The sequence below is a fragment of the Choristoneura fumiferana genome, chromosome 20, assembly GCF_025370935.1.
Source record: "Choristoneura fumiferana chromosome 20, NRCan_CFum_1, whole genome shotgun sequence".
NCBI lineage: Eukaryota > Metazoa > Arthropoda > Insecta > Lepidoptera > Tortricidae > Choristoneura > Choristoneura fumiferana.
In genome coordinates, this window is record NC_133491.1 from 6,701,937 (window position 1) to 6,765,683 (window position 63,747).

The window sequence follows — 63,747 nt, forward strand, 5'->3', positions numbered from 1 at the left end:
TTCTTTGATGATCTTTTTGAGCATTGGGTTACTTTGCGCAAGTAGGTACTTTTCTAAAGCCGAGCTTAGACTTGCAAGAAAAATCATGCAAGTTGTATTACATTGCGAGGGCGTAAAGCTAACGAGTTTGTAGTGGTCAATCGAGCACCGCAATGTAATGTAACTTGCACGATTTTTCTTGAAAGTCTAAACTCGGCTTAAGAAAGAGACTTTAAATTCGCTTAGCAAGGTAACTGTATCTTTTGATTTTTATCACAGAAGGAATTACTTAGTGCATTTAGCACATAAAATACCACCTGCGGCTTGCTTCTGTCAAAAAGGCTTGAACATATATTATTTTCATATTTCATTATTTCGGTTTTTTTTTCTGCGGAACCACAAAAAAAAAATCAACCATACTTGACACAGTTAAACTACTAGACGTAAGTGATTGTAGAAAAAAAATCTAGTCATAATATTAAAGGGCATTTTTGCTTCCCTTATCATGCCATGGCCTTTAAGTAAATATTTGGTACGAGTAACTCGGGAGATGGAGAAAAGCGTGGGTTATTCAACGCCTCGCAGTAGACAACGTCGCCGTACTTGTCATCACTCATCACTTACGTTAGGTACCAACAGCCAAATATGTGGTTGTAGTATGGCATTTGGCCACTATCAGTGTTTAGCAGTAACACAATAGTTTACTGCTACATGAACGCATATTGCTTGTGTCAGCGACAATCATAGTGTATATAACCTAAGTTTGAGTTAATAAAGAGGTTCTCTTTACGCACACCTAGCATATTCGTCTTATTGACCTTCCACATCTATTTATAATACATGGTCTACCACTTTAAAGTTGATGTCTTAAAACAATAATGCCAATAGACGTGTCTGTCCACTTGAAAGTTCGACTTTAGCGATATATTCGTATAATAGGAACTTGTTTAAAAATTGATAGACCTATTTGGCTGATGGTACGTAAGAACTTTAGTCGATCCGGTGGGAATCGAGCTGTTACGGCGTTAGGCTACTGATAGGTAAGTAATAACCAAAAGTTAGGGCACAAAAGGAAATCGTGGACGCGTTGACTTATTATAACTCATTTTGCCAACGACCCAAACAAGCTTTACTTTCGTAAATCCGTGCGATAAAAACAAATCAAAACGGCAGCTGGCTTTAAATTATTAATGAATTTTATAAAAGTCAAGGAGATCCGAGATTGTCAAAGTACTCAACTTATTTGGACTGATAACGAGGCTTAGAAGTTCCTGGGTTTGTGTTTTCCCTCTTTAATTTGACTTTTTAATTACTAAAGAGCTTTCCTGTCTGCTTAATCGGCTTATCAGATTGTCCAAATTAAAATTCCGAAGCGTCTTACTTTGTTTTATCGTCTCATTTTGTTTAATGTTTCGTTGGGTATTTAATGGGATATTATCAGTATTTATGGACTACATTTTATTAGGCCAGTCTTTTGGCGCTGGCCATTAAAATGGATATATGAGTGGCGTAAATGAAGGCATTATATTAAACACCTCTCTTATTTACTGACCGTATATCAGCGGTGAAGATAGCTCGAACGAAACGGCGGCGGTTGTTTGATATCGTCGTCTCGGTCTATTCTAGAGGAACCGGGAGACGATGAGGAAATATGAAATGAAATGAATTTATTTGCTAAGAATGCAGTATTCAAATGGATGTTATTATTGTTTGTCCAGTACTCAGTCATGTATTCAGCCTACATACAGGCGTATATAAGCGCCGCTAGTCGGCACATCTCTAAAAATTATACAAATTAAGTACCTTATTTTACATGTCTCGAGAAAATATTTCACGCTATAAAAACATTCGTCAAGAAGCCAGCTGTTTAATTTGCTTTTAAATAAATTCCCCTGAAGAGATCGTATATCTTCGGGTACTCTGATATATAACTCAATGCACATATTAAAGATATTGCGCTTATAAATTACTTTGCAACATCGCGGTTTTAATAGAAGGTTCCTCCCCTTCAGTCTCGTCTCACGACATGATCCCTCTCACTAAGGGACCCCATCATTATCATCATCGTCAGGGACGCCATACCCCATACATCCCTGTAATTTTTTTTATATAGGTAAGTTTTGTCATTAATTTTGTAATTTACATGAATATTTTATGTACTTAATTAATTATGTAATATTCATGCGCGAAATTACATTTGAAATTTACCACGAACCACGAGCTCTACGGTAAAGGAAAACATCGTGAGGAAACCTGCACAAACCTGCGAAGCAATTCAATGATGTGTGTAAAGTTCCCAAACCGTACTGGGGCCACGTGGGAACTACGACCCTCCCTGACTGCCCAGCAGTGGAACATAATGCCTATAAGCTGAGATGTTGATTTTTTGTAATTATTATATTTTGTAATTATAAGTTTCTTGCGGCGCATTCTTCTTGGCAATGATGGTCTATCCTAAGGCGCTGGTAGTTAAAAAAAATCATACATCTGAAAGTGTCCTTGTAGCCACTTGCAGAATAAATGTTTTGATTGTGATTGCCAGATTATTGAAAATTATCCACCTAAACCTCTCTATTCCCACGACATGCTTGTTATAGGTAGATGTGCACGAGCGAGACCTCATTCCAGGTGTCATTAAATTTCTAGAATACTTCATTATATACTTCATTATATAGTATACTTTTGGCGGTGACTTAAAACATTTCAACTGCACACGTTTGAACTGTTTAAGCCGTGTTGCCATACAATTTAATATTTGTTTTATTTTATTTTAAATTTTTATTTTAAGTTAGTTTTTAGATAAGGTCCTCACTGAAAATCAGCGCTACGGCTTGCTGTGGCATTATGCTGAGTGGGACCTGTTTAGCGTCATGTATGTCTTTATTTGTTCTATGTTTGTTCCTATGTTTGTTTTTATGGCGTTAAATAAATGTATTTTCTTTCTTTCTTTCTTTCTTTCTTTCTTTCTTTCTTTCTTTCATTAGATGCAGAATCACGCGACGATAAAACACCGCGTAGAGAGCTACGGGTAAAATTACACACGGTGCTGCTCGCCAGTTCTGTTAGCTTGAACTTGACTTGACACGCTACCGCGTAATCGCACTTTGCCGCGATAGAATCCGGAACACGGAAATTCGTCGCAGAACTAAAGTCACTGGCATAGCTCGAAGATTATGCAAGTTGAAGTAGCAATGGGCGGGCCACATCGCTCGTAGAACAAATCCGTTGGAAGAGAAAAGTCCTCAAGAGGCAACCACGAACCGGAAGACGAGGCGTTGACAGGCCTACTGCCAGGTGGACTGAGGACATTGCGAGAGTTACGGGCAACTGGTAGATACAAGTGGCGAGTTGTCGTTCATAGTGGCGTTCGTTGTAGAGTTTTTCAGGATTTTTAAATTGTTTATTGGATCAGGCCTTACTTTGCGGAGGTCCATATCAAATGAACTAAAATAATTTCTTCAGTGTTTTCGTCAGTGTATTGTGGTGGTGATGATAATGGGTTTATGTGATTAGTGTGTGTTCTTACAGTGTGGAGGTGGAGAAACTGCATGAACACGCATATTCAGCATAAACTTAGCTATCACAAGGTCGCGGGTGAGCAAAGAAATTATTTTAGTTCATTTTTTAATTGTTTCACAAATGTTTCATACACTGAATGATGTTTAGTGTAAAAGATCTTTACAGAGGTGCTCAGTCAAACTAACCCAATCATCGGCCTGAATTTCGGAATAATTAGAAGACACTCCGTACACGTGCCACAGCAGGGCATTGGTCTCCTTTCAGAACGAGAAGGCTTAGGATGTAGTTCCCACGCGGGCCAAGTGCAGGTTAGGAACTTCACATACCTTTGATTTTAAATAGCAGTAATATTGGAACCATGACGCAATATTCTACCTCACACAAACCAGTTCTGAATGTGGACTAGCGAGAAAACCGATGAAATCAATAGAGATCTAGGGATCGATGACTAAAAATAATAACAATTAAACCATTCTTTTTTAAAAATTAGAAAAATGCCCGTGATTTCACTTGTTTCATATTGTAAAAAACTTAGTTGTGTTACATACAAGTAGCTGTTGCCCGCAATTTCATCTGGAAAGGATTCGTTTGTCACTATTCTGCGAAAACTATGTAATTTTCCAGAATAAAAACTAAGTATCCTATTTGTAGGCCTTTCAAGCAGAGGATCGCGGGTTCAAACCCCGGCTCGTACCTCTGTGTTTTTCGAAATACATGTGCGGACTTTCAATTGAAATTTACCAGGAGCTCTACGGTGAAGGAAAACATCGTGAGGAAACCTGCACAACCTGGGAAGCAATTCAACGGTGTGTGTGAAGTTCCCAATCCGCACTGGGCCCGCGTGGGAACCACTGCCCAAGCCCTCTCATTCTGAGAGGAGGCCTGTGCCCAGCAGTGGGACGTATATAGGCTGGGATGATGATGATGATCCTATTTATGCCCTAACGATACCTAAGACTGTGAATACCTAAGACAATGTCTCTTATTTTCCTCTCTTCTCCTATTTATGTTTTTACTGTGTTTTTGTTGTGATGTAGTGTGTTTTTCTTGTCAATAAATGTTGTGAGTTTGAGTTTGAGTTTGAATAAACTTTTTACCTCATAAATAGGTTCTAAATTATGTGTTGCACACGAAACAAATGACGGGAGTTTTTCCGACGCTTGTTCATTAATCTAATGTAAAGCCCAGTATTTAAAGAAAAGATTCTGTTAGCGCTTAATTTCCAAGCTGGCAAATAAATAACGAATTTCCTAGTCACTTTAATCGGCGGATTTTCGGTCGGCTACGTTCATCCCGTAAGTACTGGTCTTTTTTTAAGTAAACCTCCCTGAATTTAATATTCTCGCCCGTCGTCCAAAGTAACAGTTTGTGGAACGCGGAAGAACTAAAATAGCATTCAAGTTAATAGATCTGTGTAGAAAATCTGTCGGATTTCAGTTGGCAGTAAAATACATTGATCTTATGTCGTTAAAGTAATTTTGTGTTGAAAGATACTTTTGAAAATTTGTCATCTGTCTTCCACATAGGTAGGTCCCTACAATATTAGAGCATCTCTAAGGGCGCAAGTAAGAGCATCTCTAAAGTAAGCACTAAACAACTTGACGGTCATTTCTAAAAAATAAGTCTAGTCAAATTTTTTACGTAAATACCTAGTGTGTCTAGTGTATGTTTAAGTGTAAATACACAGCGCTGTGGGAGTTAGACAAAATAAAATAATCTATTAAGTTGGCGAATACAATATGGTAGCTCACTATTTGCCATGAAAAATGGAACTATCACGCTTTAAAACAGATAATAAAAATTATATTCAATTAATTCGTGGTCTCAAATCCTCAAATCCCTATTGGTGTTGATTGTCTATTTCTTCATTTGTTTGCGGAAGCCGAGGAGACGTACCGTTGCCGCCCAACAGGAGATATACTTAGCAGCAATCCTAGACAAGTAGACACGGTCGTCGTGTCCCAGCGGCATCGGAGTGTTTCGTATCGTTATCAGCGGAGAGCGTTCCGCTGTTTCACCGCGGGTCACTACTTATCGACGTGCTCCGAGGTACAAGCTGAAGCGATTTGTTGTAAAACACTGATAAAAAACTGCCCAAATGCGAGTCAGCCTCGCACACGACTTCACATATGAATAATATTAAATTGTTGCTATAGGGGCTATAATAGCTGCTATAGAACGGTTCAAAAGATGCAACTTTGTAACAAACAGTCTAAATGATTGGGTTCAAATGGGTACCCTTTGAGTACGAAACCCTTAAGTAAAAATAGAAAAAGGGCCAAAATATGAACTAGTAGATACCTAAAAATATTTCTATACAATTAAAAACAGTCGCTTGGACAATTTGTCTCTGTCATTAGCTTTTGTGAGACACAATACAAAAAAATATTTACCTTATGACAGATTTGTTACTTTTTCTGATTAAACTCCAAACTTGCCTGCGGCTCCCTCAACTTAAATGCTATAGGTATCTACTAACTTAATTATCTGTCTTTAGCTGGCAAAAATTGTTTTAAGTACTTTAAACCGTCAAAAGACACAAGTTCTCCGTTTATACAAATCCAACTTTGCAAACTAGTTTCTGGCAATGCCACTTTATTTAGCGCGGCAGTGTCGTAGCTTGCCTGTACGTATATTACTACGAGTATGTATGTATGTATGTAAATACTTTATTGTACATAAAACACAAAAATAATACAAAAAGAAAACAACAAAACAAAAGAGTACAAAGGCGAACTTATCCCTAAAAGGGATACGAGTCTGTCAAATAAGATTATTTTATGCACGCAGTGACTTTCTGTGCCCTTTTGAAGGCAAAACCAAAGTCACATTTAAAATACCTACATACTCGTACTTTGTACCTACCATCAAAACACACGTTCAAGTAAACTAGTTAGCTAATGTCGTTTGTAATTCGGAACAAAAGATCGGTTTTCTTTTTCTTTCTCATACGAAGAAAACCGACGAGTCCACAGTCAGTGGATGTACTGCAAGTTCTTCGTTTGTTAAAATCTGCTTTCTTGTAACTTGCACCATTTTCTTTGTAAGTGGCAACTTGCTTCTGGCGATGACGCCTTACTCCGCGCGGCGGGACGAGCAAGCAGCCTGTCGCGGCTGCTATACTTAACAACACACACAATGCTCTTACGCAAGGCTGGCCAAACCCAGGCCCACAGGCTACAAATTGGCCCGCCAAGCTATTTGAATTTGCCCGCCAACGTGTTGATCGACCAGCCGGCTAATTCATCTCGACCTTTAGAGGGTTTGGGCCGTAGCTCTCACGCGGGCATACCATCGAATTACTTCGTACGTTTGTGCAGGTTTCCTCACGATGTTTTTCTTTACCATAAAGCTCGTGGTAAATTTCAAATGTAATTTCACACATGAATTTTGAAAAACTCAGACGTGCGAGGCCGGTTTTGAACCCACGATCCTCTGCTTGAGAGGCCATAGGTCAAATACTCAGCCACCACGGCTCCTAGCATCTCCCAGCCGGCTAATAGCGCGACTAATTTCTTTAGTTAGGTACAGTCAAACCATTTGATTCGATCCACCGTAGAACATTCTCGCAGTGTCATCACTTTTTCTACCAAAAGGTTCCACAGTGGGTCACGATTCAGTTGGTTCGAGTGTAACCTTTGAAAGTAGTGGCCCGTCGCCGCTTTGTCTATACAATTTTGCCCACCTTTTTTTTTATTCGACTGGATGGCAAACGAGCAAGTGGGTCTCCTGATGGTAAGAGATCACCACCGCCCATAAACATCTGCAACACCAGGGGTATTGCAGATGCGTTGCCAACCTAGAGGCCTAAGATGGGGTACCTCACGTGCCAGTAATTTCACCGGCTGTCTTACTCTCCACGCCGAAACACAACAGTGCAAGCACTGCTGCTTCACGGCAGGATTAGCGAGCAAGATGGTGGTAGCAATCCGGGCGGATCTTGCACAAGGTCCTACCACCTGCAAAACCTGGCACCTGGAAAATTTATTGGCCAGCCTTGCTCTAACGAACGAGATGTATTCCTTTTGAAGTTAAACTTGATATCAATAATTTATCAAGTTTCTTACGATGGCCAGAGGTGATGGCACTGTAGTATTTTGTAGTTTGCCCATTTTCTTTGTACGTTAGGTACAACTAGCTTCTGGCGATGACGCTTCATTCCGCACGGCGGGACGGTGAGTCCGGCGCAGCCAGCCATCCTTGCACGTACAGTGCTACGGATGAGATGTATGCAAGTGGCAGCTTTCTGTACCAGTTTTTTTTTTGTGAAACTAACAAAGTTATTCTGAGAAGAGACCTGTGCCTTGCAGTAGGACATATATGTTTATGCTAGAAAGGCTGGATGATTGATAATGATGATGAACAAAATTGCTGGAGTTGTTTTCATCTTACACTACACACACTTTACACTTACATACATGCATACCTACATATCTATTGATTTAGAATATAAGTGGATTATGTGATCAATAAGTAAATTATGGTTATTGGAAGGGGTACCGTACTGGCTACTCTGCTTTGTTTCGACTAACGTGCTTATTAGCGTACTCCGACCGGTTAGTTTTCGGTGATGTGTACGTTGCCTAGAAATCATCACACATGTGCCTTAGTGAGATCTGTTTAGGGAGTAAGTGCATGTTAATTTTAGTCATAGTACTAAGAATGCTTGTAAGATATTCTGTACACTTATTTCTGTTTGTTCTTCAAATAAATAAATAAATAAATCTCATCTGATCTCCGGCCTAGCTATATAAATACGTCTATATATTAGATGAGGTACAGTCAGCAGCAAAAATATACATACGTTTGAAGTGCCAAAAATATGTTGGTATGACTTTATTGCCTGAACATTAAGGTCGTGTACTCGTATACGTATTTTTTGCACTTTGGCTGTATTCATATCTTTGTTGCTGACTGTACCTATGTAAATACCACAGCTCAGTATGAAAGACTGTTGGGATTAGGAACTTTACACAAGTCTTTGCTGGTTAATGCAGGTTTTCATATGCTGACAGTAGGTCCTCAGACTTTGAGATTAAGTCTCTATAATCCTACAATAACGCAATGTTTTATTTATGAATACTTAATATCAATAGTATTTAGGCACTAAGCATTAAGTTGTGTAATGATGACAAAAAATATATATTAAACCAATTGGAGAGATCAATAACGGGCTTCATCCCCTTCGCAAAAAATATGCGAACAACGATCCCATAGTTTCTTAAGGTTAGTATGAATTGCGAGATAGTGCCAGAAAAGTGTCATAATTTTAATATAGAAATAATGCGTGGAAAAGCAGAAAACAAAACATGTAAGTAGTTTTAAATCGAAAACGATCGTTTATTGAACCTCTTGCTACGCAAGTTATAGTAAACCAGTAAACTGAATTATCATAAATTACGAGGACAGATACTTACAAATAGCTTTGTAACATGTACAAGACGGAAAATTAAAATCTGGATGAAACTTTATTAAAACACAGCTGCATAGTAACAATTTAAATTGAGTTGCATGAAGTTATAGAAAGTGTACAGCTTCAAAAATGATAACGATTGTGACAAAACTCTTTGAAGAAAGGAAAAAAGTAGGAAAAAGTTCACAACATGAGAGTATGAAATAATAAATAGTAGAACGAAGATACAGTAAATTTATGCTGCAATGGAAGCTGTTCCTATATCAGTATCAAAGGATGGAAATTTACAAAAATACTGGTCTCGATGTAGCCAGTCTCTTAGTCAAGATGGCAACGACGACTACAGCGGAAGACGCTTGCCAACCAAGTCATTCTACATGTTGTAGTCACGCACTATAGTATGAACATTCAGTGCGGCAGCAGCACCAACAGATCCAAGGTCCATGCGGCGTCATCACCAACTCTCGCGCGCCGTTGCTCGGCAGGCAAGAGGCCGCGGGACACTGCAGCTGGTGCGCCGTTGAAATCCTGCGGTAGCAGAAACAAAGCGTGTCCATTAATGAATAGTATCCAATAACCTGATGCCTACTCATCATCATCATCGGCCAGAAGACGTCCACTGCTGAACAAAGGCCTCCCCCTTAGAACTTTGCCCGCAAATCTTACGATGTCCTTTCTTTCTTTCTATATCTGATTTACATATACACTTTTTCATGGACTAACTAAGTGAAAGTTAAGTAAAAAAGTAAGTTTAAAGTTTCAATTAATATGGATTTTACAATGTCATTAGTATCGGGAGAAAGTGCAGAATGCAAAATAGGTTGTCTCTTACTATACTGCTGCCAAACAAGAGAGACGAGTTTATGAGCGAACAGTTGGTTCATATGAATATGTTCCACTTACTCTGACGTCACCGCCATCGCATCGTTGGTCTGGCACGTGGCCGCGCCTCCGACCACAAAGGAGTCTGGTGAGGGTTGGTTGGCTGGCCACAGAACTCTGGTCAGATCTTCCACCAAGCTCGAATCCTGCAAAACGAATAACCAAAATTAAATGAGTCACTCCCAATTTGCATTACTAAGAATAAAAAAAAAGTTGGTACAAGGAACCAATGCCAGGAATGATAATTTTTAATACAAATTTTGGGAAAGTTAAAGGGCTCTAGCTAAGTGGGTACTGAAACTAAATTGAGCAATATACTTACATGATCAATATCAAAGAAAGATATAGCTTTCCCTCTGTGGCCGACGCGCCTGGTTCTACCGATCCTGTGCACATACTCGTCTACGCTCGTTGGAAGATCATAATTGACCACTATGTCAACGTGCTTGATATCTGAAATAAAAAAAACGTGAATCAAGCCAGTGTTTATTTTAATGCGTACAAGAATTACACATTAAAATCAACACTGGGTGATTTTATTTTCGTAAAAAAAGGCATATTTGACATAAAAGTTATCTAAAAGGCAAGGAATGAGAGCTGTACTGTCCAATACTTCAAACTACTTAAACCTTGTGTTTTTTTCGCAATGTTCTTAAGTTCTAATTAGTAATATAACAGTGGCACTTACCAAGGCCGCAAACAGCCGCCGACGTGGCCACCAGGATGTTGAGGTGTCCGCTCATAAAGTCCTGTCGCGCCAGGTCCTTGTCGTGCTGCAGACGGTCTCCGTGGATAAACGTCGCTAAGTTTCGCTGCTCAGAGAGCATCATGGCTATGAAGTCTGCGCTGCGGTTAGTCTTTACAAAAACTAGGATGCGCTTCCCATCTGAAAGCAGTATACACGGGTAAAGATACAAATACAAAATCTATTATTTGTTCAACACAGGTAAATACAGTACAGAGTACATGAGGTGTTAAAAAAAAGAGTCGTTGCTCTGTGTTGCGCCTCTAGGCATACAAATTGTAGACTTAGTCAATGAAGCTCCCACATACCTTGCATTAGCTAATTAATAAGTATAATCATTTGAAAAAAAATATTGTGTAGTACCTAAGCTTTTTTAACCAGAAAGATATATAATTTACTCTTCAATTCATTAAAATTATCTAATTCCATTATTTGATTCGGTACTTTATTATAGACTAGTTTTACTCTAGGGTTCGCACACGTAAATTAGATCTAGCAGCTGAATTGCAATTTCGGGATTTTTTAAAGTTCCGTAGGAATTCCGGAAAATTAAATCGTGGTTTTCATTGACGTTACATTAAAAACAATCATGTCAAATTCCATGACTAAACCCAGCGGTTGTTGTTTCGAGATTGTATCCCTATCCCGTGGGAATATCAGGATAAAAAGTAGCCTATGTTTTATTTCAGATGTCCAGCTATCTACATACCAAATTTCATCCATATCCGTCCAGCCGTTTCAGCGTGAAGGAGTAACAAACATACTCACTCATTCACTCACAAACTTTCGCATTTAAGTATAATACTAGCAGGATTCTGGGAGCCATTCCGAGTTTAATATTGGTAAATAATAAATCTAAATAGAAAAATTTCATCTAAGTACAGATATTTGGTTGAAACTGTTTTGTAGTATATAAGTTCATATTACAGTGGTATTCAGGTTTTAACAACATTTCGATACTATTAATCTTATAATTTGCGTACCAATAGAAAAAAAAACTGATTTTTTCTCTAAGTTGCAAAATAATCTTCCACTTAGTTTTTAAAGATTTTAACTAATCTAATTATCGTTTTTACATCTAACTCAATAAGGAAATGACATTAATCGTAGGATACTCCTACTAATCGGAAAGGCTGTTCTAAGATGTATCTAAGATAGTAATCATACTAGTAGCAAATCTGACCATCCTTACGCCACGCACACTGACAAACACGTAACTTTTAAAACGAAAATATAAAGAAAAAGTAGCGACCAATGTTCGTTACAAATGATTTGTAATTAAAATCTTACCATTTTCATCGAGCAATTGTTTGAGCGCCTTCATTTTTTCATATTTGTTGACTTGTTGGAATATTTGTTCAACGTCTTTACAATTGTTGGGCAATGCTGTAGCCAAATCAGCGGCCCCCATGTCACCACAAAAACGCGACGTTATTTCATGATCCGACATTCTCACGATTGATATGTACTTGAGAATTTACAACTTTACTAAATTATTATAATCAGAAAAAACTACAGCACAATAAATAGACTTTTACACGCGGTGAGCTCCGAACAGACTGCTGAAGACGCCGAGGGTCGAACTTAACGTTAACTGTTAATAATACACACAACTGTTAATAAACAACAATAACAATGGGACTTAATTACCGTTCATACCCAGTTAGCGCATTAAAAAGCTATTATATCAGGTAAAAAAATGAGATTGCAAATTATCGCCTAATTTAAAATGCGTCATACATAATATTAATTTATGATTCAGTGCAATTAAGTTCTAGAAACAAATATTTTAATGAACAATAAGTTTTTGACAAATTTACTTGTTTGTCACCCAAACTACATTTGCATAGGTACCAAATTTCAAGTCGATGTCATTAACCGTTGAAGAGTTCCGTCCTGCGGAGATGATCCTGGCCGGACTACCAGGATGTAAGTACCAAATTATTGTACTGTCACGCAATTTACACATGTATGCCAAATTTCAAGTCAATCCGGCTACTAAAAGTTGGTCCAAATTAACTTGCAAGATTTGACTATAGACAGACAGGTGAAACTAAATAAAAGCTTGTAAAATATGAATTAAGATATGGAATCAGTAAATCAGCCTTTATGATAATGAGATGATGCTAATAAGAACATTACCAGTTATAAGTTTGCAGCTTTTCAAGGCCTATACTAATCCCGTTGCACTAGAAAAATGCATGTATTTTCACACTGTCTTAGGTTTTCGATTAATCTCCTGATCTGTATGGTTTTTTCACAACATATGATTTACGTTTTTAAAGAAGATTATATTTGCTATAAGTAGGGATCAAAATAAGCTTTGTAGGTGAAATAGTTACTTAAATATAGTCTCCCAAATAGATAAGAATATATTTTATTGCCACGAACACAAATACCAACAATTAACAAAAAAAAGGTACACAAAACACACTTTTGAGGCAGTAGGCCCAGTCTCAGCATGTGCTGGACAAGCAGTCCAGCGCTGGTTTTCAGCCTGGGCCTTTGAGCTTCATCTCCTGCAGACTTTATTTTGAATGAGCGCCAGAGTATGACGCAGTGCTTTCTACATTAGCAAAAAAAGATGTATAATGAACCACTTAAATTATATAAATCCCTTTTATACCCCATCCCGAGAGAGTTGAAAAATTCTTTCTTAGTGCAACTCTATGACCCACAAGGAATATGTCTGCCAAATTTGCAGTCCCTAGCTCGAAAGGTTTGAGTTGTTATAGTTATCTGATTTAGTATTATTATATAATAATAAAATCCTCTATTTTTAACTTCGAAAAACCCTCAAAACAAACTTCAGCTACTACAACTATGCTGGCATGCTAAAGTTGAGTCTCTAATTGTCATAATTAAGGAGATGTCTCTCTATCGAACTGCTTTTTTGTTTCTTTTTCTTTGATTTATTTTTTCTTTTTAGCCCGCATAACGGTGTATACTTGGCAAGTAAGTGCATAATAATAATGGTTGTAAAATTAATTATGTCTACGTACCTAATAAATTTATTTTTATGTTTTTAAAGTCATACAATAAATTCGTTTTCTAGTTTACAAATGATCTATTTATTTATGTAGTCTTATTTAATGGTGTGTAGTATGTCTTTATAACGGTCCGAGGGTTGCCGACGGTGCTGGCTGAAAATCAGCGCTGGGGTGTTTTCAACGCTTCAGCATTATGCTGAGCCAGTGTCCGATTCCCAACCGCCATGACACAACCATTTGTGTTGTTTATTTGTACCTAATAATTTTGTTGTCTTGTGTTGTGAATAAATGTATTTTCTTTCTTTCTTCTTCCTTTCAATCCTGTGGGAATGAAAAATAAACCCAAGTTCAAACCTCTAAGAAATACATCTCCCAAATTTCGAGACTATACTCGTAGCTCCAGAAGCTGGCGATTAATTAATAAATCAGTCAGGATCTGGTTTGCAGGATATCTGTGGAAGCTGCAAACTTCAACACATCTACAACACTAGAAAGTGGTCCTAACAATATTACAAAAGTAGCCGTTACCCGTGATTTCGTCCGCGCAGAATTTCTTTATCGCTATCCCGCGGGAACTATTTCCCGGGATTTTCCGGATAAAAACTATCCTATGTCCTTCTACGAGACTCTAACTATATGTGTACCGATTTTCATCTAATCGATTTAATAGTTTAGAGGTGATGAAGTAACAAGCAAACAAACATACAGACTTAAAAACTTTTGCAATTATAATACTAGTGGGATGTGTGATACCACTACCGTACTGACCTTAAAAGAAAACATCGTCAATATCCTACTAATATTAAAAATGTGAAAGTTTGTGAGTGAGTGAATATGTTTGTTACTTCTTCACGCTGAAACGGCTGAAAGAATTTGGATGAAATTTAGCAAAAAGTTAGTTTATAACCTGGATTAAAACATAGGATACTTTTTATTCCAATATTCTCACGGGATAGGGATAATATCTTTAAATACCAGCCGCTGGGCTTAAAGTCATGAAATTTGGTATGTAGGTAGATGGACGTCTGGAATAACACATTGGCTACTTTTTATCCCGATGTTCCCACGGGATAGAGATAAAATCTCGAACTAATAACCGCTGGGTTTAGAGTCAAGAGATTTGGTATGTAGATAGCTGCGGACATCTGGAATAAAACATAGCCTACTTTTAATTCCGATATTCCCACGGGAAGGGATAAAATCTCGAAACAACAACTGCTGGAGAGTCATATTTGACCATGATTGTTTTTAATGTACCTAACGTCAATGAAAACAACGATTTAATTTTCGGGAATTTCCACGAGATTTTTTAAAATCCTGGAATTTCAATTCAGCTGCTGGACCTAATGATTTACGTGTGCGAAGCCGTGGGTAAACACTAGTGTATAATAATGTAAGTGTGCGAAGTTCCCAATCCGCATTGACTTTGCGTGTAAAATAAGGCCCTAGGCCTTCTCATTCGGAGAAGAGGCCTGTGTTCGGGAGTGGGACGTATATAGACCTAAAAAGCGACAGCTAAAGCAAAAGTTGGCAGCCTTTTTACCATAGTTAATTCACAGGGCGTTTATTTTCCCTCAGCCAGGTGGGCTACGTAGTAAATTTTTAAAGCAGGCGTTACTGAAAGATGGATGCACCGGTCGATATGCCAATAGTTTACGTGCAGTTCCCGCGATGCAGCAGGATAATTTAGTGATAGAAAAAGGCTTATTATAAGCTAAAGCCATTTATTTCGAGTACTAATTTTATGACTCATACAGTTATTTATTTTTAAATTGAAAATACAGCATTACAGTAAAAACCAATGCAAAAGTTATACAAAAAAATACAAAGGTATTAGAGTTACCTACAAATAAACAATTTTCTTCTGAACTTCCTAAGTCCTAACTTTTTTTATAGTTTGTTTTAGTTCAAATGACGAAAAGTACTTAAAACCAACCAATTCCAACATCTATTGTTTAATTGTTATATAATTATTATTATTATATACTGTGTCAAAATCACTTTGTACAATTTTTTAATAGTAGGTATTAAATATTGAATGTTAGCCATAAGAATATGCGATATCTATTCTGTTGATTTATTATGTAATTGTGTATCAATAATGACAATTTAAATAATAATAATATTTAATGTTAACTATAAGAATATCTAATGTGTCTAATATGTATGTGTGTGTAGTGTTGATTTATTATATACTACTAACGATATTTTAAATTTTATTTTATATTATTTTATTGAACTATATTGTATTTTTTTATCCTTTTTTGCATTACAATATAGACGGCTTAAAAAATCTTTCATTTCAAAGATCAAGAAGGGTTGAGCTACTCCAGTACACGTGCCACACTTTGGTCAGTTTTATTATGTCTCTTCGTTATCTTTTCCTTTCATATTTAGCAACAAAAGAAGTTGTAAAATCCCATGTTAGTGCACTTTCGTCATTTTAACTGAAACAAACTATACCAGATGGCCATCAGCTCATCCTGTTGCCACCATTGCATTGTAGGTATGTAGAATCAAATTCTGATCGAAAAGAATCCAAACACGATATATCTGCTATGGTTAGGCCGAGAATTCCATAATCTTGCATAGTTATATAGCATACATGGGTGTTTCAAATTTTAGGTCCCAAATATGTTTGAAAGTAAAGTAAATACCCATTATGCGTCTAAGATTCCTACCGCAGCGAACAAGAGCTGATGATCTTGAAACGGCTAAACCGATTTTGATAAAACATGTCTAAGAACCATCGCTAGAAAACCTGCTTTCAAATGAAAAAAAACTGCATTCAAATCGGTCCACCCGTTTAAGAGCTACGGTGCCACAGACCGACATACAGACACACATAGCGGTCAAACTTATAACACCCCTCTTTTTGCGTCGGAGGTTAAAAATTGTAGGTATGGGACGAACCAAAAATAAAAATAAAAATCTCCGATAGAAAACTTTACTGATTTATGTAAGTACAATATTTCTAAACATTAGAAATATTTTTTACGAGATATTGACTGCGATTACCTTTGATAACCTGCTAATATTTCGACGCGTTGCATCCATCTCTATTAAAATATTCTAATGAACCGTTATTATTTACGAGTAAAGACATTATTTTGCAAAATATTAATCGATGGGACAGCGTGGACATGACATGTGCTTAAATCAGACCGAAATGCAAATTATTATAGGTTTAGAATCTCTTCTTCCACTAATACAGCTATAGCTTGTTGAAAGGTATCGTTGGATATAATGGAAAATACTTATTGCCCCGCAGTAAGTAGTCCAATACTGGTTTATATCTGAACGCGCTATTGCAGAATAAGTAACCGGATTTATTTAAAAGAAATTTAAAATTGATTTTTAAATTATCAACAAAAAGATTTACCTAATTATTTTTTATTAATCCTAATTACAAAAAATACAAAAAACGGCCCAGTTTTAAATTATGTAAATATTATGCAACCTCGCTAAAACATTTGATCAGCGTATGCATTCGTAACTTTTAGACTGGGCACCGTAATAATAGGATTAAAAAAAAACATATACAACCTGCTTCAAAATAAATTGTAATCGATTCAACTCTCGGTTCTGAACAAACTACTTTCAGGCTTTCATTTATTTAATTAACACTTTATAAATGCGTGCTGTCAGTCATTACATAAATAGTACCATATTAAGAAATACTTAATGTTTTATCGGTACTTTGAAAACTTTACAACGTTCGCGCCCACTCTGAACGCGTGTGGTGTGATTTTTCGTTAGGTATTTTACAAATGTGACAAAAATAATTCCATAAAAGAATCCTCAACAAATGTGACGTTGACAAATTAAAAGATCGCGTTTATGTATGCCATAAAATGTAGAAGACAAGCGATTTTTGAAAATAGTCCTTATCCCTGCACACTTGCCATAATTAAAATCAAGCAAAAACACTAAAATAAGTTTCTTATACGGACATTGTATCGACTTGTATGGAAAAATATCCTTGAATTTTTAACTTCCTTTTATTTTTACTATTTTTTTCACAATACATGTTTGCATTAGATAACTGCTATTTAATAACTTACCCCCTTATACATAAAAACTTGGTAAAATCTGTCATATTTTCGTCTTTGTCACAGACAAACCATAAAATGTAGTATGTGCGTTTTTACTACTACTACCTACTACTTGAAATACAAAATTACCTATTACTGCATACATTTGAGGGCCAGATTTTTTCCGCTCAGTATTAAATTACGTTAGTTGATGTTTTCAATCGCTCCCCGCTCGTGTCTTGTGGCTTGCGCACGCGCCGCGGAACGTTCGGCGGTTTACACGACACTCCCGCGCAAATTGTGATTGATGCGTCGCCCGGACGGGGGAATTCAAGGAATTCCCACAATGTGGATTTTCTGTGTTTTTCCTGACTCCGAAAACATATCAATGTGTCGAATATAATGCGGTTCACATTGTTATTCACATTTTATTATTGTTATTGAGTTTCTTGCCGGATTCTTCTCAACAGTGGTTTTTCCGAACCGGTGGTAGATTTTTATTTGTTATGGCCTAAATTGAATAAAGCTACTTTGACTTTGACTTTTGGTCCGTTCGATTTCCATGTTTCTGTTTGATTTGAATGATGAGATGTAAACACTTTGTACTTCTCTCTGTGTATCTATATTTTTATTTTTATGTGCAATAAAGAATTTACATACATATGTACGTAAATCATGAATCACTGTACATAAGGTGTTTCGAATTAAACGAAATATTGCATCAAACGGCTTATCGTCCCCTTGGCCTATTATACCGTCCCAATGCAGGGCATAAGCCTCTTCTTAGAATGAGAGGGCTTGGGCTACAGTTCCCACACGGGCCCAGTGCGGATTGGGAACTTCACACGCACCACTATAATGATGTTGGTGTGGTAAGAAATTTATTTCATCGCCGGTGAGTATAGGTTTCCTCACAATGTTTTCCTTCACCATAAAGTCCATGGTAAATTTCAGATGTAATGTAAGTTTTTCTGAATTCATGTGAATTCAGAAAAACTCAGAGATGCGGGCCTGGGAACGAACCCACGATCCTTTGCTTGAGAGGCCATAGGTCAAATTACTAGATTACAGCATACAGTTGGCGTAGTTTAACTGAACATCCCTGTAAATTTTTTTCGGGTTTTTTAATTGCGGTTAACAAACGTTTCCATAGATAACCAATAGAATACAAAGTGTAAGTCAGTTACTTAGATATGAGTTTTCTACCTTTACAAGTACTTATATGCTATAACTTATTGAATCAGGCGTTATTTGCGGAGGTCCATATCAATGAACTAAAAGAATTTCTTTGCTCACCCGCGACCTTATGATATCTAAGTTAGCTATCATCATCATCATCATCATATCAGCCATAGGACGTCCACTGTTGGACATAGGCCTCCCCCATAGACCTCCAGTTGCCTCGTTTGGAAGCGGCTTGCATCCACCGTGAACCCGCGACTTTAACCAGGTCATCCGTCCATCTCGTTGGTGGACGTCCTATGCTGCGCTTGCCGATCCGCGGTCTCCACTCGAGAACCTTTCGGCCCCAACGACCTAAGTTACTAATACTACTTACGAGTACATTTATGCTAATTTTTAGATGGTAAGAGTAATTCTTCAATGTGAAAACTAATCCTAAAATATGTAGCCGAATTTCCTGAAGTTAACCCTGGCCATGCAGCGTGCCGGATTGCACGTGTCAGGCGCCGGAAATGACACGCCACATCCGGAGAGACGTCGTGTTTGCAAGTTGTGTTGGTAGCCATGGGCATTCCAGCACGTGCCTTGTATAGCTGAAACGTTGGAGAATTCTGACTGCGTCGGCTAGGTAAGTTTTGTGAAGTTAGGTTAATGGAATCAGGTTGACGTTCAGTGTGTAGTGTTGAAACAAATATTTTTGGTGATTAGAGATAGAGAAAAACATGTATTTACTAGTACACACATTGGATACACAGGAAAATAAATTTGAAGAAAAAATACGTGTACTAAATATGTATATTAAATTTCAAGGCTATTCCACCTCAGGAAGTGAGTTAAATTCGGCTTCCCAAATTTGATCCACATATTATCTATCTATCTTTCTAATACCTTTAAACGAGCTATTCTTGTACAAGTATATATAATCAGAATCTCGGAAACGGCTCCAACGATTTTGATGAAATTGGGTATGTGGGGGTTTTCAGGGATGATAAATCGATCTAGCTTGGTATTTCATATATATATATATATATATAAACAACGCACGCTACGAGCTATGGAGAGAGCTATGCTTGGAGTTTCTTTGCGTGATAGAATCCGGAATACGGAAATTCGTCGAAGAACTAAAGTCACTGACATAGCTGGAAAATATGCAAATTGAAGTGGCAATGGGCAGGCCATATCGCTCGAAGAACAGATAACCGTTGGGGGAGAAAAGTCCTCGAGTGGCGACCACGAACCGGAAGACGAAGCGTTGGCAGGCCTCCCACCAGGTGGACTGACGACATCGTGAGAGTAGCGGGAAACCGGGGGATGCAAGTGGCGAGTTGTCGTTCATTGTGGCGTTCTAAGGGGGAGGCCTTTGTCCAGCAGTGGACGTCTTCGGGCTGATGATGATGATGATGATGATATATATAATCACGCCTCTTTCCCAAAAGGGTAGGCAGAGACTACATCCTTTCACTTGCTACGAACCTGGCATACAGCTCTCGGTTTCTCTACATTTACCAATCTTTTCATGCATGCACGTCGGTTTAGAGTACTCCTGATCCGACCTTTCTTCTACCACTAGCAATGAGAATATTTTATTGGACAGCGTGCTCCATTTTAGTCCACACAGTGGTGTGAACTTACCATCAGGCATGATTGTGGTCAATGGCCTATTTTTGTATTTGTATTTTGTCCCAGAACCGACAGCGCGGTTTTGTCTCTTCTACGTTTTATTAATGCTTAAATACGTTTTTGTATTTTATATAGATTTTACTAAAAATAAATTCATGCGACCATCCGCACCCGCGTGAGAAATACCGCCCAAGCTCTCTGATTCTTAGAGGAGACCTGTGTCCTAGAGTAAAACGTATGTAGGCCAAGATGTATGACGTGACACATTGTAAAAAAAATAAGCATATATAATATGACTTTGCGCCTTCAGAATTCAATTTTAGTTTTTGCCATCCAGGCATAAATTCACAGAATTGTCATTAAAATTCGCAAGCGTTACTAAATCACGGCGCGCTCAGTTCAGCTTGCTAAGAAAACCAGTTATTACGTATCTCTTTTCACATTACTTTTGTCCAATAATACATAAGATTTATTTACTTTTAAAGCTCAATGTTAACTTAGTTTTCGGCGTGATTTAATGTACAATTTTAGTTTTGCGTAGCGTAATATTTATTTTATGTTTTTGTTTTGCTTTAATTCTTTATTAGATATCCTACGGCTGATATGACGTTGATGGCCATGAGCACCTGATCCGATCACCCAGGTGATTGTATTGGACGAAATATTATGATAACTACCTGTTGCTCGCAACTTTGTCCTCGTAGTATTCGTTTGGTTATCGCTATCCCGCGGGAATAATTAAATTATGTAATAAATAGTACATTACGTACCTACTGTAGAGGCCGGGAAGTAGAGCGTTGCCGGCCAAGCAAGCTTGTATAGTGCGTTTCTCAATAATGACATATAATAAATTAAAAAAAAAACAAGAAATTAAGCTAGCGGGACTTTTGTCGCCCTGTTCTGTGCGCGAGTGCCGCGCTGGCTGCTGGCGGGCGGACAAGGGCGTTGGTGCTGGCGGCGGGCGCGCGCCGCGCCGCAGCTCGCATCGAAACTAAAGACGGTCGCATTGCCTGACGAGGGCTGGAAATTTGTATGAAATCTCATTGCAGGCCGCTAGAGTGACCGCGCGCAGGCGGGCGAGCCGCAGCGCGATACTTCCCGGCCTATTATTTGTAACACAACGTCAATATTTCATGTCATGTTTGAGAAAAACTATCTTATGTCTTTCCCCGAGTTTCCATATACCATTACCCCATTTCTATATACCAACTTTTCAGCGGTTTAAACGTGAAGAGATATAACAAACAAACAGCCTTACAAACTTTTGCGTTTATAATAATAGTGGAATAAATAATACTTATACGACCACTTTGGTGATCAGAGGCCGTATTGCCTAACGTTTCTGGCGCTCGTGATCTTGCGCAATCAAATGACAGATTTCGCATACAAAAACTGTCATTTCATTGCGATCGCGAGCATCAGAAACTTTAGGCAATATTGCCTCAAGTCAGATGACTTTAGTGGATACCGCGCTTAATTCCATTTGCAAAAAGTTAGATTAATGCTGCTCTGAAGGCGATAATTGTAGATTTCGAATTAGACTCATCTGATACAGTCCCCCAGGGTTTCTTAGCAGCACCAGTTTTGCAGTATATTACATTACGATTAAACTAAATGCGATTTAATGGTATATATTGCAATGCACTAACTCGAGCATAACTATGTAACTTGTGTTTATGAGAGAACTCTGCTGGAGTTTTAATTAGTTTAAGGGTATCGTTCTAGACGTTATGATATTTAGAACTAATAATGTAGTTGAGCAGTTGAAGACAATAAAATGAACGTTAGTTAAGTTTTTTTTAAGTTAACATTCGTTAATCTGTCACTTTAACATTTCCGTTTACAAGACAAAACATGCAACGCGTCTATACCCTCAGGCCAGTTTTTTCAATCTGTTTGTTGCGACCCCTCGGATGCGTTTAAGGAAGGTCGCAGTCGCATCGCTATTGTATATGATTATTCAATGTTTATATTATTAACGTAAGATTAATACAAATAATTGTAAGTGGAGGTAAGCATGGGGTCGCCAAATAGTTTTCAGACCCAGTGGGGTCGCGTCAAAAGTTTGAAAAACACTGCTCTGGACAAAGATGAATAGAACGTGTTGATTAGGGTATATCTAACCTAATGTACAAAGCCTCATACCAAGTGCCACAGTATTAACGGATAAATGACTTACTTAATGAATATATATAACTTAATGAATTTCCTAGATCGACTAGATATAAAAATAAATTATATCTGCCTCTAGCAAGATCAAATGTCTTTAAACGAAATTCGTTTTACATGGCAATAACAATTTTTAATTATTTACCAACACACATACGACGGTGCCCTAACAATAAATTTAAGAATCTTATTACTAAGTGGCTTCTTGAGAAATGTTATTATTCCGTTCGGGAGTTTCTCGACGACGATTTTAAGTGATATTTATTAATTGTAATTTATAATTGGCATCAAGAATTAATTGTATGAAAATCTTTGACATAATAATGATAATTACATAATTTAAATAATTAATGAATAATGATAATTATTAATGTACCCGCAATGAAATATTAATTGATTAGAAAATTTAATTGGTTTTTAATGTCTTATAAAAATACTAGCTTTTACCCGCGGCTTCGCACGCGTAAACTATTCGGTGTGGTAGCTGCAATTGAAATTTTCGAGATTTTACAAAGTTCCCCTGGAAATTTCCAAAATTTATATCGTGGTCATCATTGAGGTTGTGTTGTGAATAACTGTACAAAATTCAACACTCTAAACCCAGTGCTGAAGTTTCAAATTTTTTCCCTATCCAAATTCAAATGCAAAATTCAAATTCAAATCATTTATTCAGTAAATAGGCCGCAATGGGCACTTTTACACGTCATTTTTTATACTACCAGCGCTTTCGGAAAGACCATCATTGCCAAGAAGAATGCGCCGCAAGAAACTTGGCAGAAAGTCATTTTTTCAAAATAAAATAATTACAAATAAAATACTTAAAAACTACAGTATACAATTAAAGAAAAAAATAGAAAATAATAATAATAATAATAATAATACAGGGATGTTCCCTTAGTTACCAAACTATACCGTGGGAATATCGGGATAAAAAGTAGCGTACTTATGTGTTATTCCAGACATACGGCTACCTACATCCAAATTTCATGCCTCTAAGAATAGCGGTTGTTATTTCGACATTTTATTCCTAGGTATCCCGTGGTAATATCGGGTCAAAAAGTCGTCTATGTGTTTTTCTAGACATCCAGCTTCCTACATACCAAATTTCATGACTCTAAGCTCAGCGGTTAATATTTCAAGATTTTATCCCTATCCCGTGGGAATATCGGGGTAAAAAATTGATTATGTCTTATTCCAGAGGTCCAGCTACCTACATACCAAATTTCATGGCTCTTAAGCCCAGTGGTTGTTATTTCGAGATTTTAACCCTAGGTATCCCGTGGGAATAACGGGTCAAAAAGTCGCTTATGTGTTATTCCAGACGTCTAGCTATCTACATACCAAATTTCATGACTCTAAGCCCAGCGGTTATTATTTCAAGATTTTATCCCTATCCCGTGGGAATATCGGGCTAAAAAATAGCCTATGTTTTATTCCAGACGTCCAGCTACCTACATTACAAATTTCATGGCTCTAAACACAGTGGTTGTTATTTCGAGATTTTATCCCTAGGTATCCCGTGGGAATATTGAGTCAAAAAGTCCCTTCCGTGTTATTCCAGACGTCCAGTTACCTACATACCAAATTTCATGACTCTAAGCCCAGCGGTTATTATTTCAAGATTTTATCCCTATCCCGAAGGAATATCGGGATAAAAAGTAGCCTATGTGTTATTCCAGAGGTCCAGCTACCTACATACTAAATTTTATGGCTCTAAGCCCTGCGGTTGTTATTTCAAGATTTTATCCCTAGGTATCCCGTGGGAATATCGGGTCAAAAAGTCACTTATCTGTTATTCCAAACGTCCAACTACCTACATACCAAATTTCATGACTCTAAGCCCAGAGGTTATTATTTCGAGATTTTATCCCTATCCCGTGGGAATACCGGGATAAAAAGTATCCTATGTTTTAATCCAGGCTATAAACTAACTTTTCGCCAAATTTCATCCAAATCCGTCCAGCCGTTTCAGCGTGAAAAAGTAACAAACATACTCACTCACTCACTCACTCACTCACTCACAAACTTTCACATTTATAATATTAGTAGGATTGCATGCCTAATGTAGGTAGAACATAAGCACGTCATGATTCGCGAAGAACTGTATAATTTGTATCACTGTGTTCTGGCAATAAATGACTTTGAACTTTGAACTTACAATTTAATACTTTGGAACAGTCTGTATGTTGATATAAAACAATCTTAAAAAGTTATAAATAATTTATTGAATCAGGCGTTACTTTGCGGAGATCCATATCAATGAACTAAAACAATTCCTTTGGGTGTATGGTTGTGTTGCTCTGAAGATGAGCTCTGGTTGAGTTCGAAACGGTCAGTGTAGTTTGGTGGTGGTGATAGATGGGTTTGTGTAATTTGTGTGTGTTCTTACCGTGTGGAGGTGGAGGAACTGCATGAACACGCATATCTTGCATAAACGTAGCTATCATAAGGTCGCGGGTGAGCAAATGGTTTTAGTTCATTAATATTGTTATAATTAAATGCATCTAATCAAAATAATTTAAAATATTAGAATATTCCTGAGAGGGAACTTTACTGGGGATATTCCTCTCGGAAACAGCTGACTGGGTTGTAGTTAACAAGCCTTTGAGAAGATTGAAATACCTATCACACATCGTTGAATGCTTCGCAGATGTGCGCAGGTTTCAAAGTCAAGGTCGAAATCTTTGTTGTATTTAGTATTGTAGGTAATACGCGAAAAGATCTTAAAAAATATGTACCTACAGCTTTAACATTCACCCTGTAAAAGCACAGCATTGTACTAATAGTACTCACAACATTTTTTTTTAAATTAACCCACATTATTTTGTCATCATCATCATCATCTCAGCCGTAGGACGTCCACTGTTGGACATAGGCCTCCCCCACAGACCTCCAGTTGCTTCGGCTGGCAGCGGCCTGCATCCACCGTAAACCTGCGGCTTTAACCAGGTCATAATATAAAAAAAACATTAGGAAAAATTAAAAAAAACATTTAATCCATAAATTTGGTCTCACCTATTGTTTTTCAGTGGGACCCATTAACAGCTAAAAAAATACTCACATACTGTGACGACATGCCAATGTTTGTTTTTTTTTATATGTTAGGGAACAAACGAACAGGCGGGTCACCTATGGAAAGCAATCACCGCAGCTTATGGATACGGATATTGAATACGCTGCCGATGCGTTGCTGGCCCCTTGAGAAGATAATGTAAATTTTGGCTTGTGACAAAGATAACCTAACCAACAAAAGTTGGAAAACCTCCGACATTGTCACTTCAAAGTTCAATATCTCAAAAATAGCTAAAACGATTTTGATAAAACATATTTGAGAACCATCGCTAGATACCCTGCTTTCAAATAAAAAACGCATTCAAATCGGTTCACCCGTTTAAGCGCTACGGTGCCACAGACAGATACACAGACACACACAGCGGTCACACTTATAACACCCCTCTTTTTGCGTCGGGGGTTAGAAACTAGGTAAGTAATAGATATGTAAGCTAGGAGACTTGACCGGCACACGGCTTATGTAGCTAATACCAACTTTACTGGTCAAACATCCATATCAAACATCAAATTCCTTGTGAAATTAAACGAAAGAAGCAAGGGAGCAATGTGAGCTGGATAGGTTTACTTAGGTCTGGGCTACATAACCTTTTTTTATGGGCCTAAGAAAATATACGGTTTCAAATAAAGCTTTATCTCTTGTTAGTATGTTAGCTTGTCATTCCTGTAGAATTAGATATTTTTATAGCAAGAAAGCCCTCAAAATGGTATTGGCTGTCTCTTTCTATCAAAGGGATAATGTACGGTAGACAATAATTACTTATGGCGTCTAATTAGATGATGGCTCTTACATGATTACAAAAAAAATACTCAACTATAAGTAATGCATTTTAAATTGCTATTTGTCTTAATTATCTTTTTTGATCGATTAAATTATACTTATGAGACGCCATAATTTTGTTTATAAAATTGATTGAGATAAGCGAAACTAGAATAGGTACAGGTTACATTGTTAGTTCCTTCATAAGTAATATTATTTTTTTACTGTGGGTATATATTATGATTTTTTTATGTCTTTATTTGTTGATAAAAACGTTTACATGACATTACAGTAATGACCTATTCATCATGAAACAAAGACTAACGATGAAAGATTATACAGTTTATACTGCTTCAAGTGAAATATATTGCATAATAACATCCGTTTTACTGAACAAAAAAATTACTAATGCGTTAATGTTGAGATTATAACTTTTAAACAACTCTCAGAACTACACCAAAGTAATTTTTTCGCAGGTAATGAATTTGAAAATCTAGTTTTATTTCAAAAAACAATATGAATTTTGTATTCATTTTCCCGTAGCAACCTGAAACCTTTGTAAATTTTCGCCAAGAGCACATATTTTGTACTGGAAACATGTATTTTCCCGCATATTTGAAAGCAAATATAAAAATTCTCCGAGGCTTCTTTAAAGGTACATAAGAATGCAATTAAGACGCCTTTGCTTTTGCTGCGTGAAAACCCGTATATGCTTAGTCAAATACTCGTATATTTACCTGGTAAAATACTGGAAATACTTAGTATGTACTTTCAGGAACAGTGAAGATATCCCAACTCCGTGGGTCCCCGAAGGAACTCACCGCAATGTTAAAGTTGAGTCGGTGTAATGTAAAGTACAGTCCGCAACATAAAACATAATACAAGAAATCTTATTTTTTTTATTGGATATAAATAATTCATTTAAACGAACACATTATTCTGAAGGTACAATTGAAGTAAAAATTGCCTTAAAATGAATACGAGTATTTCAGCATGTGGTTAGGTAAGTCACACTCGTACTGAAAACGCCTTTACATTTAATTTTTTTTTCTACTTAAACTTAGTTTGCTAATGTCGTTCCAAACTCGAAATAAAAGATCTGTTTTCTTTTTCTTTCTCATTTGAATCTTCAGGAAAACGAAGAAAACCGACGAGTCCCGAGCGACATTAACGTTCTAGTTGAACTGTAAAGATATTTTATTAGAATTTTTGATTTACCGAAACACTAGCTGTTGCCCGCGACTTCGTCTGCGAAGAATTTGTTTACGATACGCCCTCTTTACAATTTTCCGGGATAAAAACTATTTTTGTCCCTTTCAAGATCTGAAACTAGCTTGATACCAAACTGATGTTGCAGGTGACCTGATCTATGGAGAATTTGTTTAACAGGCATCCACGGGAACTTTACAAATTCCTAATTTCCTGGGATATAACTATCCTATATCCTTTTCAGGGTCTCAAATTATCTTCTCGCCAAATTTCTTCACACTCAGTTAAGTACTTTCGCCGTAAAAGCGTAACAAATAGACACACTCACGTTCGTATTTATAATATTAGTTAGGATTTGCAACCACAATAAGAAATCTAAATACGCTACGTACATTTTGCTTAGAAGTGGGACTCAGCTCACACTCAATTTTTATAGATACGAGTATGGTCTGGAAGGAACTCTCATTGCGCGACTTCAACTCGCACTTACTTGGTTTTTATGTAGTATGCAGGTTTGTTCACAACATCATCCTCGACCGAAAAGCTTATGCTCAATTTCAACTGTATTTTTATACAAGCCGATTCCTATTTTTATTAAATTTGTTCATAGATATATTCTTTCCCGGCTGACAGTACTTCCACTAGTACACTACTTGGCACTCTTTGCGTTATGTGCGTGCCGCATAACACTTAACCGTATACTTTGCGAATAACTGGTGGAGGTTTGCGCTCGTCCGCGAGTGCACTCACGGATCCCAACATACGGGCCAATGAGCATTGAAAGAAAGAAAAAAAGAAAGAAGGAATACATTTATTTGCTAAAAGTCGGCACAACAAGAAAAATAAATTACAACTAATAAAATAAGAAAACCTTACATAATCTTATATACTTACTAAATATGAAAAAAAAGAAACATTGTGCCGAAAAAGCAAAAATACTCATACTCAGCGTGTTGCCATGGCAAGCCGCAGCGCTGGTTTTCAGTATGACCCTTAGGTAACAATACTCCGATGTTTTTGTATAGGTTTAAGTATTTTGAAGAGAATAGTTATTTGTGCAACAAGTGAGCAAAGTTGTTTTTTGTTTCGAGTGTTGATTTTGAATCCCGAGTAAGCGAAGGATTCTATAATTGAATCACGAGCATCAGCGAGTGATTCTAGGTTAGAATCCTGAGAGCAGCAAGGGATTCAAACATACGAGATGCAAAAAAAATTTGGTCTCGTGTGACACATACAATTTTTCACCTCAGCAGCGAGAACATAGTTTAAATCTAACATAAGAATAAAACCACAAAAACCTACCTGTTAACAAAACAAACACAATTTTTAAATATAATCTTATTAAGAAAGCAATATAATAATCACATTTAAAACCCTTACTCAAAAATTATACGAACAGTCGCGATTACAATCTTTGAAAACATTGTTGAAAAGCGGTAAATAGAGAGGTTTTGAATTCGGAACGAAAAAGTTTCCAATAAGTAGGTACTACAATGCATTTTTTTTAAGATTTCCGTTACATAAACATAAATAGATTTGTTACAAACTCATTCAATTTGACAAATATTTATTCCAACTGTAGAGGCAGTATACGGAATTCTTTTATAAAAAAAAAACAAGAGAAGCTGCTTTCGTGCAACGAGGTTGCATACTTTATTAAAAGAGCGGGAAAATTTACATTTTGGAAATATTTCGTTGTCATGTAATTTATTAGGTATCGATGTATTTTTAATACCATAAATTTAATTTAAAATTGTAATCAACACATTTGATCCTATCTCTCGCCTTTTTCGTGTTGAAGTGAAAGTGACAGATCAAATTTGGAATTCCGTGAGTGGACCCAACACTATCTTCAGCTTTTAAAAAAAAAAAAAAAAAGTTACTTTGTCTCACGGAGTGAGCAAAATGCGATTTTGCTCACTGATTTCTCATAGCAATACCTGCCTGTTTGAGGTGCTGAGGTGAAAAATCTTTTTCTCTGGAATTAAATGAATTAATTGTAGCTCGCGGCAAGAAAGTACCTAAGTGTAGCGCTAACAGTTAATTGGGATTGTCTAAAAAAATATCAAGCGTTTTATATAAAAAAGTGAATTTATAGAAACCAATTTCGATATTTTTTCATTTAGTTTAAAAAAATACCTTCAATTAAAAATCAAATAACTATAGGAAATGGCTTAAATTTTATAATATTATTATGTAATTTTTTAATTATTAATCATACCTACAGGTGCACATTTATAATTTAGTAACTAATACTACCCAAAAGATAATAGGGGCCGGTTGGTAATACGAAAATATAGATAAATAAAATTCTTCATAACATTCCTCGTCTAAAAAAGGTTCTATTAATACAACATAACACAATACAAATACCCTTCGTAAAATTAAATGTATTCAGATAGAAACGCAAACATGTTTTTCGTTTCATTTAGCCAACGAAACTCAATTGGCCGCTTCTTTTCTTAGTAATAAAACAAAAAATAATATATCTATTACGAATCTAAATACTATATCAACAACAATAATATCAACATTTTAGTCCTACATTTACTGTTCCAAGCCAGCAAAAAATCATACAATAAGTACTTATTTATTCAAATCCTTTGGTTTTGATAAAAAAAAAAACTAAAACAAGGCAAATTTTTGTTAGGTACTGAAGCCTCGAAAAACATCTTAGACACGCGCACAACGTGATTTTGTCAATAAGAGTTAAGCTTAATACCTATGCAAACCCAGACAACCATAGCAGAAAACCGACCTTTGCTTCCTAGAAATCCCGCATACATTTTTGCAACGATTTTCACGTCTAAAAATATTGCATGACAAAAGTAGGTACTATCTTGTTTATAGACCTAAACTGAAGCGGTAAATATTTCTATGCTGCTCTAAAAATTCGAGTTGATGCCATTTTTATGTTTTAGTTTTATGCCTCGCGTGTTGCATATGGGCTGTAGAAATGGTTTTTTATTCGTTAACGGGACAAATTGGAGGTTACGATGCAATGTGCAGGGTGTTAAAAAAAAAACATAATTCCTTTTCGTTTGAGGGTCAAATAACATAAGATAACTCTTTTAATATAATTTTTAGGATTCCGTACCTCAAAAAGGACAAAAGAACGTGTTTTTTGTTAAAGTTGGTTCTTGTCATAGTAACACACACATATAATTTGAAATATATATCTGCCTTGTGTCACTTATAATTTAACCAGCTTTTGCCCGCGACTTCGTCCGCGTGGAATTTGGTTATCACGCGCTCTCTGGCCCATAAACTATACAAAAGTCAAGTCGATCCGTCACTCCGTTTCGACATGAAAGACGGACAAACATATAAACACACACAATTTCGCATTTATAATATTAGTATGGATTAGTAAGATTGCACATAATAGAAGAGAAGAAGTTGTTCAACAATAGAAATACAACTAACCTAACCTTACCACTTGTATGCAGGGAAAGAAAACAAAACTAAATTGTAGACTTGTTTGTCTCAAATAGTACTTACCTATTTTACAGATTAAATTAAAATATAACAAAAATTAAAATATTAAAGATGAATAGGTTTGAACTTGGCTTGGCTCCACAACAAAATATATGTTAAAAAATCTATTTTTTTTTATTCGACTGGATAGCAAACGATCAAGTGGGTCTCCTGGTGGGAACAGATCACCACCGCCCATACACATCTGCAACACCAGGGGGTATTGCAGATGCGTTGCCAGCCTAGAGGCCTAAGATGGTACCTCAATCAAGTGCCAGTAATTTCACCGGCTGTCTTACTCTCCACGCCGAAACACAACGGTGCAAGCACTGTTGCTTCACGGCAGGATTAGCGAGCTAGATGGTGGTAGCAATCCGGGCAGACCTTGCACCAGGTCCTACCACCTGCAAGCCCCGCCTGTTGTGTTAAATAGTTGTGTTGTATGTTATTAAATAACAATGTAAAACTGTTAAAAAAATACCTCGTTGAGTTTGTTGCCGGATTAGTCTCAACAGAGGTTTTTCCGAAGAGATGTTAGTTTTTTCAACATTCATACTTAAGTTCTTGATATAGCCTAAATGTAATAAAAATATTTTGACTTTGAAGAGGTTAAAGTTAAACATTTTGTTCAACAAGAGTACCGTTTCAAAAAACGCTACACTTACAATAAACAATAAATGATCGCGACGTGCAGGTGGAACGGTCGCCTCTCGGGAACGCAGTCAGCGTTGCAATGCCAACTGCATGTGCATGGCTGCAGTCAGCGGGCCGCACGAGACAACTGTGGAAATTGACGTGGATTCTAAAGGGTAAACAAGAGGAAAAACAATACGTAAATACTCCTTAATGCGCAGATGAGTAAGAGTAATCGTACGTACTTAGAAGAAGCACATATTTGAAAAGTCAGCCAAGTGTGAGTCGGCTCCAAGTAAGTGAACAGTACTTATACTTTTATGAAAAGCGAAGTACTTTTTGCGATGCAGTACTTAACTTAGCGGTTCATAATAAGGGTTCGTTATAAGAATACGGAACCCTGAAAAAAGTATACCTCATTCGAAATTATCGCACTTACCTTCATCATCTGCGTGGTCCAAAGGCAGGCATGCGATAGCCATAGTATATGTGTAGTATGAAAGATACTAATTGATAGTGTCATCTATCATCATCATCATCAGCCGGAAGACGTCCACTGCTGAACAAAGGACTCCCCCTTAGAACGCCACAATGAACGACAACTCGCCACTTGCATCCACCGGTTTTCCGCAACTCTCACGATGTCGTCAGTCCACCTGGTGGGAGGCCTGCCAACGCTTCGTCTTCCGGTTTGTGGTCGCCACTCGAGGACTTTTCTCCCCCAACGATTATCTGGTCTTCGAGCGATGTGGCCCGCCTATTGCCACTTCAACTTGCATATTTTTCCAGCTATGTCGATAGAGTGTAACCTGGATTTAAAAAGCAGGGAATGCAATTTTAAGTAATTCTTCACTAGCTCAGTTTTCTAAAATCAAAAAATGTATTTTTTATTAAAATAAAAGCTCTTTTGTGCAAAATTTACTGCCAAGCATCTTTCTTTCAGGTTACGTTAGTTTTTCGGCTTTGTGCATAACATATGTACAATCATGCGTTTTGCGGTAGGTATATTTACTCAGTTCACCATTAAAATGGTACAGATAGCATTCAGCGTAATAAAAGTTTGTATTCAATTTGGTAGGAGAAAAAAGTTCATACGGTATCTTCCCAAATAGAAATAGCTGAGAATCATAAAATAAATTTTCCTGCACCCGGTATGTTGACGAATACTTATTGAACAAAACTAAAAAGTTTTTATGCGCTAACACTGGCTCTTTGCTCCCATCGTACCAATTTAAAAAGAAAACTTTATGAATACAAACAAAAACATAAAACTCAGTATCTCAGCTATTCAGCTACTATTAACCATTCAATTTGAATTCTAGGGTTACCTGATACATGGTAATGCTAAAGTAAGTAAAGAAAACCAAACAATGGGAACAGGCGAGCGCTTGTAAAAATATTAAGAATAAGAATAAGAATTATTTATTAGTAAACTAGTGCTAAACCGCGGCTTCACACGCGAAAACCAATTGCATCCAGCAGCTGAATTAGAATTCCGGGTTTTACTAGATTCCCATGTGAATTGCACATAAAACAACCGTGCCAAATTTCATGTCTAAACCTAGCGTTGAGATTTCGTCATTTTGTCCCGGTCTATGTGTTATTCCAGATCTCCAGCTATCTACATAACAACTTTCATCCAAATCCGTCCAGCCATTTTAGCGGAAGGTGTAACAAACATACACACACACACTCATACTCACAAACTTTAGCGTTTATTAAAGTTGGTTAGTTTATTATCTTGTACGGAGCCTATCCACGCTGTGTCTTCTGTGTGAATGCCATTCTAGAGTACATTATCATCATCAGCCGGAAGACGTACACGGCTGAGTAAAGGCCTCCCGATAGCTCGCTTCAGAACCTCTCTTCTAAAATACATTGGCCAGTAATTCGTAAGTAAAGTAAAAGATGTTGCAGCACTTGTAGCGTGAATCTAAAGGGCTCATAAAGCATTATTGGCCACAATTTGTGGCCCGTTCGTTCGTCACTAATACAATATGCACGGGGCCGCGGCCGGCCTGCGGTCATACATAATGCATCGTCGTCAGCACACCTGGCAGAAATATCGATCTGATTATGCATTGAAAACGATAATCTTACTGTCTCTCTGTAGACTTTTTTTGTATTTTTTTGCCGACTGTACTTTTTGTTCGTCTGTCCGAAGAACGGTTATGTTTTTTGAGCGTTGGAATGTACCATACCTACACTTCGTTTTTTTTAGCGTTAGAAAAAGGGTAAACAATCTTGATGAGTCATTTAAAAAAAAACAGTAATTATTAGTTATGCTACCAAAAGCCTGTAAATGATCATATTATTATGTCCTTGCTAATTGTTACACATGAAAATGATGTCCGTCAAAAAAAAAAAAAACATGTACCCACTTAAGGAAATTTTTTTTAATTGTAAGAATATGGCTTTCAAATGAAAGAAAAATAAGTAGCTCATTCCAAATATAATAACTTTGTTTTTTCTCTGTGTCTCGCCAAGGCAAATTTCAAAGTGACAGATATATTTAAAGCCAGACGCACAGAATAACTAATAGTGCTACCGTACGTGACAGACGTACGAATTAACAAGCGTTTATGTATAAGAGGGTAAGCATCTCCACGCGGCGAGCATAAACGTCAGTAATGACGTTTGATTGTGGATCATTATATGCAATCGGACGGATCTAGGCCGGTTTATACTGGGCTAAGATAGGTACACTGACATTTGCTAAGTTGCTGGTGTTATGCGACGTAGCTGTAATGCCGTCTCTGTTTGTTTTGTTCGAATCACAGATAATTATCAGTCAGATATAATATCAGGTGTTATCTGAGCACTGTGAAACGGGCAATTAGATCACTAGATCAAAAAACTCGTATTAGCAACCCCACAATGGTTTTAAACGACCTATACCCACACTGTAGGGTTAGTCGAGAAAAAAAAAACTCCCACTTTACGTCTACGGGAGGTACTAATACGCAGGTCAAAATTAGTGTTTCTAACTTAATTAATGCTTAACAATATAATGTATTAGCTCAATTACCTATTTTAATTACTCTTAATTAATTAGGAGTACTTCAAGTTTGTGATTTAATTACAACAAAGAACATTCTAAATTAATCAGAATAATTCAAACAATTGAGCTAAATAATTATATTGTACTACTGTAGTACAATATAATTATTTAGCTCAATTGTTTGAACTGTTTGAATTGTTTGAATTGTTTGTACTACTGTAGTACAATATAATTATTTAGCTCAATTGTTTGAATTATTCTGATTAATTTAGAATGTTCTTTGTTGTAATTAAATCACAAACTTGTAGTACTCCTAATTAATTAAGAGTAATTAAAATAGGTAATTGAGCTAATACATTATATTGTTAAGCATTAATTAAGTTAGAAACACTAATTTTGACCTCCGTATTAGTACCTCCCGTAGACGTAAAGTGGGAGTGTTTTTTTTTTCTCGACTAACCCTACAGTGTGGGGTATCGTTGGATAGGTCGTTTAAAACCATCGTGGATTGCTAATACGAGTTTTTTGATCTAGTGATCTAATTGCCCGTTTCACAGCGCTCAGATAACACCTGATATTATTACATTCACTGAACTAAATAGAAATACCTATTTTGTGTTATGTTCAAAATTTTACCTTATGTAATAGTTTTTTTTTTTTGTAATTTGAAACACAAATATTCGCACGGGTGTACTCGCTAGCTATTTCGTTAACTCTGATCAGCTTTGCTTCTATTTGAAGGTACAGTCAATATCAAAACTCATAGATGACATAGGTAAAAGTACATTTGTATTCCAGTATCAGTTAAATATGACCACATAGTTGTTCATATTTTAGTAAATCAAGAGAATGTTTTTGACAATATCGAGATGACATTGTAATGTATATTATAAGCTGCCTTTACGCGCAGCTTTGCTTGCGTGAATGATTCGATCATCATCATTTGCAATTTTCCATGAGAATCCCTAATAATTATATCTTAACTAGCTTTTGCCCACGGCTTCGCCCGCGTGGAATTCGGTTATCGCGCGCTGTTCCCTCGGGACCTGTGCATTTTTCCGGGATAAAAAGTAGCCTACGTCAGTCTCTGGCCCATAAACTATCTCTATGCCATAAATCACGTCGATCAGCCGCTCCATTTCGACGTGAAAGACGGACACACACACACTTTCGCATTTATAATGAGATATTTATTTATTATAATGGATCTTCAGTTACATTGCATTCCGTGCATGTTCTATAGGTAGCATCCGTGCGAAATATCACGTCTTTGCACTTGAAGCTGGTAAATAAATAATTTTTAGATGAGTATTCCAAAAAAAGCCGTGGCAAAAGCAAAAGTAAGCCGTGGTCGTATAGTGTTTAGACCTATCGCCTCTCAAGCAGAGGATCGTGGGTTCAAGCCCCGGCTCGCAGCTCTTGAGTTTTCTAAATTCTTGTGCGAAATTACATTTGAAATATACCACGAGCTTTACGGTAAAGGAAAAAATCGTGAGGAAACCTGCACAAACCTGCGAAGCAATTCAATGGTGTGTGTGAAGTTCCCAATCCGCACTGGGCCCGCGTGGGAACTACAGCGCAAGCTCTCTCATTGTGAGAGGAGGCCTGTGCCCAGCAGTGGGAGGTATATAACTTGGGATGATGCGGAATACGATACAAGCGTGGAAACGCTGAAATTAAAAAAAAATAAGATACCTATGTATTATTATTAAAGTCTTCTTGTGACTTTGTGACTTGAGTGTGTGTATGTGAACTACCCTACAAAACTTTTCTTTTTAATTATATTATTTTTCCACTTGTACAAGATTTTTTTAACACCATGTATACAAACTGACATGGTACACATTGGTCAGCATTCAGCAGAATCAAAAATTCAACTTACTGCTATTAAGGTAAACGTCCAAGTGGTCGACACACTAATGCCCAAAAGACGACATCTCTTATCACCTCTATTGCTAATGACATACAATTAAAGATGGCAACTATTGGTACAGTGACAAGCACTCGTACGTTTAACTTATAAATGCGAAAGTTTACGCGGTAGACACAAAAAAGTAAGAAATAAGTTCAAAATAACAAATCCCAAGGACTTTCATTGCCGACTGTACCCGTATCGGTCGCACAACTTCGCGGTGAGTTAGTCCGATTCCTCAGGTAAGGATTATCCGAATCGGAGCATTACAACTTCCCCCGAGACTCGACTTAGCTATGTATTTGATGTGCGATTGCTCATGTAAATTGCTTATTACTTCCACGTACTCGCTGGGGAGTTGCGTCGATTCTTCGATAAGCCGCGTTAGAATCGATTAATTTACAAATTAGTTGGGTTTGTTGTTTCATGTGAGTGAAGTGCTCTACTGCTCTAGCTTTGCTGTAGTTGTTGTGATGTTTCTCTAATACTTGCCTGTATAAATTGGCTTATTTAAATGAGCCAGTATAGGTAACTCCAAAAGTAATAATAAATAGACACATCTTTTTTTTTACTGGTTGGCAAACGAGCGAGTGGGTCTCCTGATGGTAAGAGATCACCACCGCCCATAAACATCTACAACACCAGGGGTATTGCAGATGCGTTGCCAATATAGAGGCCTAAGATGGGATACCTCAAGTGCCAGTAATTACACCGGCTGTCTTACTCTCCACGCCAGGATTAGCGAGCAACAACCTAACTAACCTAACCTAACTTGCACAAGGTCCTACCACCTGCAATCTGTTCGAAGGAATCATGTTTTTTTTAGTCACAAGAAAAACTGCGTTGATAAATAAACAAAAATGTTTAATATTTAATTTGTTAAGAGTTCCTTTTGTTAACTGTATTTTCATTGTCATCCAACCTACTACCTATTAACTAAACCTACCAAATTTTTAAGGTCATAGCTCATTAGAGCCACCCGGCACCCGACCAGCACCGCCTCGACTTTCGGCGTCCACTCGTTGTCGACTACAGGTGATCCACGCGCGGACGGCGCGTTGACAACGAGTGGACCTCGCGTGGTCAACGAGTGGACGTCACGTGGTCCACGAATTTCCGAGTAGCCTATTATGAAATACACTTTCAAATATTAAACACGCGCTTGGTTTACGCGAGGCAAGCGTACGAACAGCGAGCTATCACCGAGTGGTCTACCCGCCGTCCGCGCGTGGACACCTCGTATCCGCGATCCGGTGACGCTACGGAGTTGATGTAATGAGCGCATGCTTAACACACACACACACAATTGAATTGTTCGCAGGTTTGTACACGTTATTTACAAGACTATTGTATTTTTCACCTACGATGAGTTCTGTGACACATGAAAATTTTCCATATTACGTATACTATGTTCGCAAAATATTTTTTAAAAATAATTTTATGTTGAAGCAAAATAGTGAAAATAATTGAAAACTATACTTTTTAAAAATATATAGCAATATCAGTGTCCACTAAATAGACTCCATCGAATACGATAGAAAAATATATATTTTTATAATTATGCAATGTGTGAAACGGAACAGAGTAGTGACGTGACACAAAATTATCGGCAATTGCCGCGGTTCATTATTCAATAACAATGAACACTAAGATATTTTGATTTTTTAAACAAAACTTGCAAGATTTTGTAAACACGGCTATTTGGAACCATTTTGGAACACGACCGCAGCCATCTTGTGCCTCTTGTGGCCAGTGCTTCTCAGTATCACCACAGTGTAAGAAAATGTATCACTGTCAGTACGAGTGCGTTTGCCTTGTATACGAGTTGAGTTTCCGTTGCATTTTCTTTGCATTGTATTTTGTTATTGTTCATTTCTGTTATTATTGTTGTTGACTTTTATTACTGTTTCTCGTTAAGTTTGTTGTTATTTTTTGGCAAAATGCCAAAACGGTCTAAAAAGACTGTTTTGAACACCCAGAGTCGGGAGTTTGTAATTCGTTTGAGGGATTATTTCCAGCGAGAACGAGAAAACGGTGGCCCAGTGGGCGGAAAACTGGAATAATATATATATTTTTTAAATATAATGTAAAATAGGCACTAATAACTCTTAGAAAAGTCGATTTTTCACTCGATAAATGGTACATCTCTAAAATTGACAAACTCGAAACGTCACAGAACTCATCATAGGTGAAAAATATTATAGCAACAAATAAACTCGTAACCTCAAACACCGTAGTGCCTCAGCAAAACTGTACCTAATGCATTCAGTATCTGAATTGCAAAATTAACATACAATTTTCGAGGCAGCTTATTACTGGTGCCTTGCAAGCACTATTTCTACCTGCGAGCTGGAACCCATCCAAAACCTGGTGCGGTTAGACCTGATAATGCTCTTTATTAATTCTGAATACAATTCCAAGCGTTTTAGCCACATAAGCGATAATGAGACATGTACCGTGGTGGGATTTAATTAGATTGAAACTGGGTAATTATTTGAGGTGTAAGATAAATGTTACAGAAATAAAAACACACATTTTGATGTGGTCTGTTTTATTTTGAACATAAGGATATGTACCGATAAGATGCTTTATATTATAAGAGATCAATAAAGTTTATTTTGGTTAAAAAAAGCAAAAATCCAATTTTAACGGTAACAAAAATGAGCATCGAGACCACGAAAAAGAACATTTTGTTTATTTAAAATCTTATAATTGTACTATTTGAATGAAAATCCGATCATAATGAGAAAACGAATAAGCATTATTTAATTAATCAGGTATCAACAGAAATAGACAATCGATATCTATATAAAAAAAATAATTAAAACTTGACCACGAAAATGACGACTTCAAATTGTCATTTTTGTAACCTTTTAAATACTATGTAGAAATTACTTAATTAAAGTAAGATTAATAACTTCAACTCACAAACCAAAACAGCTTTCAATACCTTCCCCCCCGTGCAGGTCTACGGTAGACCAGAACGAAATTGTTACAACGAAACAACACAACAAAATGCTCCTCTAAATGACGAAGTTTTCTTTTAATATTTAGATATATACATTTCACACGTACATTCAGGGCAAAATAATTCTTGAACCTCTCGCCAGTTAACAAAATTGGCGACGCACTGGTCATAATTCCTATAACCACACCTGGAGCAAATGTTGTTGACGGTCAACCATTCTTCATTTAAATCAATTAAATCAATAACGGCATAATCGATTACACTGTAAAAAGCAGAAAATTCTATAAAAAAGTGTTCTGTATTTTTTCTACTTGTAGGGAAAATCATCTTTTTCGTGGTCTTTAATCAGTTTCGTGGCCCATAGCACCACGAAAATGATGACCACGAAATTGAAAAGTTCTTACTTTCGCGGCTCTGCAGTAAATATCCTATAGGTTTGAAGCAAATGAAATCAATATTGAATAACTTAACTGCAAATGACACAGCACCAGTAAACCATTATATTTATTTACCCAATACTCACCAAGTCGCAACCGTAACGAAAATGACGCTCGATCTTTGACGCAAAACTAACTGAACCTTTATTACATTAATTATAGATAAATAATTATGGCTTCCGATAAACATTATACGTCATATTGATGCAGTCTTATTTTCAAAGTTGCTTATAGTTATAAAAGGATTTACAGGAGGTTTTTTTTTTAATTATTTATTTACTCAAATAAAAAAACAAAAGAAGTACAGAAATACTTATAACTATAAACCTCTGCCAAACTGCGTAGCAGTTTGTTGGCAGAAAGTGAAGAACTCTCATTCACTATTTTGAATACTTTAACCTCTTGTTTGACCTCTTTTATTTGTTTAAAATATTACTTAATAAGTGTGGCTACGAAAATGATGGTGTATTTTGGAACAACGGGAAATGTAGAAAAAAATAGTCTTATCAATGTCCTAATTTTTTTATGTTTGCATGCATGGTATATCATATTATGAACATTCAATCCTTGTTTTAAACAGCAAGTTTTTCTACACCTTGTATTTTTTACAATACTACAAAGTAGTCAGGGATAATCCGAACCTGACCACGTAACTGACTTTTGTGCAGAAAATTTAAGTTATTGTGGAAAAAAAGATAAAACAGAATAAAATGTATTTACCACAAGTTTCAGTGATAATATCCTAAGCAACTTAAAAACAATAAACGATATATTTCTAATTTTATAACTGAAAATTTGAGTCTGAACACAATTGAACCTCTCGAAATAATAACCCAACTGTACCTTTACTGATAGGTCTTCTATAGAAACAAATTTGCGAATAGACTGACAGGGTTACCACATGGATAGATTTATCCAGAATATTGGGGTTTCGCTAATTGACGTTTTTTAGGCGCCGTCAAGCACCGCACTGGGACCGCGTGGGAACTACTGCCCAAGCTCTCTCATTCTTAGAGGAGGCCTGTGCCCAGCAGTGGGATGTATAGGCTGGGATGATGATGATGAAGATGATGACGCGCCGACAAAGTACCGACGTCCGACACGTCTTCCAAACCGATACCGAGCACACAGAAGCATTCAAGAGCGGCACCGACAATAAGGTACCTTTCTTACTAAACTTCAAGGGATGTTTTAACTCATAAAAATCGATTTAAAAACTTGTGCCTCTGTCAAATTAAAATTTAGACCCTGCTTATTAATAGGTATAGAGTAAAAAAAGAGAAAAATATTTTTTTTCCACATTTTACTTTAAATGCTTATCGATTATCTCGGAAACTAGAAGAAAGGTACCTTTTCCCAAATAACGCCACAAATTATCTGATGCAAATTGATATGCGTCAAACGCATTGCGCTTAACGCAGCGTTTATGGCATAAAACAACCGAGCGCTTTAAACCAAAAGCCAAGTTGCATACTCATACACGAGACCTTTTATTTAGTGAATTAAATACATTACTGGCACTTGAGGTATCCCATCTTAAGCCTCTAGGTTGGCAACGCATCTGCAATACCCGTGATGTTGCGGATGTTTATGGGCGGTGGTGATCTCTTACCACCAGGAGACCCACTCACTCGTTTGCCATCCAGTAAAAAAAAGTAAAAACCAACAACTGAACTGGTCCTGCACATATCAACCAACATACCAAATCTTGCAGTATCATTTCTCAACAAACCACAAAAGAAAATAGAGCTGGTAAGGATGATAAGCTATAAATGTCGGATTTCCACCAGCAAAATTAAACCAAGCAAGTAATAATGGCACGAAACGAACGCGGATATCAGCAGGATTGTAGAATCTTGAAACTGCGACATTTTATTTAATATCGCACTATTTCCTGCGGCCTGCCACACGTCGAGACACGCGATGTTCAAAATCCATAGACTGAGGGCTAGTTGCAGCAAAGCCTGCGTCATCAGGGGTACTGCAGATGTTTATGGGCGGTGGTGATCTCTTACCATCAGGAGACCCACATGCTCGTTTGCCATCCAGTTGAATAAAAAAAAATGTTAGCTTTTTTGCAGGCTAAAATTTTAAACTTGCAATGACCACTTTCTGGTACCATTGAGCTATTTATTACTGACTACGGTTTTTTGGAATCTTTTTGTATTTTTTATTTAAATTCCAAATTTTCGATTATTTTTTTTGGGTTTGATTCCCAGCGCTGGTCTTATTTTTCTGGTTTTTCTATGCATCTATATTTCAGTTTGTATTTTCGATGCGAGTATGTACCACTCGGGTAAATTATGTACGGTGGCAAGTTGCTTAACATTCTTGTGGTGTGGCTACACATGTAAAAATACTAGCCATACAAAAGTTTTCAATTCTAATATCAAGTGCAGGGTAATATTTACATAATATCTATCCACTTAAGTCTAAAGTACTTTGATTTCAAGATGCGGTTCGTAGTGAACTTGATTTAATTACTTATTTAACGTGACAAGATTTCTCGCAGCCAGACCCGAGGCTACGAGTCTGAGATCGCGTTTCTCGAAGCCCAGTAAGCTGGCGACCATTTATTATTGTCCCGCGACATCATAGCGCAAAGAGACAGCCGTCGGCCTTTCTGTGACTCAGGCGAATTAATTTAAAGGGAAATTGTTATTGCTTACAATTTATTTGGCTGATTGTTTCTTTTGAACCCACAACGCAAAAAAAATTGTAGATTTTTTTTAGATCCGCATATAGTTAGTAATTTAAGTTAGTTTTAGAGTAGGTACCGTTCTTGTGTATATCATATACCTAATTGTGGGCAATAAACGCATTTTCTTTCTTTGTTCATTGTAATTTCAAAGTTAAATATCTCAAAAACGACTGAGCTGATTTTAATGAACGATAAGAACCACTGCAAGGAAACTCGCCTTCTCTAAAATAAACCTCAGGAAAATCGGTGCGTCCGTTTGAGAGCTACGATGTCTCAGACAGACGTTGGCGTCAAATTGAGATAAAAATCTCTTTGCATAATTTTACCAAGTACTTTGGATATCTGAGTACTTTCCCTAATTTTTACTGCAATTAATCTGATCTTTGATAACATACGACAAAGTCTTCTTATAAATTGTACAGTCGAGTTCATAAACTTGTGAGCAATTATTTGATCAAAAATATTGAACATGCTTCTACGTCGTCGTCGTTGTAGAGTCGTGTTCAGATATTTTTGATCAAAATTTTGCTCACAAGTTTATGAACTCGACTGTACATACTAATCTGAATGAAAATATCAATTTAAAAACGTTAAATGGTTTTAACTCATAATTTTAAAAGGTCAAATTTAATTTACCACTCAATGTCAAGTTTCTTAAGGTCAAAGGTCGAGAAAAAATGACTGAAACATTTAAATTACTTAAATGAATATTAAAAAAGCGCCCACCGCAGATTTTCCGGGAATCGCAAAATCGTGATGGTAATAAAAAAATACATGAATTTGTTTACGTTATTAGCTTTCTTTGTTCCATTGTATCCGTTTTCTCTTAGCAAAAGGGTATAGAATATTACACTTTCCGTATCTAATTATTATCCATACTAAAATAAACTAAATTTTTTAGTAAAGGCAATGGAAAAAACAAAGTACCACAGTAATTTTTTGTCAGTCTATTGTTGTTTACCTTCTATTTGTTTGCCATAGTTGATACTAAAGTTTATGAAAAAGTTTAAAGTGAAAGTTAAAAAAGTTTTTTCTTACGAGTTTCGTTACGCTCATATCGTGACCCACGCCACTCGCCTTTTTTGACCCCTCTTATACAACTGTTGCATAAAATACTAATAATTTCGACTCCATGGTTTGTTTTTGTCTAAGAGTGCTATGAAAATTCGGAACCCAGCTTATGAATCTAAAATTAACGTAATAAATGATACGAACGTAGCATCACAGGGCAATCTATTCCGCTCTAAACGGATTCTTCTCACATCCGAATAACTCATCTCATTTTAAATTAATAACTCTGTAACTAGCTCGTGATTTAGCGGGCTCTCGGATAGAATCACACGATTTAATATAATTAAGTGGGCACTTGTTCGCCACCTACCGAGCGGTTAATTAAGTATGCCGACGTGGGCCAAAGAACAAGTATTGAGATATACGATACATTTTATTGAGATGCGGCGTGATTTTTTAATCCCCGACGCAAAAAGAGGGGTGTTTAAGATTGACCGCTATGTGTGTCTGTCTGTGGCACCGTAGCTCTTAAACGGGTGGACCGATTTGAATGCGGGTATTTTATTTGAAAGCAGATTTTCTAGCAATGGTTTTAAACATGTTTCATCAAAATCGGTTCTGCCGTTTTTGAGATACAGAACTTTGAAGCGACAAAGTCGGGGGTTTTCCAACACTTTGTTGGTTAGGTTATTACAAGTTTTTATTTCATCATTATCATCACCATCATCAGCCGCAAGAATTGGCCATTACGCCACAATGAACATCATCTCGCCACTCGCCACCTGCATCCACAGGTTGCCCGCAACTTTTTTTATCTTGTAATTATTGTTTGTATCACTAAGCTCGTTAAAGTCGAATTCTGAAGGGCAAATTTCACTTAGATCTGGTGATCGAATTGACTTGAAAGGCACGATACAATGCAAGTACATTCATAAAAAGTTTCTGCAGAAAAAAATATTTTTAACTTATTTTTTTTGCTGACTGTACTTTTTATTTGCTGTTTTTGCATTGTCGTACAAACTTTCCGTGCCAAATTTCGAACGACCATAATTAGGATACCTACTAAACTCCAGATTTTTATATTAAACTTCAGCTCAATCGGATATTATAAATGTAATGAAACTTCTTTGTATGTATTGTGTGTATGTTTGTAATGTATATGGCTGTAATAAAATAACATAGTTTCTAAAATTTAATTCTTACTAACATATTTTGATTAGAGACAAGCTTCCTGAAATTAATTATTTAATCTCATTCATTCATTCAAATGATTCAGTTAAGTGAATAAATTACATTATTATTATTTATTATGGGATGCCACTTCAGAGTGGAGCAGTGCAAACTGCACCAGTAACTCGACCTAACGCCTCTGTCTCTCACACCTTTGTTAATCTTTGCCTGAATGCAAATTAGCCCTGCACAGCAGGGCTACTACGAAAACCGAAACCCGAAGTTCGTGTCGTGCGGTCCCTCTGACACTTATACTATTTAATATGAGAGCGAGAGGGACGGTACGATACGAACTTCGAGTTTCGAGTTTCGTGGTAGCCCTGCAGGGGCGAGGCGCAGCGTCGTCTGGTAATGATGACGTCACGTCCTCTTACACCTGCACTCGAGGAACAGCTCCATTAACACAAGGTTCTACGTAAGTCGTTTGCGGTCACTTGAATATTAATTTTAAGCTGCTCCGGTAAGGTTTAGTTTTGCATGTGCGAATTTGAGTTTGTAATTGAGTCGACTCAGTTATCATTTACCGGACTCCTTGGTTTTAATTTCACTGCAGATTTTTGAAGAGAGTTTAGTTTCTTGACTTTATGATGTAAAGATTTCGTATAATTTCGATCTCACTTTGTGCATGTTTAATTTTATTTATTTAGATTATTATTTTTATTAAGTCATTATAATTATTTGATTATTAATATTATTTGATTAATTATTGCGATAAAATAATTACTTCATTATTAATTCTATTCAATTAATGATTGGTACCTATAATATTAAGTTCCAACCGAACGCGACCGAGTTCTATGGAGGAGGCTTAAGTCCAACAGTGGACGTTCTACGACTTCTACGGCTAATTTAATGACGATGGTAATGACTGATTAAGTACAAATTAAAATCCTTTCTGCAAACGTTTTTGTAACTGTAATTAAAAATAATGAATTTATGAATGTTTTACATGTAACGCAAACTATAGGTGCCGTTTTTGCACCGCCAGTATCTAAGATGGCCCTTTAAAATTTGGTGATATCCAAAATAATTGATACATAGGTTAACACCAGTAACCTAGTAAACACCGTTCCTTCATTTTTCACTCTGCGGCGCGCGGCAAAGTTTAATATCAGCCTTTGGCGGCCAAGTTATTAATGGACTCTTGCTGATGGAAACCCAGTCTCAGATTATAGCGGCTTGAAGGAATAATCGAACTGAAAATTTCCAAGTGACATTCAATAAAGAGAGGTGCTGCTGCCAAGGAATAGAAGGAGGTTAAAAGAGCCCTCATGAGACCAAAAAGTTGCGTTAGCAATGCGTTTTAAGGTGCTTTTTATCACGTGACTATTTGATCATGTGTGTTTACTTAACAGTAGTATTTTTTTATTTAAAATATTTTATTTGTACGATTTCATTTTTTTTTTTACATAAAACAGACCGTGATTGACCCCTATCTCACCTGATGTTAAGTGCAGATGAGGCCAAAGGATCTCACTGGTTCAGTAACTAGAGATGGGCTGAACATGGGTTTCACCGAATACGAATATTCGGCCGAATGTTCGGTAAAACTTTTACCGAACCGAATATTCGGCTTAATTGATTCGTTTACGTAATAAATACAAGTCTGAACTTGTTAACGTAAAGCGCGCGGATAGAAGCCGTACCCTTCCGTAAATGTTGTAATTTAATCATGCAACTCTTGACGAAACAGCTACATACTTACTTATTTTTTCTTTTATTTTATTTTTGTTTTTAATTAACAACATGGTTACATCTTTTGTATCTGCTCTTATTAGAAATAAAGCTACAGTGACAACAAAAACATAAAGCCTCACTGTACCTACCTCATAAAAATAAAACATTTAATACTCAACTCATACATGGCTCAATACAGTAAAGTTCGAGTACCACTTTTTCGGTCGGTGATTTAGCCGAATATTCGGCCGAATACGAATATTCGGTAAAACTACCGAATATGCCGAATATGTACCGAATATAAAACCAATATTCGGCCCATCTCTATCATGCCTATTCACTCCTAAGAAAAACTACTGAGACTCACTCATAGTGAAATAAAGGATACGGATAACTCACGCCATTAACCGAGCTTAGCTCGACATGTTTCGGACTGATTCGCAGTCCTTCCTCTAAGAGCACACGCCTCGGCGGCTGCTGCAAGACTAAGCTGCAGAGAGCTAAACTCGATTTAAGACGTGAGTTGTGAGTTTGTTTTATTTCACTATGTTTTCATAGTCGTTTTTAAATGAATTGTAAAATATAACGGTTTGAAATTATCATAAAATAACGTTCACCGATAAATATAAATAATAATAATATGCTCGAACTGAATCTGGCCCGTGTAGGGCCGTACACGCAACAGCATTAAAAAATATATAAATTTTTCAAGGACATACATAAACATAATAAAATTTAAAACTCCCCGTCATTTCCAATATCTCGAAAACGACTGAACCGATTTTAATAAACATATCTAAGAAATACCGTAAAGAAACTCGCTTTCACGTGTAATAACCACATCAGCGCATCCGTTTTAGAGCTACGATGCTGTAGACCGATAGAGGGATAGACGTTGGCGTCGAACTTGCAACACCCATCTTTTTTTCTCGCTACTTTAAAAATAGCTTTAAACGAGAAGCGACGACATTGAAAAATTCCAATGGCTCGCAACTAAGCACCATATTGTAATGCATCGCACGAACAGCAGTTTTTCACCGGTTAAAAATTGATAGTGTTTTATCTTTGGCTATGACGATATATCTTGTGTCTCAGCGTACGCTGTGGCAAATGACTTTAAAGTTTGTTAAAGCACTGAATAGTCATCATTATCTGAAATATCGGGTGTTGGCTGTGTAAGAAAACAACAAATTAAAATGATGATCCCTTAACTATTATTCACTACCACCACACTGCCATCCACTATCACACACTCCTAGGCATAGCAGCAACCCATACTGAGCTCGCATGTGTACTCTCCTTAGAACAGGGGTCGGCAATTTGTTTTAAGTAGGGTCCGAGAATGCTGTTTAAAATTTTATCAATGTCCAGTTTTTTTTGTGATAAAGTATTATTTATTTATATGCAAATAAGTTACGTTTACACTATACGAAATAAGTAGCTAAGTATGAAAATTAGTGTGAAAAATGATATCGAAGGTCTTAGGCTAGAATTCGCCTATTGCCAATTCTTCTTCATTCATTCTTCATCCTTGCCTTAAGCAGCCTATTGCCAAGCCTTGCGCAGTTATTATTAAGGTAACCTACCTTAGTATTCAAAAGTCTTCTCGTGTCCGTTCAACATAAATTTCAGCGTTAATGAATGTTAACATCGTGTCGGGTCCATTAGAAGCTGTTCGTGTATCACAATTTTTTTTAAACTTCCTCAAAAAGTACTTACTAAACTTCCAAATAAATAGACAAACGAAAAGCTCTGCTCTAGAATCTCAGAAAACCTGAATCACAGCAAATAAACAATAAACTTCTAGGCATATTTTATAGATAATAACTTATTGAAAAAATTGTACACTTACTACATGTTAAATGTATCTTTTAACCGCTACACTAAACTTCACAGTACATAGAAAACACAGGAGGGAAAGCATTTCTCTTACTTATTTTTAGAGAGTCACAGATCCTTACAATGGAGAACTTATTATTTTTTACCTTTATGGGATTCAAATAATACCGTCCTATTAGTCCAGATATCCTTTACCGCTCAAATCCTTGCCACAAAGGAATCTGCGGAATGATTAAAGGTGGCCGCGTCATCCTGGCCACTTCAATTATTTAAAGGCCATTGTGGACCCTGTAAAAGATATCCGGGGAAGAAGCTGTGGGGAGAAAGCCCGGGTTCCGTATTTTAACAATTACAGGGTTTTAGATATTTAAGCACTTATACTTTTTTAACCCCCCAGGCCCCCACCCAAAAAGAGGGGCGGTTGAACACTATGTGTGTCTGTGTGTGTGTCTGTCTGTGGCACCGTAGCTCTTAAACGGGTGGACCGGGTTTACTAAGGTGTCGGCGAATAACGTTTGGCAAACTAATCCATTTTGCAACTTTTCATTTCCCAATTGTTTAATAATTCTGAAACTGTAAATATTTCAGGATTTTTTAAAACTAACCTAAGCTAACACGATGGCCCTGAAATAAATCCTGAAATAATACTTAGTTTTAGAGTTTGCGAAATGAAAAGTTGCGAAATGCAACAGGTTGTCAAACATTACGTTGGGAAAAGGCAGTACCCGGGGTGGACCGATTTGTTTTTTTTTAATATTTGAAATCATGTTTTCTAGCGATGGCTCTTACACATGTTTCATCACAAGATATTGAACTTTTGAAGTGATAATTATCAACTTCCACTTTTACTTTCTTCTTTTACTTCTTACTTTCTCCTTCGCCTACGCATCCGTCTCCGCTAAAAAGGCCTAAAATGTGATATTATAAAATGTCCACCCAAAAAATCACTACTGTATTGATTGATAATGATAATGATTCAAGGAATGAATCTAACATGTGTCTGCTATAGAAAATAACTGTTAAATATATATATGAAATTTCATCTCAACATTTGGATTTTTAGGAAGCGTACTAAGTTATCCTTCTGGAGGACTAATGACTAATTTGGCCATTGATTTATAAGAAAAGTTGTGTTAAAATAAATTAAAATGAACGTTTGATATTTTTCTATTTACACATGTGATCGAATTGTCAGAACTGCGTTCAGATGCGGAAGCAGCATCAGAAAATACGATGTATAACAATTACTTGTCCTATTATCTATTCATTCTATTATACCACATAAGTTCTAAGTTTATATGATTACTAGATAAATGTATAGTTTATTTAGATACCTTACATAAAGTTAATTTATAAAGTGTTCCTTAAACCTCTTGCTAAAGATTACATGTGGTTCAAATAGCATAATATGTTATGTATAAGTTAATTAATGTAATTAATTTTAAAATTGCGACGCCCCAACAGGGCATCATTTTGTATATTTTTTTGTAAAAGGTGTTGCAATAAATAAATACTGAATACTGAATGCTGTATACAACCACCCAGATTAACCATAAGTCATTAGTAGTTATCGTCGCCTGATACGGTGAAGACGACGATTACATGAAGCTTCCAATATACTGGGCGATTAGAAGACGTGAGCAACCCACACTTTTAATTGCAGAGATTCCATATTTTTTGTTTTCATTCACATTTTAAAAAAATACATTAACGTAAAAAATTACATAACCACACTAATATACAGATACGATATAGTAGCTTCAAACTAACTGAATCCGGCAGGGTTGGTTGTACAAACGTCTCCCGAAACATCAGGTACCTACTAAATAGTAACTAGCTAGGCAAATGATATAGAATTCACTTTTAAATCTAAACCTTATTTCCATAAATCTCCTACGGATCCCTAAACGGCGGTCCCGTTCTCGGATTCACGTCTCGACTGAACAAACTATTATCTTAGTGTTCCCTTTTTAAAAGAAAGAAATTTAATTTCCCTCCGTTCTCCATTAATTAAAACACTTTTAAATGTGACTTTTTGCCGTGGTTTACACAGTTCCTGAGCAAATGTAATTCTTAGAAGCTGGAATATACTGTTTATCTTAGATTAAAGTTAGTCGTGAATAATAATCATTAAGAACCTAAGTTTATAGCTCTTTCTTTGCTCGGGGTTGCTAAAGTAACGTAATAGCATTGATAAATTTTTATTTCAAAAGCAATTCTATTTCTTGAGCAACAAATAATTAGGAAAAATGTCTTTTGAATTTTACTATTTTGATAGAAAACTATATTATATACACTCAAAAGAAGTAGTTCACGTAAAAGTTTACTTTTTCCAATGTCTACTGGATCCAATAAAGTAGGCCAAAACTTCTAGACCAAACGAAGTAGACGGGGACATAACTTAGGGCGAATTTATATGTATTGGCAACAACCGAATGGACTTTCCGCTGAGTGAAATTGAATAAGACAATTCCTGTGACATCGGAAGATGGAACAATACAGTATTGATGCTTGTCATCATTGCAATACCCACATTGCTCGGGTAGAATTTGGCAAGGGGACAGAAATACTGTATTTTATAGTCGCGGTGTTCAATTGGAAGACGTAGAGATGAAAAAACATAACTATTAGGAAAACTATCCTAAACTCAAAGTAGATACGAGTAAAATAGGTAATACAAACACGTTTATTAAAAGTAACTGTTTAGTTGTATACCGGGTGTGGCCTGTAATACGAGCAAATAAGACATATAGGGTGTCGTCAAACTGAACAACATTAAATAGTTCAGCGACTTTTAAAAATAATGGAGTCTTAGATTTTCCCTTTTTCATACAAATGAAACACTGTTATCAATGTACACCATTCTAGAACCCAACTGACTTCGCCTGTCACTATAAAAACATCCAGCATTTTGCTTTACATTACTTCTTCGAATAAACTTTAAAATGTAATAAAAATTCAAAATATAATATTTCTAAAGTCGCTGAACTAATGTTGTTCAGTTTGACGAGTACGATCGATGTTTTAATTATTTGCTCGTATTACAGGCCACACCCGGTATAATCTGTACTTTTTGTTAAATCGTGTTTTTAGAGGTTATGCTATGTAAATATTAATATTTTTAGAGGTTACGTGTAATAAATAAACTTTAAGAATGAGAGTCCGATCTAGATTTAACCCCAAAATTTCAGTTAGCAAGTTGCGTGATATTTTCACAAAAAAACACTAAAACTCGAAAACATGCGTTTTCTAAGAGATAGGACTAAGCTAAATCGATTGCTAGACCTTACACTATATTAATAAATATACAAGAATCTTTCGCTTGTTGAAAGATGGTTGATTGTTTGAGATAAGATGAATTTAAACACTTTATTGTAAATACAAAAGTATTTAAAGAAATAAACACAACTGGCAAACGTTGAGTACAAAGATGGCAAATGTCACGAAATGGTTCCGAATCAGCAATCTGCCGGTGTTGCGACCAGCGCTGATCTTCCCTTGATTGAGCAGATGAGAGGTATTTTCGCATGATGATGATGATGATGACCTACATTTTAAAGACTAGCTTGTGCTTAGGCAAAGGTGCTTTGTAGCCAATATAATTGCTGAAATGCGAATTTCCGATAGTTCGCTAATTGATAATTAATAATAGCTGACTCATAATTGCTTGAACCGTATTCACCTTGAGAAGGGGTAATTGGTTTGGTGAAGATTTTAGCATTAGAAAATTATCTTGATCTTTTATTATACATCATTAATTTATCAAGTAACTTGTTGAAAATATATACTCGTTGTTATCTGAATAAAGCAATTTTTACTGGTTTAAATAAATCTAAAGAACATATTGGAGAACTATAAACAATTAGATACTTTGTTCACCCGCGACCTTATTATAGATACGTCGATCTATTTAGTGAGTTCGAAACACGTTTCGCGAGTTCAGTTCTATGGTTAAGGCCAATGTCTAGTGTATAATATGTCTATTACTAGAAGACACAAGAGGTACAGTACAGTACAGTCGAAAATTTGATTACTGACCTACCGTAGATCGTTCCCACAGTAGGTAAGTGCAATAATGAATTATGACTATGACTTTTCCTCACTGGGCCACGATTCAGTGGCTCGATAGTACGTAAGTGTACTTCCTACGTCTTTCGAAGTGTTCCATCATTATACAGCCCCTAGACAGCGTGCAGGTGGCCCATGCGATGCAAATTGCACTTGCTAATGGATACGAGTACACTAACTTGTAGGGCCATTGGAGTAGCGATGCTTGTGACACAGAACATTTAGTAGTTTCTGGACAAACGGATAGCTCAGAGGTCCCAGAAATTACTACTGGGGCGCAGCATATTTATATAAAAAATACTAATGTTTGTTCTCGTATTTTGATTGTTTAATTATGTATTTACTAGAGACTAGAGTTTTTAAACAGTGTGTGTTGAAATGCCAGTGACGACCTGTACCTACCTATCCCTTATTGACTATTGGCGCCTTAGAGAGGCTTAGAGTCAAGGTGATTTTCCACCGGCGAGGCAAAACGAGACGAGGCGAGACGAGAATTGAAATTTGTATGGCGGCGCCCGCGGCGGCCCGCAGCGGCTCGCGGCGAGCGCGCGAGAATGTATACAAATCTCAATTCTCGTCTCGCCTTGTCTCGTCTCGCCTCGCCGGTGGAAATCACCATCACGCAATGAGCGATGGAGTGAGCTATGCTCAGAGCTTCTTTATGCGAAAGAATCTAACAAAAAAACAAAACAAAGAGAAAAAAAATACAAACAAGTAGAAGTCGTGCAGGCGCAATGAAATGACTGTTGTGGTGATTTTCCACTGGCGAGCCGAGACGAGGCGAGGCGAGACGAGAATTTAAATTTGTATGCATTCTCGCGCGCCCGCCGAGTTATCACCCTGTGTTATTACACTGTGTTTTAAGGCCGGTAAGTAAAGAATAACAGACAAGACTCTATTAAAAAGCCCAAAGTCAAAGACTGAGCGTGAATGCGTAACAAACAAACATTCTCACTTTCGCTTTTATAATTTTAGTTTTTTATTTTAGTAATAGTATAGGATGGTATCCCCTACCCTGCAGCCAAAATGAAATTAATTATAATTTATTGAAATAGGCATTACTTTGTGGGGGGCCAACATCTTTATTTTGTTTAAGTCTAACAGCTGTTAGCATAATGTACGGTTGTACTCTGAGGATGAACTCTGGCAGAGTTCGAAACACGTCATTGTAACGTGATGGTGCTGATAGTTGGGTTGTGATCTTTGTGTGTTCTTGCAGCTTCTCCACGGCTGCAAGAACACACAAAGCAAAGTAATTGTGCTATTAGTTCATTGAAATTATAAAATACAACGTTTTTTCGGCCACGTCGACGCAAGCTGTGTTTAACACAGGCTTAAGATCTTCAAGATAATTAAATAGACACTATGTGCCGTCGCCGGACGTCGAAATACATATCTAACGCCGGAGACGTCTGTCCGTGCGCGAACAATCTTGTTATTGTGCTTGATGGCACTAGAATCATAGCCACAAAGCTCGCGTTGAATGGTATACAGAGCTAGATTAAATTTTCGAGGAAGGAATATATCGCACACCTAGGTAGAAAGTGTATCAACTCCAAATCAAAACTGTAATAACTTCGTTCAATTTCTGAAAGAAGTCAATCATGTTCACACATCTAGGCAGAAAGAATTGGACTCTATCACGTTACAATTGTTGATGATTTGATACATCCACCCACTGAATCGTGACTCACCGTGTAAGTTTTACACAAAACCCCCCATGAATGAAACGCATCCATACATATAAATAAAATGCCGTTCCATGTTTTAGAATATGACGTAGGTAAGTCTTAGGTTCAGTATTAGTTATGTGTACAGGTACATTCGAGAAGGGCCATTCCCACGATTGTTAACAATCATTATGACACTCAATCTAAGTACGTTCTACGGTAGGTTAGACTATTAATTTACTGGGTAGTAAAAGATTAGAAGTGTAAGCAAAAAATACAAAATGTTTGAATTACTCAAATATCCCGAGTGAAAGTTGGTAGGGATGTTGATACCATTAAAAAATAATTCGAAGACTCGACCCCAGTACAAAACCGCTTTGTTTTAGCCCTGAAAACCAGATTAATTTTCGATTAACTGCAAAATTAGATTTTTTGTTGCTTTAAAACAAAAAAATAGTTAGTTGATTGAGTGTGCGAACAAGTGACGTCATAAGTTGCTATTTCCAAAAACTCTATGGGAGAATTGTGTTTTGACAGCTTATAAAAAGTACGTCAATTGATTGGTAGTGTCAACATCCTTATGCAATAATATTATTTGCCACGGCTTAACTTAACAATATGGCCTAGCTGAAAATGAATATCTTCTTGCCTATTACTCTGGCGCTCTCCCTATAACAATTTACGGAAAACTTGATGTATGGAAAGAGCAATTAATTACTATTTCATGTCCGTAATAAAGCAGCAGCGCGCCCTCAAATACCCGAATAGCGTCATTCTCATACATTTCGTTTAAGCACGGCCAATGTACTGAGTACAGTGGGGCTAAATGTAATTTCGTCCTAACTGCAGCCAGCCTAGCTCTCCGAGTGGCTTATTTGCATATTATATTAGAATTTAGCACATTTAAGCAGCCGGGGGCACTTCTTGTTTCAATGAAAAGGTTAACTTAATCTACGATTCTACAAGCTTTCGGACATTAAATAATTCATGCGGGCGCATGGATATTCCCGGTCAAACTCGGGGTTTAAAACTAAGTTGTTGAAATAGTTGGTTATGGCGTAAACAATTTGATATTTTACGGTCGCGGTTACGGTGTATTCTCGCTCCTGGCTGTTATCGGGGTCTAAAATAACTTCAAATCGGGGATGCAATTACTTTATGAATAGTCTTTCGTCGCCGTCCCATAGCTCCGCCTAAAGTTTTGTTTTTCCACAGAAATATTATTATCCTACTAATATTAATGTGAAAGTTTTAGAATGTGTGTGCGTACGTGCGTGCGTGCGTACTGCTCCATTACGCACAAAGGCAGGGCGACTTTTTAAATAAAAGAGGATTGTAGATAGCTAGACGTCTGGAAATACACACAGGCTACGTTGTGCCGATATTCTCATCAGATCTATGTAAAACCAAATAATTTATTGAATCAGGCGTTACTTTGCGGAAGTCCATATCAAAGAACTAAAAGAATTTCTTTGCTCACCCGCGACCTTATGATTTTTTTATGATGACGCTAAACTTAGCTATCATAAGGTAGTAAAGAAATTCTTTTAGTTCATTGCTATGTAAAATCCTAAAATCTTAACCTAAATTTACAAACATGAAATTTTGCACGGATGCTTGTCATACAACGTAAATGAAAATAACCTCGATGTAGTTTTGTGAATTTCCGTGAGGATTTAGTAGGTATTTTTCAACTCGACTGCCTGATCTCATGGTTAACGCGAGCGACGCTGCGGGTAAAAGCTAGTTGTCACACAAAATTTAATTGATATACAGTACGCATGCCATATTTATGAAAAGTAGGTATTCCTTTTAGTTCATTTAACTTTGTTTACGAATGGCAATGCTCTCGAGAGCCATGTTGAATGTTCATGGAATCGCACAATGACAATTGAGATGGATTTTGGTATTTTAACTAACAAAATCGAATGACATTCCTCCTGCTTCAGATTAGGTATGTAAATACCAAGCCATGGCCAAGAGACCATCGGCTATTGTAAAATATTGATTTAATAAATAAAATTTATTATAATAATATTCTGGGTGTTAATCGTAAGAGAGAGAGAGAGAGAGAGAGTAACATTTATTTACGCATGTTCAATATTCAGAAAATACATTAGAAGGAAAAATAAATACAAACAAACATTGAATTGTGTAAATTGTGTGCTGGCTCATGCATACATGTTTATTTAACGTTTGGGCTCCACAGAAAACCAGCGTTACTGCACATAATGTGCGGCAACACATGCTGAGTGGAGACCCTTTTTGGTATCCTGCTGTGTCACCTAGTAACATAGTTTTAGTGCTAGTTCTAGTCTTAGCTTTAGGTGGTACATTTTTGGAGCCAAAATAAACTTTTCTTTCTTTCTTTCTTTCTTTCTAAATTGGGCCCCTAGCCACAAAGCTGTTTTTCCGGAAGATTCACCTAAAATTAAACACATGTATAGGTACACCCGAAATAAAAACAAAAGACGTAAATGTTTGTTCACAGCGCTTATGTACCTACCCAATACACGACAAGACGTAATTTAAACATAGGATAGATAGAAGGCGTGGAGAGTAAGACAGCCGGTGAAATTACTGGCCCTTGAGGTATCCTATCTTAGGCCTCTAGGTTGGCAACGCATCTGCAATACCCCTGGTGTTGCAGGTATCTATGGGCGGTGGTGATCTCTTACCATCAGGAGACCCACTTGCTCGTTTTCCATCCAGTCGAATAAAAAAAAGATTAAGATACGATTTCTGATATTTCATGCAATAAATTATAATTATAGGTATATCATGAAACTAAAACGTGTTAAATAGTGCGATACCTTTCACCTAAATGTGCACCGTGCTTTCACGGTTCACCTAAACAAAATGAACCCTGTCACCGCTTTTGCGCCCTATTCAACGGAATTAACATTTTTCCATTGTAACTTTTAAAATATAATTTCGCCAGGACAAAGTCAGGAACATTATGAATTACCTCTTAAAGTTGGGGAACTCTTAAAATAAAATCCAGTCGGGCCAAAATCCAGGCTTGCTAATTCGGGGAATGTCTTTTTACACGATTACGCAGGCTAAGGACAATGGTTGTGGAACAGAAAATCCCTTAATTAAAACTTTAATCCCAAAGGAACTCCGCTGACCAGTCGGTGTAAGCTGACTGGTTCAGTGTGAGTGCTACTAAATTTACCCTCATGAAAGTAATCATTATCATATCAGCGGTAAGACGTCCACTGTTGGACATAGGCCTAGCTCATGAAAGTAATCAGGACAAGGAATGTTTTTATTTACCCTTTAAGTCGACAAATATGTGCTTAGAGTATTAAGTTTACAATATGGCTTCTTTTTGGGTACGCGTGCCGCGGCTTCTATGATGACCGTCGCAAGTACTGCCTTCTGGCCGAAAGACGTCGTATTCCGGCGGTTCCGGGGCACCATACCGCTGACGGATGCGACATAAGAGACGGTGACGCTACGGAGTCACATCGTTTTTTCACCTATTTAGTTAAATTTATTGTATGGACCACAGTTCATCATCAACATTATTCCAGTCTATACCATCACAGGCCTCGTCTCAGGATGAGACAATGGGGCAAAGCTGTCCGAAATAAACGATTTTATACTTTATCGAATCAGTCAGGATTTTTCTTGTTGTATAATTTAAGGTAATTGTCCAAAATTCGAATAGCTCATGTTGAAAAAACGACCTCCAGGCTTAATTAAGTAAGCTAAGTATAACATACCTAATAAGATAATTGTTCCATTTAGTACGGTGGTTCTAGGTACAGTCACCAGCATTAATATCTGCAACAGCGGAGCGTGCAAAAATATCTGACACGTCCTTCCGGCTCTAGAAATAGAGTCGTATCAGATATTTATGCCCGCTTGTTGTGTCAGATATTGGTGCTGTTGACTGTACCAACAACTTATCATTACTATCTGTCATAAACTCGCACCTATACTGTATTTTTGCGAGTGGAAGTAGCAGTGCCGCCCGCAAAGCGAAGCAGACGACCAATATCGTGCGAGACGATACAAATACGTAGTACGATACATTTTAATATATTTTAGCTCAACTTCACTTTATTGGCGGTGTTGGGTTCAGCCTTTACGGTTGAAAGATTTTCTTGTTTACTGCACACGCACAATAGAAAATCGAAACACAATTTTGATATTTTAATAAAGTTCGGAGAGTTTCTTCAGAGTAGGTAGATGTAAAGGCAACTTTGGGATTTTTTCTTCAACTAAAAGTTTCAATTTCAAGTAAAGCGTTGATGGCCGTTGAGGGAGAAAAGTCCTCGAGTGGCGACCACGTACCGGAAGACGAAGCGTTGGCAGGCCTCCCACCAGGTGGACTGACGATATCGTGAGAATTGCGGGAAACCGGTGGATGCAAGTGGCGAGTTGTCGTTCATTGTGGCGTTCTAAGGGGGAGGCCTTTGTTCAGCAGTGGACGTCTTCCGGCTGATGATGATGATGATGAAAGTTTTATTTGTGTAAAACACGGTATTTACAGATTTTAACATAATTTATGGTTCACATATAAATATGGGTCAGAAGGATTGAATGGACTCGAATAATATAAATACTTTCATTTAGCCCTGTGTGGTGTCGGGTTAGAATTACACCTCTCCACTTCTTCCGTGGATGTCGTAAGAGGCGACTGAGGATATAGGTTAAGGTATACCGTAGGCGACAGGCTAGCAACCTGTCACTATTGTATCGTTTTTGTCAAACTTAAAAACTTGCTAAAAGTGGCTCCCAAGAGGCAACGTTTCGTGCCTACCCTATTTGGAAATACAGGCGTGATGTTTGTGTGTATGTGTGTTTATAGATATCACTCTTAACAGAGTAAACGTGGTCCTCTACAGATACAAAAACATGTTGGAAATGTCGAGTCCTTCGGGAAAATAGAATCAAATAGTGGTTTTCCCTTACGTTCGTCCATACCGCAAACTGAAGACCGGAATTAGTGATTGGCAAAATAGATCACTTTCACAGTCTGATGCTGCCACCGTCTCATCAAACCCCTAGTCGTCATTTGTGACACCCATGAAAAGAGTTGACTCTTTCTTATTCTAAAACTTTGTTCATCATCTCGGAAAAAAATACAAGAAACAAGTAAAGTATGGCATGTAAGAAGATAGGTATTTAGTTAGTAGTACTTATGCATTGGTTAGTTCGAAATTTACAAATCACCTTAAAAATCAGTGCGACACGCCACGCTGTTGCTTATCCTGTCCTTCTATAAAATGTACATTTTAATCTTGTTCGAAAAACATTAAACTCGATTTTTAATTTATCACCTGAATAAATTAAATACTAATAACGGTATGACGTTAACCGGTGTAGCGCAATATTCGGTCGATTAAAAGCGAGTAATAAACGGATTAACTGATGTTCAGTTATGTTCAGTTATTTTGTGGGCGACAAAACAAATTTATACTTCGACACCAAATTTTAATTTACAGTTCTTTCATGTAACTATCGACGGTCAACGGTAGCAAAATAACTATGGCGTACAGAAATAAGTAATAACGTATCTAAGTATGTAGTTTGTCAAAAGGTACATGCTTATCAAGAGATGTCCTGTTTATTATAACTAAATTGGCCATAAAATACATTTCTGTCTAAAAAACTTGGCTACGAAACTTTGTATATCATAACAGAAAAAGCTTTTTAGGGTTCTGTACGTAAAAAGGAAAGAATGGAATCCTTATAGAATCAGTCGCGGGTCTGATTGTCCGTCTGTTTGAGTTGAAAATTGGTATGCGTATAAGTCTGTGATCCAAAGACGAGGGCACATACAATACAATTGCACAAACATGGATAATACTTTTTTAAAAAAGTTTTGCAAACAGTAACGGCACGTTTTGAGAAGCATAAAAAAAATCAATTCACTTATGAAAATAGGCAAAAAATTACCATTCCTCATGTTTCCGAAACAATTGGGCGTAAAATTTTGGAAAAACAAAACCACGGAATATAGTTTTTTAACTTTTGATAACAGAAGAATATATAAGAAATGTGTGGTTTAAATATGGGGACATTGTTTAAATTACGATATTGTATTGTACGGAACTCTCGCACTAATCCGGCTTTTCTCTTTTCACTAGAATTATCTATCGTCAACCCAGCTGTTGCAAACTTCTTGCATTTTATATTTTTTTACCGTTTTTATATAGTTATATTGTAGTTAAGTATATGTAATAATTATTGTTTGAGCTTTTGTCATATTGATTGTATTTGATTTGATTGCGTCTGTGTCGTGAAAGTAAATAATATTTTATCGTGATCATTTTATTTCATTTGCTTTTAGTTTATTACAGTCCATCCCATACTTCGTCAACGAAAAATTCTTTTATCGATTTCCAGGATAAGTGCTTCGCTATTCGATCTCGTAGTTACAATTGAAATTCCGGGATTTTACAAAATTCCCCCGGGAAATCCCAAAATTTATATCGTGGTCTTCATTGAAAATTTCATGACTCTAAACCCAGCGGTTGAAATTTCAAGATTTTATCCCTATCCCGTGGGAATATCGGGATAAAAAGTAGTATATGTGTTATTCCAGACATCCAGCTATCTACATACCAAATTTAATCCAAATCCGTCCAGCTTCCTTTCGCATTTATAATATTGTAAGTAGGATATACAAAGACTTTTATACACATTTTTCCTTAGCCAGGAATTTAGTGGCGGGTAGTAAATTCAGTTAAATTAGTTGGTTTAATTTATCGTCGGAACACGATCCTAGCGGAACCGCGGAACTAGGAGTCCCTAGTCAGTAATTTCTGAACGCGTGTGAGTTGTGCTTACTAATAACGTTATGTATATGTCCCACTACTATCGCTTAAGCTGTCTAGATGTTAAGAGACAATGATATGGGATAATAAAATATCGCGATAATCATTAAGCTGAGAGGCTGTTTGTTATCGGACCAGATTGTATTTCGTTTCATGAGATTGTGATTGAAAAGCTACATAATTACTTAAAATCTATTTGTGAAGATCAATTACAGAATGATCCTGAACCTGTATTTTTATCGCCCGACGCAAAAAGAGGGGTGTTATTAGTTTGACCGCTATGTGTGTCTGTCTGTCTGTCCGTTAAACGAGTGGACCGATTTGAATGCGGTTTTTTTATTTGAAAACTGGTTTTTTAGCAATGATTCCAAGACATGTTTCATCAAAATTGGTTCAGCCGTTTTTGAGATATTAAACTTGAAGTTACAAAGAGGGTTTTCCAACTTTTTGTTGGTTAGGTTATTACAAGCTTTTATTTTGTTTCACCTGTCCCGTTGTCTGTCTGTCTGTCTGTAGAGAAATCTTGCAAGTCAAATTCGAACAAATTCCACGACTTGAAATTTACTAAACTACTACTTTGAGTTTTCCTTTCCAGTTTAGGTTAGCTTGAAAAGATCCCTTTTAGGGATAAGTTCGCCTTTCTACACTTTTTGTTTTGTTGTTTTCTTTTTGTATTATTTTTGTGTTTTATGTACCTACAATAAAGTATTTACATAGGTACATACATTACATACATACAATTTACACTCCTTTCAAAAACGAAAACAAACGAAGCACTCTTTCCAACTCTTTTTCTGAGCAGACTCTTTCAAACTCTGATTGGTTTTTTGGAGTATTTATGTATTTTTTTATTTCAACTCCAAATTTGTTATTTTTACGGGTATCCCGTGAAACCATATCGAAAATACAAACTGAGACATGGATGCATAGAAAAACCAGAAAAGAGACCAGCGCTGCCGCCGTAAAAGTAACAAATTTGGAGTTGAAATAAAAAATACAAAAAGACTCCAAAAACCAATCATAATTGATTGCTTAGTAGCGACATCTCTTGTCTGGGTGAGCGGTTGGTTCCGAAAGACTGTGACGTCTCTCGATGAGAGCGGAACATAGATGTCGCTAGTGCTGCTGCATAAGTAGCGTAGTAGAAATAAGCAACCTGAGATATGAATGCATAGGAAAAATTCGTGTCTAGATTCCTGTCCAGCGGTGGTGTAGGGGTTATAGCACGCAGCACGGATTGCTGAGGACTGGATCGATTCCAGCGCTGGCCTCTTTTTCTGGTTTTTCTGTGCATCCATGTCTCAGTTTGTATTTTCGATATGCTTTCAAACTCTATCTGTTATCATTGAACTTACCCAACAAGGCCGGCAATCGGACGTACCAAATTAACAATAGCTGTCCGGCTCTTTTGCCGGAAAGCCTTTTTTATTTACTGACGCTTGTGTGTTCTCTGGATATCTGCAGGACAGTGAAGTAGGATGGCTAGATTTTGAGTAGGGCATTAAGATAACTAGTTTGGAAGAGTTATGTTACTTTAATATTAATTGTTATATTATATTAGGTAATAGTTTTATTTTTTCAGGGTCATGATGGTATTATACTTATAGGATTAAAAAAAAGAAAACTAAAAAAGACTCAAAGATTAAAGTACTTACTGACTTAATAAAATATGCGAATAGTTTGAAATAATTAAGGTATTTGAAAATAAATGCAATAACCCAACCTAAAATAAGAAAGACTGTAGGGGTGTCTGAGGTTTTCAGTTATTTAATTTATTATTCCTTTTATACGTTCGTAACTTGGCACATGCATTAAAAACTAACTAGGCCGGAAACGACATGAAATGGGCTATGGGTTGGGGTTATTGTTATTATAAACAACTCTTATCTCCAACAACTATCTTTATAATTCTGACTCTACTATTCCTTCAAATACAACCGCACGTACTCAATTCCGCAAAAACAACCTCTAATTTTGCATGAAACCCCATAGTTTTAGCAGGTGGGTGCTAACCGTATGAATCACAATTAGGCGAGCACGCTAGTGCACTTCCAGCCTGCTTAGCATAAACACATGGTTATGATTGCTAAGGTGCTAAGGTGAAGATGAAATCTATGGCAACTGGCTTATGACTAGCCTATGTCAACTGAGCATGCAGAGGCCTTATTGCCTAACATTTTTGATGCTCGCCATCGCAATCAAATGACAGTTTTTGTATGCGAAATATGGTCATTTGATTGCGATCGCGAGCGTCAGAAACGTTACGCGATACGGCCTCAGGTCTTTACGTTGCTATCGAACTGTATTTTAAGTTGAACATTGAACAAGAGTGCTGATGTATGCTGCTGTCAGCTTTGCAGATAACATAATTGAATCTGATTGTGCGATCTGTGACATTGTAGTTAAGTCAATGCTAAAACTTTATTTCTAAATAGATTAGAAATCAATCCTTTGAGCCCTTCCACACATTTGCAACACGTTAACACGCGATTATTGTGGGTTCAATCTCGGGCTCGCGCCTGAGTTTTTCGAAATTAATGTGTGTGTGAAGTTCCCAATCCACACTGGGCCCGCGTGGGAAATTACGGCCAAACCTTCTCATTATGAGAGGAGGACTGTGCCCAGCAGTGGGATATACCTTTATAGGCTAGGCTAGGATGATGACGCGCCGTTTTAGAAACGCGCGATGACAGCGCGTTTTTCTCTCCATAGAGCAGCAGTGCGTGGTGCATTAGAACTCGATTTTAGAGAAGGGGGG

General features: G+C 36.8%; 1 protein-coding gene across 1 annotated transcript; it reads right to left on the reverse strand.

Annotated features, from left to right (window-relative positions):
• Positions 1–8,814: 8,814 nt before the first annotated feature.
• On the reverse strand, positions 8,815–12,096 carry LOC141439065 (ATP-dependent RNA helicase vasa-like). The gene is made up of 5 exons (XM_074103193.1): positions 11,829–12,096; positions 10,482–10,679; positions 10,116–10,246; positions 9,815–9,939; positions 8,815–9,439 (listed from the first exon to the last, which is right to left on the reverse strand). The coding sequence occupies exons 1-5, from the start codon at positions 11,986–11,988 to the stop codon at positions 9,298–9,300; spliced, it is 756 nt and encodes a 251-aa protein (XP_073959294.1). The 5' UTR covers positions 11,989–12,096; the 3' UTR covers positions 8,815–9,297.
• Positions 12,097–63,747: the final 51,651 nt, after the last annotated feature.

Bases quoted from the DNA above. Each gene is read 5' to 3' on its own strand.
- LOC141439065 (XM_074103193.1), bottom strand. From the start codon at position 11,988: ATGTCGGATCATGAAATAACGTCGCGTTTTTGTGGTGACATGGGGGCC. The intron at 10,680-11,828 runs GTAAGATTTTAA...TACTGCTTTCAG, and splicing joins ACAATTGCTCGATGAAAATG to ATGGGAAGCGCATCCTAGTT. The intron at 9,440-9,814 runs GTAAGTGGAACA...CTGCTACCGCAG, and splicing joins GCGATGGCGGTGACGTCAGA to GATTTCAACGGCGCACCAGC.